Here is a 72,089-nt window from a genome sequence, read left to right as displayed (position 1 = left end):
ACCCCCCTTGGGCAAAAGGGAGGTGTTTGAGCTATTCAACACCCCTCTTCAGCAATGCTCAGATGTTGACAAACTCAACAAAAGCTGTCTTTACCGCTTCTATTTCCGTTTTGAATTCCGCCTTTCCTTTCTTTTGCGTTCATTTTCTCTCTCTCTCTCTTCCTTGTTTTAATGTTTGTGTGGATTATGATACATTATGGAGTTACATAATATCATACGCACTAAAGAACTCGTGTACAGTACGTGTTAATACTACGTTACTGCACCGCGCGCGAAGCTGACGCGCAAACAGTAGACATCCCGATCCCTGCTTTGCTTTCTGACCGAATCGCGAAGATTGCGCATAATAATCACTGTTTACCGGTATTATACCGTACGCGGTACCGTAAATTGTGTATGATGCGTAATATTATGTGTGTACAATGCATGCTGCGCTGCAGCCTATTAGATGCACATTGCATGCTAAGTCAGTAGTATCAACTACCAACAGTGGCGTATCGGGGGGGGGGGGGCAAGGGGGCACGTGCAAAAAAAAAAAAAAAAAAAACGAGAAAAAAAAAAGAAGAAGAAAATAAAAAATCTCGCCCTGACGGGGGGAAGGAGAATGGGGGGGGGGGGGGGGCAGAAAACCAAATCAAACAAGATAAAAACAAAACATGAATTCCATGAATTCCATGTTTTGTAACGCTGAAATGTAAAAATAATCGGCTCGCTCGCTGCGCCCGCTCGCCAAAATTTATCCAAAAAAAAAACCAAAACAAAACAAGACAAGAAGAACAAAACGTAATGATGACGTGGAAATATAAAAATTTCGGCTCACTCACTCGTAGTAATTCAGAATATTTTTTAAAGTCCTTAGTTTGTTGGCATAAATGGTTATCTATGAAGCCGTCACTACATCTTGATTAGAATATTGTAAGATTTAATAACCAAAAAATGACAAGAATTCCATGTTTTGTGAGGTGAAATACAAAAATTGTCTGCTCGCTCGCTGCGCTCGCTCGCCAAAATTTATCAAAATTTATCAGATTTTATATCACCCTCAAAAAAAAACACCCTTTTAGTGCTCGAAAAAGCATATCAAGTGGACTTTTTTTAAGTCCCTACCGGGATGGGATTGGGGAACACTGTTGGTATAAATCGTTATCTATAAGACCGTCACTATATCTTGATTAGAATTGTCATTCGAAGATTTAATAACCAAAAATGACAAGAATTCCATGTTTTGTAAGCTGAAATACAAACATTTTCGGCTCGCTCGCTGCACTCGCTCGCCAAAATTCTTCAATAACATTTAAAACACCCTCAAAAGACCCCTTCTACAATAAGTGCTTGAAAAAGCACATCATGTGGACTTTTTTTAAGTCCCTACCGGGATGGGATTGGACACTGTTGGTACAAATCGTTATCTATAAGGCCGTCGCTATGATTAGTGTAATTCGAAGATTTAATAACCAAAAATGACAAGAATTCCATGTTATGTATAAAGCTTAAATATAAAAAAATTCGGCTCGCTTGCTGCGCTCGCTCGCCAAAATATATCAAAATTTAGGGTAGCCTATACATTTAAATCACCCTAAAAAGACCCCTCTTAAGTGCTTCAAAAAGCATTTATCATGAGGACTTTTTTAAAGTCCCTACCGGGATGGGGTTGGGGTTGAATACTTTTTCAGAAATTAGGGGCGCAATTTTCGCGCTTGCCACGGGCGCTGTTTTCCCTAGAAACGCCACTGACTACCAAGTACAGTCAGTATAGTAGCCTACTGGAAGCAGCAAGCTCTGGAAGCTCTGGGAGTAGCAAGTTACTTGCTACTCAATGTAGTAATAGCACATGGACTTGGTTAACCTTTAGTAATAGTAGATATGAATCTTTTCAATGACTGAAAGTTAAAACTGAAAGATAACTGAGTGTGAGTCTACAAATTGTGGTTGGATGACTTTATTGCGCCTAAAATTCATTAGATATCTAGGTCTCGGAACAGTGGCGTAACTACGGGGGCATGGAGGGGGGGGGGGGCACGTGCCCCCCCCCCCCCCCCCATACGCTGATTAAGAAAAAAAGAAAAAAAAAGAAAAAAAAACCTACGAAAATGGTAATTCAAGGGTTAGTAAACTGCTTTTGAAATCGATATGAAAGGATGATCAAGAAAAAAAAGATATTTTTCTAAGATTTCTTTTAACCATATAATTAAAGAGGTATAACATTGTTCATAAAGCCCGGAAACGACAAAAGATTGTGATTCAGCGTGATTCCTGGTTGGCATTTTGAATACAAGCAGGATGTGCGCAGTGTACTCAGAATATCGGAATGGCAAAAAGAGTCGCTGCAATGTTGCGCAATGTTTGATAGGTTGTACACATATGTATATGCTATCAAAGCTTGATCATTGATTTTGCAGTGTTGCTTTACATACTAGTCTATGCCTTGCATTGCCAATAATAAGACTTGACCTTGGCTATTTCCTAACTTTTCCATCTATATGAAACACACACACTCACAAACACAAACAAATTAGGGGATGCTCTATATAAAGTGCAGATTTTGGACATCCTTCTCCCGCTTGGTCACTTCGACGCCCCCTCGCTGGTCATACCTTCCCCAATCATGAACATAACCGACACCCTTGACTACCAGTGGCGGATCCAGGGGGCGCACCGGGCGTCCCCTCCCTCCAATGCGAAAAAACAAAATATACATGTAGCTACAAACGACAGTTTTTGGACGGTAAAATGTAAAAATTTTCAAGCTCGCTCGCTTCGCTCGCTCGCATTTTAACCGTTATGCCATTCTCCTGATGTTACTGCCAGTAATTGCCAGCAGTTGCGCCCGGTGCGCCCCCCCCCCCGAATTTCCAAAGCGAAAAAATATAGCTACAAACGGCAGTTTGGGGACTGTAAAATGTCAAAATTTTCAAGCTCGCTTGCTTCGCTCGCTCGCATTTAATCGTTATGCAATTCTCCTGATGTTGCTGTCAGTAATTGCCAGCAGTTGCGCCCGGTGCGCCCCCTCCCCTTTCTAAAGCGAAAAAATATAGCTACAAACGGCAGTTTGGGGTAATGTCAAAATTTTCAAGCTCGCTCGCTTCGCTCGCTCGCATTTTATCGTTATGCAATAAATTCTCCTGATGTTGCTGTCAGTAATTGCCAGCAGTTGCGCCCGGTGCGCCCCCTCCCCTTAATTTCTGAGGCGAAAAAATATAGCTACAAACGGCAGTTTTGGGACTGTAAAATGTCAAAATTTTCAAGCTCGCTCGCTTCGCTCGCTCGCATTTAACGTTATGCAATACTATTGTCTCCTGATGTTGCTGTAAGTAATTGCCAGCAGTTGCGCCCGGTGCACCCCCTCCCCTTAATTTCTAAAGCTAAAAAATATAGCTGCAAACGGCAGTTTGGGGACTTAAAATGTCAAAATTTTCAAGCTCGCTCGCTTCGCTCGCTCGCATTTAATCGTTATGCCATTCTCCTGATGTTACTGCCAGCAGTTGCACCCGGTGCAACCCCCTTAATTTCCAAAGCAAATACATACATATATACATATATTATTATATATAGCTACAAACGGCAGTTTTTGGACTGTAAAATGTCAAAATTTCAAGCTCGCTCGCTTCGCTCGCTCGCATTTAACGTTATGCAATTATCCTGATGTTGCTGTCAGTAATTGCCAGCAGTTGCGCCCGGTGCACCCCCTCCCCTTAATTTCTAAAGCTAAAAAATATAGCTACGAACGGCAGTTTTGGGACTGTAAAATGTCAAAATTTTCAAGCTCGCTCGCTTCGCTCGCTCGCATTTAACGTTATGCAATTATCCTGATGTTGCTGTCAGTAATTGCCAGCAGTTGCGCCCGGTGCACCCCCTCCCCTTAATTTCTAAAGCTAAAAAAAATAGCTTCCAACGGCAGTTTGGGGACTTCAAATGTCAAAATTTTCAAGCTCGCTCGCATTTAATCGTTATGCCATTCTCCTGATGTTACTGCCAGCAGTTGCCAGCAGTTGCGCCCGGTGCGCCCCCCCCCCCCCCCGAATTTCCAAAGCGAAAAAATATAGCTGCAAACGGCAGTTTGGGGACTGTAAAATGTCAAAATTTTCAAGCTCGCTCGCTTCGCTCGCTCGCATTTAATCGTTATGCCATTCTCCTGATGTTACTGCCAGCAGTTGCACCCGGTGCAACCCCCTTAATTTCCAAAGCAAATACATATATATATATAATATACATATAAAAACGGCAGTTTGGGGACTGTAAAATGTCCATGAGGTGCGCCCCCCCCCCCATGTCTTGACCCACGGTACGCCACTGAACACCCCCCTCTAAAAAATCCTGGGTGCGCCTATGTATACTGTAATCTATTAATCATCAGATCAGATCAGACTAGTGAGTGCAGACCACATTATAGATAGGGTGGCCATCATGGACGATGACACATCGTCATGGGTAGCGGATATTACCGCCGAGTTGTCGATTGTATCATGTACTTGCCCTGGCGTGTGTAAATTCAGGACGGGGAAGCGACTGTGCCCGTGCAGGGCCAACGGCCACAGTTGCACTGCACAGTGTACCTGTGGCCATGGTAGAAGGGGGCCGTGCACCAACCGATATACCGTTTCATCATCTTCAGTAAAATATGTCTAAAAATCTATATCTAATCAACTCGCACACATTGAGCGTGAGACTCACGCTCACTCAAGCAATTCAACCAGTTTTGACTGTCTTACTCTGATTAACAAAATCTCATGCTAAACCCCCCAAATGGAATGTACAATTGTACCTACATGAATACAAAAATAAATATAAGCCTACACATGTATCTCTAAATTCTCTGATATTCCGAATATCGATAGGCCCAAGCCCAAAAATTCGAGATTTTCCCGTGTGGGTGTAAACTTTATAATCATTTTTGGTTCACGCACAAAGACGAGCTATTGTGTTACGATTGGTTTCTACCTATGCCACGTGAGCGTAGCTTGTACTTTTGGCAAATTACTACAATGTAGTACAGTACATGTATGGCTATGACGTGTGCTTTACATTGCTTTACGTACACTGACAGTGTACGTTCGACTTGCATACATATTGTACGTACGTACACAGTGTGTACGGCCGCACAGCAGGCCGCCAGGCACCAGCCAACTTAACTTCAAGTCAAAGTAGGGCCTAAACTAGAATCTATTGTTAGATCTATCATCTAACCTAAGTTCCCCTGTTTAACGTTAGAGCTCTACCAGATCTATTGGGTTAGACTACATGTATGATGGAGCTTGCGATAGATCTATTCAATTATTTAAAATTTATTTGCAAATCCTAAATCACATTCTTGGGGAATTTGCATATAAATATGATTGATATGAAACACTTCTCATTTAATGGGACTAATGACATTTGCTACCTACTGCTGGGTCAGTTTTTAAGAAGCGATAAACTGACCCAGCAAATGTCATTTCGATTACGGCGTTATCATAATTTGACTTAAATGAGAACTTAGAGAAGTTTTTCGCGGAATTATACATAGAAAAATAGGCCTACTTGTCGATCAAACGCAAAGCCAAAGGCCCTAAAGTTACTGATAGATTAGAAAAAGTCATTCCACTTCAATCATTGATTCATGTAGGTCTAATAGACTGCTAACGTTACTTACACATCATCTGGATCTGGATTCCTTGAAGTTGTTGACTTGGCCAGCTGGGGTTGCTTGATTGGCGTAAGCCGTGGCATTACACTTCCACCGTGCATGCATAACACGAATTTGCACATTCTAAATTCCTGCAAAACTGTTCCTGCAACTCCAGCAAGTGAAAAGCAAATTTTTCATCGGCACGCTGACGCTGAAGCTTCCCCCTCTGCCACTGGTCTCTTTGTACTTGTCCTAAGCATGCTAAGAACACGTCTCTCTGAGTTCTCCACTCGTCGATAGCGTCAAACAAGTAGATACGTTTCCTCGAGTTGGACGGCTGTTTGATCTTCATTGTGAGGTTTCATTATTAAACCAAAGCCAAGGTTAAGCCGAAACAGTACAGCACTTTTTATTGTAAACAGTACACGCATACCACACACATTATTGATATTGACATACCGGTACCGACGACTTTATATCAACTTTGTTATGTTACGATTCGGCCCAACGTACTGTACGTCTAACACAGCTCATGCAGCAGACTATATTGCACGATGAGATCAAAACAACCTGCCATATGGCCATATGCATTGCAACTTCATCAAAGCATATTCATAAATACCAAATATATATATGAATAATTTAAAATATTGTTATATAATATTTTCAGACATTTTAAAATACTATTGCTTAGATTGCTGAAATTGGCACCATAGTGCCAAATAAACAGAGACTGGAGCCAGATACGTAAGTACGTACACCACACAGCTCTACTGTTGTGTCGCCGCGACCGGTAGGAGATATTTTCATATGCGCATGGCTGGTTGTGCGGTTTTGTGCGTGCACCCATTCGGCCCCATTCGGTAGGTATTCGGGCGTCCATGTTGAAATTACAGTGGACGGCTCGCACGGCTCTCGTGCCCCACTGGTTTTTCGCTGGTGCGCTGCGTAGCGTCGTGTTCGGCATTCGGTACATACGGGGGTACTATAACGGGGGGAGCAGCTTGTCGTGCTTTTCTACTGAGCTGGGAATTGCCTGCGACGACTGTATGCCTTTAAGATCGAATCACCATAAACATACTATCTGCCAAGTTTGGTGAAAATCCGCCATAGATTTTACAAGACTATGCAGAAAATGTGGAAAATCTCCCTCTTCCCCTCACACCCCTTATTAAGGCACTCCTGGACCCATCATAATCAAACCTGAAATTTTAGTAACTATGTAGTATCTTCATGCAACGTAGTTCTATATTCTTCGGTTCTACAGAAGAAGATTACAAATTCCAGAGTTTAGGGACCTGAAGCTTCAACTCATCTTCCCCGCCCCCACCCCTTGGCGGTGGGAGGGGGGGGGGGCGTAAAGATGGTATCTGCCAAGTTTGGTGAAAATCCTTCTTGATTTTTATCAAGAAGATGCATCAAATGTGGACAATCCCCCTCCTCTCCATCACTTCCCTTCCTCCCCCCCCCCCCCAAAGAAAAAAAAAAATCAGGACACCACTGGATACACAAAATCAAACATAAAATTTCAGTCATTATGTCTTCAAGGCAATAACTTAGCTCTACATTTTTTTTTTTGTTCGACAGAAGAAGATTAAAAAATCCAGAGTTTAGGGACTCTGAAGCTTCAACCCCCCCCCCCCTTTTTTTTTTTTCTGCCGGGGGAGGGGGGGGGGTTAGGGGCTAATTTCAATTTATAAAGATCATATCACCGTAATGAGGCTATCTGACAAGTTTACTGAAAATCTGTCGGAGACTTTTCAAGAAGATACTGAAAATGTAGAAAATCGCCCTCCTCCCCATCCCCCCCCCCCCCCGCGATCCGGGCATCCCTGAATCAGTCATAATCAAACATGCAATTTTAGTCATTAATGTCTTCATAGCACTAGTTTAGGGACTCTGAGGCTTCAATTTGAAGACTCCTCCCCACTTATGGCCCCGTGCCTTGCATCCCTGGATCTGCCATTAAACTTGAACTATACTATACTGTCATCAATGTCTTTAAAGAAATAACCTAGCTCATTCTTATTTGGTTATAGAATACAAGAAGAATTTCGATAATACCGTAGTTCTGGGACTTTGAGGCCCCCTCCCCTTATTTCGGAGTGGGGGTGGCTATAAACAAATTGAGATCTCATTGCCATAATCGTGCTACCTGCCAATTTTGTTGAAAATCTGTCAAGGATTTCATTAAGAAAATCTAAATAGTGGAAGTTCATGGGCAGTTTTGATATGGAGTTTATCTACTATTTTTTATACACAATATCGCTAAGGTAAATGATTTGCGCATTTCCTGGCGACGTTTGCACATTTTCCGGCAAAATTGAACTTTTGCACATTTCCCGGCGTCATGTTTGCACATTTCCCGTTGATGAAATTAGCACATTTCCCGGCGAGACGTTTGAAAATTTCCCAGCGTTTGCACATTTCCTGGCAAGACGTTTGCACATTTTCCGGCGTTTGCACATTTCCCGGCGAGACGTTTGAATAATTCCCGACGTTTGCACATTTCCCGGCTCCACACACCTTCATATACATGTGGATTGAGTGGATGCAACAATATTAGTAGAACACATCAGTGAAAATTTGGGGGAAAATCGGACAATCCGTTCAAAAGTTATGAATTTTTAAAGTATCTGCGCTGTCAATGCTGGATGAGAAGACTACTACAGAGTATGATGTTACATGCGTAAAACGATATAAGGAAAATAAAAAGAGAATTTCACAAAACTTCACTTTTTAATAAAGAGCAAATTTCTTAAACTTGTTTCTGACGTATGTTAAGGGTTATATTGTTTCCCCTGCCTTCTGAAAGAGAGCAGTCGAGTATTCTTTTGTTATGCGAGAAAAGTGAGAATATGTTAATTTTTCTTTATTCTGTCTTTACAGCGTTGTACACATGTGACATCACAAGCTGTAGTAGTCTTCTCATCCAGCCGTGACTATAAAGCTGAAACTTCAAGAATTAATAAATTTTGAATGGATTGTCCGATTTTCCTCAAACTCTCAATGATGTGTTCCACTCATATTGCTGAATTCACTTAACACACATGTCTATAAAGGTGAACTTGTCCTGCAAGGATGGATGGTAAATCTTGCAACATCCTAAATATCTTACCTCTGTAAACGGAAACAGAATGTAAGCCACCGCAATAACTGGTTAGGTCTCCTGAACACGTCATACTGCAAAACTGGGCAGCTTCTCTCTCCGAATCCTCGCAAAGCAGAATTCCACAGCTGCACCGGTAACCGTGTGTAAGTGCAGCATACTGGAATCCGCCATTTTTACACTCCCAGACACATAATGCGATGGTCATGCTCCCTTCAACGACTATGAAATCGTCCCTGTGGCAGGCGACGTCGAAGCAACCAACACAGCTGGAACCTGTACACTCACACAAACGCACACACAGTGCACAAAGGAGAAACATGTTATCCAGAAGAGGAATGAACTCGTCTTTCTATACAATGCTGAAGGAAACAAATCAACGCAGCGAATGAAATGATAGCGTGATAATTTGATATAATACTTGTGCTATTTCCACTCCTATTAAACTACTTCGTGTTCTCAATTGGTATGTTTTCTAACGCTTCTTTGATTTTTTTCTTTGTATTTGCATCCACCAAAAAAAGAGGTCCCACTAACAACTGAAATTGTTGTCTTCGGGTCGCAAATATAACTCCTGAATTCTGCAGGGTAAAGGTACTATACCGGCCACAAAATTAATCATAATCAAAAATAAACCTAAGTCAGTGTCTGTTGTCAGAGATGACAGCTATCATTTGAGTAAAACAGAGTTTGAATAATATTTTGTACAAGTTATTTAATCCTTTTAATACAACACAATACCATACATTCTAAGGAATCAACTCTTCACGCAATCCTTGAAGGTGCAAAAACATATATATATATATATATATATATATACATATTTTTATACATAGATATATATATTTTTTTTTTTTTGGGGGGGGGGACTGGACATGTTGGAAGTCTTGGATTGGTTTATTTATTTATTCATAAAATTAAGCTACTTGCTCGCAGCCTACGTCTGTTTTTCAGCAGACCCGTCAACAAATTGAAGTATATTGCAGTTACGAATGAATGATACATACACGACGTTATACAAAGCACATACACGTTAACTTCAGAAATATCTATTTGCAAATGGTAAACAAAATATAAGCTTAAATCAATATCACAGAAAAAACAAAGAAAAAAATAAATATGAAGTACTGATAACACATCAAAATTCTTAACAGTCAAGATATCATGAAGAAACTAGAAAATCACTCTGAGAGCGCAGACCTACACCAAGTATGCAGCTCATTTCCACCACTGATCTTGTTCATCCATAGAGATATCAGTGATTTACACCCATACGTACTTAAGGACGTTCCTCAGTTAAAGTGAAATCCATGTCATTTTCTTGAAACTTTCCATACCGTAACTTTGACCCATCCGAAGCCCAAATATGTAAATAAAACCGTAGGTTCATGTGCTTGTTTTTCTTCTACGAGACTTTGAAGAATATGACTTATCTGCCGTCCTGTACCAAAATGATAGCGTTACAGGATCAAGACCACGATTGGCGACAAAATCTGCAATGACAAACTTAAATCCCCATAATTCTTTTAAAATCCACGTTATTTTCTCCAAATTTGCAAGAATTGCAGGAAAGGGTACCCAAAACGAGGAAAAGGTTTTAAAGTTAGGGTTTACACTCTCATTCTTGAGCAAGCAGCGCCCTCACGCGGCAGAAAACACCGAAATCTCTCAAATCCTTCTCATCGACGTTTTCTGTTAGGGGTGAGCAAAAGGCCAAGGATCATAAATCTTATGCTGTACATTCAAAACCCATGTCATTATCACAAAACTTTACCAAATTGTAGACAGAGGCTTACTTATTCCAGAAAAACAATCAAAAGTTGGGGTTCATGTGCTCGTTTTTGTGCTAGCAGCGCCCCTATGCGACATATATCATCGTAAGTCCCCAAAATCTGGTCAGGAACCTATGCAGGGATGCCCTGACAGGGTGGGTTCATAAAACTTATGCTGTACATTCAAAACCCATGTCAAATTCATGAAAATTGACCAAATTGTAGAAAAAGGCTTACTAATACCAGAAAAATAATCAAAAGTGGGGGTTCATGTGCTCGTTTTTGTGCTAGCAGCGCCCCCACGCGACATAAGACCCCAAAATCTGGTTAGGAACCTATCCAGAGTAGCCCTAACAGGGTGGGTTCATAAATCTCATGCTGTACATTCAAAACCCATGTCATTTTCACGAAACTTAGCCAAATTATAGAAAAAGGCTTACTAATTCCAGAAAAACAATAAAAGGTGGGAGTTCATGTCCTAATTTTTGTGCTGGCAGCATCTCCAGATGATAGAAATCACCTCACCGGACCCCAAAATCTGGTTAAAAACCTCTCGTGGGTGTTCTGATTATAGGTGGGGTTCGTGAATGTCATGCTGTACATTCAAAACCCATGTCATTTTTACGAAACTTTATCAAGAAGGGTTACTTAATGCAGAACAATTGTAAAAAATGGGGGGTTCATGTGCTTGTTTCAGTGCTAGCAGAGTCTCCTTGCGACAGAAATCATCGTATTTACCCCCAAATCTGGTCAGGAACCAATGCAGGGTTATACCCTGCTAAGTTGCATGAATCTCATGCGGTTCACTCGAAACCCCATTTTCTTAAAAAAACAACAACAACAAAACAACAACAACAAACAAACAAACACACAAACAAACAAAAAACGTGTCACAATTGCAGTGATATGGTGAAAAATATTCAGAAAAAAAGGTCCATGTGCGTTTTTGTCATATTTCCCTTACACAGCCATTATCATGTGGATGCAAGCGTGGAAAACTCCATATTATTGACATGCACGCTTGTTTGCTTTACCCACTTGCTGTAACCATGTACAGAAAGTGATAATGGAGGAAGAAGAATAAATATAAGGAAATGGGAGTTTTTGCATTAGTCTGACGGTCCTCCAAAGGAAAACCAATCTTAATACAATGACGCTGATTGTAGATTGTATATGTGTTGGTTGTTGCAGTGGTTTGTAAAGTGCGTGTTGTAAGCTATAAATATGTACCTTGCCCCCCCCCCCCCCCCAAAAAAAAAAAAAAAAAAAATCTTTGATTCTCCTTTTGTTACACCAGATTTGGTAATAAAAAATAATAATATATGAATGGTGAAAGTGATGAATAGTCTTGTTTGATAACACTTTCGTGACCTTGTATTTTGTAACCAAGAATAAAAAAAAAACAATATTTGGTATTACTAGTAATGACAGGTTAAGATCTAATTTAGACTGATTTTTAACAGAGATACTCAGATTGTTTTAGCTGCTAGACCTAAAGATGAAATGTGTGTCATATGCTTGTTTTGTTGTTGTTGTTGTTGTTGTTTTAAACACCTAGTCAAATAGAGTAGTGAGCTTTAGACCCCGACTAGGGCCTATAGGCCCTTGGTACCTAGCACTCGACTTTACCATGTTGATGACCGCATAATGAACTTCATGTCATAAAACAGATCTATGGATTGAAAATGGAAACAGCTCTGTTCCACTTCCAAGCTTCGCGATTCCGTCAATCAGTGTTGTGCTACAATGACCATGTATATGCGGCTCGGACCGCTGAACTTTGCGTAGTATGTCCAGATTATAACGCGTACAGTCGGCACGCGAGCCGAGCGAGGCCGCCCAGCGCGGCTGCCCGGCGCGGCCGCGGTGGGGAGCTGTCGGGTATCCGTACGTGCACGTGCCACACTCTAGCTCCATCTACTAGCAGCTGCTCGGCTCAGCTAGCTCAGCTCATCACTCGTGCGTGCGCTTCTACGCTCTTTGTTACGTCACTGACACCTGCGCAGCTAGGATGCGCACAAACTCAACTGAGGCACGTCCTTAAGCATTGTGTGCTGCAAGTCGCCCAATTTCCCCATGTAGAAGCCTTTGTTACGTCATAAACCCTCAGCTGCACGGCGCGCCTTGCCCTAGCAGAAACTAGAGCACGCACTTTAGTGTGCGCATGCAAACCTCAAATACGCGCAGCCTGAACTCCCAAGTTCATTGAAATTATTTTAATTGAATTTTAATTGAATTATTAATAATTATAATAATAATAATTTTAATTGAATTATTAATAATTATTTATGATTATTAATAATTATTATTTAATTATTTTAATTGAATTATTTTAACTGAGTAATTTTAATTATTTTAATTATTGAAATTATTTTATTGAAATTGCTTTTATCTGCGTTATTGTTGCCCTGCTTTTTTTTTAACTGTTTTGTTTGTCTTCCTTCTCTCTTTCCTTCTCTCTCTCACTCTCTTTCTCTCTTCTGGGTCCTGCACCATTCTGTATATTTTGTATATTTTGTAAATATGCAATTTTCTGTATATATATGTAATTTACAATGTATTGATGTATTAATTAAGTGATTTTATCTGTTACGGTGTTTATTTTTAATTTTCTTCAATACCCTGACGTTGGGTGACATAAGAAAATTAAAAAAAAAATCATTGTCAAATCATTGTCATTGTCATTGACCCAACCTGCCAAAATATCAAAAATCCTTCATAAATTCCCCCCAAAATTTCGGATCACTACCAAAAGTTAACCGTTTCTTACTTGTGTCATTCTCAAACTTTCCTGCAAGTTTCATCACAATCCGTTAAAGGTGCATGGTCCCGGTGTTTTAGTCAAATGCGTACGCGGGCGCACGGCGCAAGTTTCCTATAGAGACCTACGCTATTGATTCCTTTTTAGCGCTTACGCTTTGGCCCACTTTCCCGAGTCCGAAGAAGTCCGATTCACTGTAGTCAGTGGTCGGATCACAGTTCGGCTCATCATTCGGCTGAGGGGGATGACAGCTTTAGCAAACTTCTTTTGTGATGTCATAATAACAAGCACATATGCACGCACCCTGGCATCTGCTTACTACAGACTGCCCTTTTGTACCTAGTGTGCCTTGCGGTATCTGTGATTTCAAAACATCTACGTTATTCCGTAAACAGCAACTACCTTCTCTTATATTAACTACATAGCAAAATAATAGACCCAGATGCAATATGATGTATACAATTTAAAACACAATGTCAATATAGTCTTTTTCACCTTAGCAATTAAGCATTCACAGTTAAATCTGGTATAGTCCAGGCTAGAAGGCACCTAACCTTGTTTTTTGATATATACAATGTTTTTTGATGGGTTCTTGTCAATTCGAGGGTGCTGATTCCAAATCCGATTGATGCCACTCGCGTAACCTTGAGCATTTTCGGCAAAATGCAAAAATTCAAAATGGCCGCCAAATATATGCTTATTTGGCCGTGATAATCAGAATAAGGCGCATTCTATTACCAATTATTCCGCCAAACTTTGTACATTTCCTTTCCTAGAGTTACTCCAACTATATTTACAAGAGAATTTTCGTTTCATATAGATTTATTTGGTATTTAAAGCTCATTTTCAATTCAAAATGGCCGCCATTCCTATGCTCATGTACAATATGAATGGTAAAAAAATGCATAGAAATATAGAACAAATTTACTGTATTTCCTGTCCCGTATCTAAGCTGTTATGAAGTGTTGCGTGTGCAACGCAAATATATTGGGTGCCACTTACAAATAAATAGGCCCTACATGTATTTTTATTCTTCAAAATGGTCGTCAATTACTCTTATTCTGTACAATATGAATGACAAAAATATATGTGGAAATAGAAAGCCAATTTGCTGGGTGTTTTTTTTTTTCTGACATCTAGCTACATCGTTTATTAAGATCTAGTGCTGATCATATATCTGAAGCATGTTCTTAACAAAAACTTATTCTTTGGTGATGAAAAGTCCTTATTTACCACATAAATTTGGATTATTACTTGAATTATGAATGGTAACCCTTAGCTACGATGTTTAACACAATTTCTTATCTTTTATTCTGTTTCATCAAAGAATATAAGTGCACTACACATCACGCAAAAAATCAATATACATTCCTGTTCTGCATGCAGGTTGCATATAAAAATGCAGTACTCACACAATGTTCAGAACCTAGATACATGGTATTAATTAAATAATGTTGAAAATGGAGGGGAAGCTAGAAAGCAAGGCTTCTAACATGTATTTCACTGAAACCATTATTAATAGGGACAGAAATGGTGCAAGGAATTGGGGGGGGGGGGGAGTCCTGTGGTGAGTTTGAAATGGATCATAACTTCCATCACTTTATATGATATGATTTAAAAGTACCGCTTTGATGTTATCGAATCTTGAATTAAAACAACAACAAACAGTGATGAAGGTATAAACAAAACTGTCCAAACGCAATACCTTTCAAACTATTCAAAACCAAGGACCAATGTGAAGTACCTCTTTCAGTTCTGTCACACTTCCCATGTGTTAATTACATATACTTTGACATCATGAGGTCATTCATTCTCGTCTTAAAACCAAAACTATTCTTTTTTATTGTCTTCAAAGATCTCTTTAATTTGATGTTTGGCAGCAGGCGACATCAGCCCCAAATTTGCAGGATTATAGGACTAAAGATGCATATCAGTCCGACCCGCAATTGCCTTTATTGCAACCACATCTGATGATGTTCAGCACTTCCATGACTTCCTCAAGGGTCAGAGGGTGATTATTTGCCATAGGACCAGGATGAAAGTGGCCGTCTGGCTTTGTTGCCAGGCCAGAGACAGTATTGTAGGTAACTTGGATGGTCCATGGCCTCAGACCAGCTTCTGCACCATCCGGTTTTGGGGTCAAAGCTTTTAGTGATGGGGAGAGGAGGGGGGGGGGGATCTAGATTGGCTTGAGGGATTTCAGACACATTGATGACAGGTTCGGGGGGGGCATTTCATGAAGCGTTTTGTCAGATATATATATATATATATATATATATATATACATTTTTGGAAAAACTGTTATAAGCCTAAAAACCATTGCATCTGATTGTCTGAGAACAAATTTGTCAGACAAAACGCTTCATGAAATGCGCCCAGGTCAGGTTATCAGGTTATCATGACTGGAAGCCAAGATCAGGGTATGCGTAGACGGCACTGCATGGGGACACTTGCCATCCTTTCCTTCCAGCGTAAGGAGGGAGAGTGATTGAGCACCAGTGAAGGAGGGTAGACTTCCTTAGCCTATGCCTGCCACAGAAGGCTACCTTGAACATAATAGCGTTGACAAGATGGTTGCTAAGATGAAAGGCATGGGCCTAATGGTAATCATGTAAAGGTTGAGGCGAAGTCTCCAGAAGGAGAATTACTCCTCTATGTCTTGAGATGGGTTAGTACTCAGCTAATGTCATCCAAGGACATTCTATGAGACTTAAGGGTAAGGTCATCTGCACAAGCAAACTTCCTTCACGAAGTGATTATCAAGTCACCATGTTAAAAGGAGTGGAGTTAGTTTATAGCCACCCTGGAGGAGGCCATCATTCAGAGTATTAAGTCAGTTGGTCTGCGAAATCCTGAAGCTGCAAGTGCTTAAAATTAAAGACAAGCAGTGTGAAGTTGTTATAGCAGTGCTTTCAGAATGAGGCAGCACTTAAGAAATCTTAGAGTCTCCCTGGACATCATACGCAAAGACATTCACTCCAAGAAAACTGGTGGTAAAATCCATCTATCGCGAGAACAGTGAAGCCTTTCACCTATCATGGCTACATTTTAGGCAACAATGTCAGCATGTCTATCGTCAGATAGCTCTGTGGATGGTTGCTGGTAAGGTTGGGCTTTGGATCTTCTGTAAAGGAGTGCTCAAGCAAGTCCCCACGTCTTTACCTTCTTTCTATGGCAAGATCACCCAGTGACCCCTAAGTACCTTGTAAGGCAATTGCAGGATTGCAGGGGTCGCGGTCGGGCAGGGCTGGGCAGCAGCAGAGGTGGGGGCAAACAGGTGTAAAACAAGCCCCTTGACTAAAATGGACTCATCCCATTATATTTGTCATGAATCACCTGCATTGTACTAACATTGGTAAATATTGGTAAAATCCATCTATCGCGAGAACAGTGAAGCCTTTCACCTATCATGGCTACATTTTAGGCAACAATGTCAGCATGTCTATCGTCAGATAGCTCTGTGGATGGTTGCTGGTAAGGTTGGGCTTTGGATCTTCTGTAAAGGAGTGCTCAAGCAAGTCCCCACGTCTTTACCTTCTTTCTATGGCAAGATCACCCAGTGACCCCTAAGTACCTTGTAAGGCAATTGCAGGATTGCAGGGGTCGCGGTCGGGCAGGGCTGGGCAGCAGCAGAGGTGGGGGCAAACAGGTGTAAAACAAGCCCCTTGACTAAAATGGACTCATCCCATTATATTTGTCATGAATCACCTGCATTGTACTAACATTGGTAAATATTTCATAATTCCACAATTCATCACTGAAGGAAAGGTAAGAGCAGTGTACTCATCTCCAGACACAAAAATGTGTCAATTTTACGGGTGTTGTTCGTTATTCCGAAGGTTCGCTATTTCGAGGGTACGTTATTCCGAAGGGTCGTCAATCCGAAACAGACGAATTCCCTATACCTAGAGCTTCGTTAATCCGAAAATGAAAAAGGGTTCGTTAATCCGAAGGGTCGTCAATCGGAAGCACACAAATTCCCTATACCTAGAGATTCGTTAATTCGAAAATGAAAAAGGGTTCGTTAATTCGAATATTTGTGGCGTTATTCCGAAGGTTCGTCATTCCGAAGATTCATTAATCCGAAAATGAAATTCGGAAAAATGAACCTTCGGACTAACGAATCTTCGGATTAAAGAGCCTTCGGAATAACGAACCTTCGGAATAACGAACCTTCGGAATAACGAGCTGTAACCAATTTTACAGTGGCAAGTACACAAGTTCATGCTGTTACAATTTAACCAACCTTGAGCAAATAGGTGAAAAATCACGCCATCACAGAACCAGTGGTAAATCTGATCTACTTTATACAGATCAGACAGAAGGTCATTTGTCATTTGTATTTTCAAGCATATCATACTCTGGGTGAACATGAAAAACTTTTTTTTTTTAAATATCAGAGATTTTTTTTAAGGGAAGGAAGTGGGGTGGTCCCTTTTTTCAACTTTCCCCTGCCTCATGTTCCTTCTCGGAACTGTATAATATCGCTTTTAGATTAGAGTTATTTTAGGTAGTTCGATATTTTAGATAGTTATTTGGAAATTTCATTTGTGTTATCATCTGAGATTTAGCTTCAGTAAATCAGAGTAAATTTTATGAAGTTGAACATCTCAAGTCAAGTAGGTATCAAATGTTCATGTCTAATAATTCCTGATAAACGATCGTGATGATCAATTCAAGTTTTGTTGGGCTTTTGCCCAAATTCCTTGTGAAAAATCCAGATTGAGGAAGCAAATTTGGATGATTGCATCACAAATAAAACAGCCTTAAACAACCTTCTGATTTCTTCTGATTTCTAATAGCACTCGAATTGATAAACAGTGTTGCTGCATGACAGAAAAAAAGAGAAAATTCGTTTATTTCCATGCACATTTTATCGTTCATATTGTACAGGGGTATATGAGTGGCATTCATTTTGAATTTTTGTATTAAGAAGAACGTATAAGATTACAAAGAATATATTTTCTGTTTGTTTGTTTGTTTGTTTGTTTGCTTGTGTTGCAAGTGGTACTCATCAAATTTGCATTTCACATGCAAAACTTGATAACAGCGTAGGTATGTGACTGGAAAAACAGCAAATTCGTCTTCTATTTCTATGCATATTTTTTTTGCCATTCATAAAGTACATGAGTATAGGAATGGCGGCCATTTTGAATTGAAAATAAGCTTAAAATACTAAATGTACCTACATTACATGAAAATTTTCTAGCATGTGCAAATAGAATTACTCAAGGAACAAAAATTTTAAAAAGTTTGATGTAATAATCGGTCATAAAATTGACATGAATGGGATTATCATGGTCAAATTAGCATATCTGGCGGCCATTTTGGATTTTTGCATTTTGCCGAAAATGCTCAAGGTTACGCGAGTGGCATCAATCGGATTTGGAATCAGCACCCTCGAATTGACAAGAAACCATCAAAAAACATTGTATATATCGAAAAACAAGGTTAGGTGCACTTTCTATGGAGCCTAGCCTGGACTAGTATCTTCAAATAACTTTCTTCTACTGTGTCTCCTATAACATTTAAACATTCACAGTTACTGGTATCTTCAACTATCTCTCTTCTACTGTATCTACTATCAAGAAAAACAATTTAACGTCATGTTTTGACTAGCTTGTAATTCTCGTTAATGTATGAAACATGGGTGCATCTACAATACACCCCACTAATCAACATTTGTGATTGGATCAATGTGTTATACATAGTATAGGTTTCCCCATCCATTTTCGCACTTTTGTCATACAATTTCAAAGATGCATTATTCAATTTCCTCCCAAGAAGCACGTGGAACGCAAATCCTAACTTTAGTTTCGTCAATTTTCATTGTCTATTTCGTTTTTCGTCAAAAATTTTCAAAGACATAGCATTCAGAATCGTCAATTGTCATTCAAATTTATCCCTCCCGCTGACGGGTCGCAGAATGTGAAGATCAAATTTGTTTTTGTTCACACAATTTCATTAATTTTTCATTCAAATTAGTCAGATGTTGTCGATTCTTTGTTTTGATGGTGAACCAACTTTAAGCCGACATATTTTCACTTTCTCTAGTAAATTGTATCGTTACACATCATTCCCTAACCATTTGCTTTAATAGACAATATACACGAAAAACATGACTGCCAACCAAAACTGATTGAAGGATAAATGACAGTCAAAAGTCATAACCCAGGACAGTATGTCAGTGTCACCTTTTGAACTTTAACTCGTGATGTTCAGGTTTTCGCATCATAATGCATGAAGCAAACTTTAAATTTTGTACCTTGGAAAGCAGCAAACATAATTATGTTAATCATTCTTTGACATTAAACAGGCTACAATTCTACACTTAAATTTTGTCTTTAATCATGTTTGCCTAGAAATCGTTTGTCAGTTTTTTCTTTTGCGAGACGGTACGTCTGTTTGTATCAGTGTGTACTCGGATTGGTTGTGTGTGTGTCTGTATCTGTGGTTCTGTGTGTGTGTGTGTGTGTATGCGGGGGGGGGGGGGACACTTGTGTGTATGTTAACTCCTGAATGTAAAATGTGAACGGTTACAGAAAAAAAAATACATGAATGACTGGAAACTCGCACCAGATAGAGATATGAGACGAATATGAATGAAAATTTAACGAAAATGATTGACAAAAGACGAAATCAATCCTGCTGTTTTGAGTGCTGCCGCGAGTGAGACTGACAAATTTGAACTGTAAATAACGAAAATGTATGCCATATGACTAAACTGAATGGACTTTATTTGAAAATGTACGACGAAAGACGAGCTTGAAAGTAAGATTGGCCTATTCCCGACATCCTGCGACGAAATTGAAGTAAAAATTTGTGAAATTGAATGAAAAAAGTTTGAAAATGAATGGGAAAACCTATAGTACTGTCGTCTTTCTATCAAGGCATAGCTTCCTTAGAAGGGGTAGCAGATACTGAGCCTACCATAACTCTACTGGTAATGACAATTTACCAGTTCCTTATTGGTAGTCAAGCCTGCATGGTCTTCCTAAAGAGTGCTTTAATGATAATGAAAGAAGTATCCACTGAAATATGCCTGTGATATGCACGTACGTCGCCAGTTTTGATGGTCTCTGCGTACATGATAACAACGCTTATTTACATTGCTACGCAATCATTCTATACCATATACAAGTTTAACAGCAAGTTACAGAGGAAAGTATCTATACTGTTGTATTTATTGTTCATCTTTCCCACCTTGTAACATAGGCCTATACACTGCACACAAATGCCAGGGCATTTTCAAACGCTAACATAATATGACAACAAAAAGTAAAAGGTGGCAACAGCTTCAACTTACCATTTGGAAGATTGATGCCTTCATGTTGGTAAAGACATGATTTTGCGGGGTATTGAGCAGTTACGCTGTAATTCATACATTGAGTGAGCAGAAGAAGTAAACCTGTTGCCAAGCCTATTTCCATCAGCATCTTGCTTGCTGTGAATTCCAAGATCAGCCTGGACTGTGAGCAACAACGTCGGTAGGTATCCATTCTCTCATGCCATGTTTCCAAATGTTCACAGGAAATTGTATTGTGTTGCTGTCTCTCTTACTTTCAGAATAGTATAACACGGAAATGCTTCCTACAGGCTAACCATCTCAACTATGATTGGCCTTCCTATATAAACAAAAACTTTAGTTCTGCAATTTTGCCACATCTGAGTTTTCAATAAACAGACATTCATCCTTTTCTCTCGTTTTCCATCAACAGATATGTGTTATTGAAAAATAAAATTTGGTTTGAATAAGATAGAATAAAATTGAATTGAATTGAATTGAATTGAATTGAATTGAATCGAATTATTTAACACTATTTCAAGTTTACAGTTAACAAGGAAAGTAAGGATACATGGCCATGTATAAAGTGTTTCCTCTGATGTAAAGTAGACATAGACTTGTCGGAAGAACAAAAAATAATCCGGATGTTCATCTACCTGTATTCATAATTAATATATTCAAATGTATATTTGTATAAAGTATATACATTTTGTAGAAAGATCAGAAGATAATGTTGAAAATATCATATAAGTAATGAGTTAAGATACATTCATTTCATCTTCTCTTTTTCATTTCTAATAGACTGGAAAAAAAATCGCGTCCCTTGTAGCTGCGGACAACATTTCAGAGTGAACTTTGTTTGCTTTTTGGTTTGTTTGTTTTGTTTTTTTTTTTTGCTTGTTGCTGTGTTTGTGTTGTTTTTGTTATCCATTTCACCTCAGTGAATAAGGTGACATAAATAGGTTCGTCCTGGAGTACTGTTTTGGCTATCTGGTGGTTGTTTCCTATTCCTAGCATAAAATTAATTTCTTTTCTTTTCTTTTTCTTTTTTGGTTTCAGTAACGTGGGTGGACATCATCGATACTGTTTCAACCGCAGTCAATAAACAGAGAGTCGGAGTGACATACAATCCATTGTTTTCCCTCATAGAACAAAATAACACTTTATTATTGCATCAAGGAGGGAGTTTCATAGTCTATTCAATGTGATGATTTATTACTTTCAGATAGTCTTTGATATATGCGTTTTTACCTTTTCGTATGAAAGTTATTCAAAGTAGGACTGGAAAATGCCCACAATATTCTGCTTCAATATGTCAAATGCTATCGAAGATTTCTTTTTTTTTTAATGTAAACCCTTGTGGGCCATAAAGGGGATATAAATTCCCAGTTTCTTTCTTTTCTTTATTGTACTCTCTGTATTTGAGAGCCTATACTAAAAGTATGGCTTCGGGAATTGTCTTTTTTTTTTCATCTGTGATTCGTCGGCCTCTTGATCCTTTTATTTAATCAGTCTCCAGTTTTCCAATAAGACATTAACTTCGCTCAATTCCTTCTTACCAAAATATATCAACAATCGAGTTCTTTATATCTTCCTGAAGCCAGGAGCAAAGCCAAGGCAGAGAACATGTTCAACAACAAATGAAGAGTTTGTTCGCAAAAACCGATAAGTCCATATTTGCTAAATGGAGATATTTGCGATTAAAGGTCAAGAAAAATAAAGAGAATAATAAGAAAATGTTTGTTTCTTTTGACCATAACTTCAAAAATGTACCTTTATATATAGCGACCAATATATCATTTAAAAGGTATTATTATGTACTTTATGACAGAGACCGTACTTCAAAATCTTCAAAAATGGACTTATCGGTTTTTGCAAACAAACTCTTCAAATATATGTGGCCCTGCACTACAAAACAAACAAAAAGTCGCCAGACATGGATTTCTAGTTTAGAGCAGATTCTAAAAGAGCAGACTCTAAGCTTTAAAATGATGTATAACTCGATTCAAATGGACTCTCCTAACCTATATTAATGTTGGAAAGAAAGCACACACTCTGGAAAAGTGTGAACTGAGAAAAGAGGCTCTGAAGTAAACAGTCCATTGAAGCGCTTAATCTTTTCAAAGCCACGCTAGCTGTGCCATGAACGAGACAAAAAAAAAAACATGGTGTTAACCATTGGAGCAATGATAATTAAGGGATTATCAGATCAAGGTGAAATTAGGCATGCTTTATCAACACATTTTGTTCATGATTAATTACAACTTCCAAAGCAGTAGCATTATCCTTTCAAAAGTTATTAGAGTTGAAAGTGAAGAGTGTGTACAGGGTTTTTTTAGAAATGAAAGGGGGACTCATATAAGAAACATCTAATCACACTTTTCAACAATAAAGTGTTTGGGAAAAACTGCGAAAAACAGAGCTTCCTGGTTGTTTTATGACCCCAAACTTTAAAGGTAGGGGATACCTTTTACAGAACTCCCAAAATGCAGCAAAACATAAAAATATGAACCTCATGGGACTTGTTTAGGCCACTGCTTAGAAATTTGGAAGTCAACGGTTATCTACAATTTGAATAATGCACAAAACTCAACTACTCAGTAGTTCTGTGTGTCAGCTACACTTAAGCCTTTTTGTTGCAGTCTTCTGTATTTTTTTTTTATCTATAAACACAAATCTAAAAGTATAAGAGCTGATGTAATAACATATAGAGTTTGTGGCAAGAATTTATATAGAAATGTTTGTAAGTTTTGATGAACTTTATTCACAAAATAAACATGATGGACACACATGCAGTGCATGGGTCTGCAAAGGTAGCCTAGTAATGTACTGGAATTTACGGTGAGCCCCGAAAAGAATTCAATTCAAAATCTAACGGTCAATAAAAATGTACTAAATGTTACCTTCCACTTTCAATACTTATGGGAGTTTCTAAAATGATACTCTCTTCAACATACCACTGTGTTTATACAACTCTTCATTTAAGGCATGCAAATGGGATTCCCTACCTTTAACATAATGTAGAAGAAGACCTCCTCTTTTGGAAAATATGAAAACCTCAAGATTTGAGTTGACCCATTTCACCTATTTTCAGTCCTCACACAAAATCACTGCGTGCGACTTTTTGTTCGTTTTGTGATGCACGGTCACATATTGGCAAGATCGTGATACAGTAGACATTCAGTTATCCCATGTCCTCCAATTAGGATGTGTATTAGAACGTTTTGAAGGCAAACATATACAGCATTTTTTCTTGTATAAGTTCCACTCAATGTATGCCATAGGTATGGCGTAGATATCAACTATCACGAGTTATATTATATATATTATATATATATATATATATATATATATATATATATATATATATATATATATATAATATATATATATATATATATATATATATATATATATATATATATGTGTGTGTGTGTGTGTGTATGTATGTATATACATGATCTTTTAATATTGTTCGAGGAACATTATGTCGTAGACAATTTATCAGAAGTGCAAAATTCACATGTAATCTTCTCGAGTTAGAATTTTATATGCAAATAGAATAAGTGTCAAAGGAACAAATATCGGAATTATCGGTTAAAGAATGACATAGAACAAAGTCATTGGTGTTAAAGTGTGAAAAATAGTCATCACTTATAACAGGGAAGGGCCAAGGGGAGGAATTTCATAGGTAAAAATGCCATTGAAAGAAAAATTCCAGTCCCAAGAATCAAGGTAAACGCTTCTTGTGTAGGTGTTCAACAAAATGCACAATGGTTGGCAACGATGGTAGATACTCTGGTGGTGAACAGTTTCAGATATACTCCATTTCAATGAGCTTCGCTCATTGTTTTGTATAATGTACAGTTCTCCTTCTACCCTTGCAATCTTGGTATTATATATAGAGTGAACTTGGTCCAACACTCATGCCAATATGATAACCTGGAAATGTTTCGAAGAGATGTCTAAGTTTGACTCGTTTCGCCATGAATATGTTGACTTTTCTGGGCCCCGTTTTATCAAGATAAAGTTAGCGTCGATTGTGAAATCAACTATAACTTTTATCAACTTAAAGTCGGCTATAACTTTCAATCAACTCTAAGTTTCTGTTTTACGAAGAGACTTAATTGTCGGTTATAGTTATAGCTGATCACCATGACTTAAGTATTGATTTAGTCAAAACAAAAAACACGGGACGAGGCTTGTTTCCGGTACTGTCTGCTTAAAAACAAAACAATACAAAAAGCAAAAAAACAAAAAAAACAAATAAAAAAAAATAGGAATGTACATGATCGTTTGCCACGGCCACGGAAGCGTAGTCTGCTAGTGCGCCGCAGGAGCGCTATCAACAGCCGCTGAATAAAAAGTATGTTTGCAACAGAACCGCAAAACACGCTGTTTTGCGTTATATTGACGAAAGTAGACCTGTCGATAGATAATAGGCCCTACATCTCGAGTACAACGAAAATCTGCGTATGCGCGTACCGAGAAGATCCTGCACTACGTAGGATCTTAGATCTAACGTTAGCATTCATCGACATAGATAATCTGACACAGAGGATTTCTGCAGTGGGACTGTCGAAGGTGAAGGTCGTGTATGCATTGCTTTTAAAGTCTTGTGTGTTACGTATAGGATGGGCTTTGTGAAGAATAGATCGCAAGTCTACACAGTCATGTCGAAATTCTAGACCTAGGCGCTCTAGTCTACAGTGTTACAGTAAGTACAAACGATCCGGTGTAACGTTACTTAGGCCTATATTATAACTGGTTAGATAGATCTTACTGTCGTAGTCGGTGCTATAGAATTTAAATCTTTACTTTCTGCATAGGCCTACTAAACTGTTAATTAGTATCTATTGACGAACTAGCTCTATACGTTGGCCTACACACGTCAGAAATCACTGGTTTCCTCGCATATTCTTTGGCAAGATATGCATTGCACACAGACGCTAGTTCCAGCGCTTGCTTACTTGCCCTTGCTTGCGACGTGGCTTGATGGGCGGGCGGGCCGAGGCGCCGGGCGCGCAGGGTGGGATTGAGACTGAGCCTGTCTAGGTGTTTGCGTGCAGCAGTCGCGTAAGCAATGCATGCCGATCGTGAATTTCATGCAAGGAAAAGATCATAACTAGATGAAAGATTAAGAATCATAACTAAAATGTTAGAGAAAGTGAGCAGTTAATAGACAAACATTTGTGTCAAGACGCCAGCTAGACTAGGAAAATGTGAAAGTCATCTTTCTTCTGTAAATTGCCTTACAATTGAGGCTACCTAGACTGTCTCTACTTAAAGTTGATTTTTTATCAACTATAAAGTTATTGGATTGGAAGAGGTTCATCGTGGTGAAGAATGAATGAAGAAAGTAATCAGTTGTCTTACGATGTGCAAACGTTGAGAGGTTGCGACGTTTCGACTGCTAACTGCTAGTCTTCGTCAGGCAATGAACATAGACTTCGCTGCGTGCGGTTTATATAGCCGTGAAGGGGGCCCGGCCCCGGGGGTGACCGGGCGCGCACTATTGTCCGGCTCTACCGAGGCGTGAGCTGGACTGCCATTGGCCGGTGCCGCTGGCCTGCTATTGGTCGAGGTGCTCCTGGCGCGGGAGCTGTGTTGTGGTTGGCCGCTGTCAATGGCCAATCACCGGACGCGGTGCTGCTATTGTTCCCTGCCGTGGCGGGGGGCGTGCTGTCCCGAACCGGTTCAAACCGGTTGGCCGAGTGGCGTCGAATGGCCGATAACCATTCGTCAGGGATGTCAATACCGCTATCCCTGTTGATGTCGTTCGGGTACAAGATTCCGTGCTCAACCTGCGACAAGGTCTACATTGGCGAGACTGGTAGACCTGTAGGCGAGCGCATACATGAACATCGCCGAGATGTTCGACTTGGACGCACGGAGAGTTCCGCTGTCGCCGAACATGCATGGTCATCCGAGCACCATCCCAACTGGGAAAAGGTTAGCTGCATTGCGCAGGACAAGCACTGGTACACACGCCGTGTCAAGGAAGCTATCTACATCCATCTACACCCGAACAACATCAACAGGGATAGCGGTATTGACATCCCTGACGAATGGTTATCGGCCATTCGATGCCACTCGGCCAACCGGTTTGAACCGGTTCGGGACAGCACGCCCCCCGCCACGGCAGGGAACAATAGCAGCACCGCGTCCGGTGATTGGCCATTGACAACGGCCAACCACAACACAGCTCCCACGCCAGGAGCACCTCGACCAATAGCAGGCCAGCGGCACCGGCCAATGGCAGTCCAGCTCACGCCTCGGTAGACAGTCAGTCCGCAGCACCCGATAATTCGCTCGTATTTATTCAATTCGTATGCAAGCCCGCTCTAGGCTTGCATACGTAATGAGCTGCGTAAGGGGATTTTGTCCTTGGGCTTTCGACAACAAAAATACACCTTATGTTCACAAATTTGGTATCAAATTCAAGGAAAATATGTAAACTATCGTCACCTGTGACTCAAATTATTGTAAATGAAAAATATCATAGCGTAATTTGAGCTTGAAAACTGATGAAAAAAGTATTTCGTGCAGTACACGTTCAAAACGTCAAAAAAATACCAAATTCACCTTGCGTCTCAATGAAAATGCTTTATTTGGTAGTCCATCTCTTATTCTTTTTATCCATGTAAAAATCTTGACAATTTGTTGCTTAATCCGGTCAGGAACCAGTAAAATATACATCGATGTCAATGCCGATCAGCTTGAAACCGTGCAATCTCAAGAGTAAGCTCTCTCATTGGACAGCGCTTGCATTCAGCGCTTGCATTACGTCATTACGCTGCTACATAACGGTTTCATGCCACTTGCGGTTTCTTGGCACGCGTGTAGTTCAAGCGCTGAATGCAAGCACTGTCCAATGAGAGAGCTCTTTCGCGCCACTTTACACTTTGTGTGGAGCATACTTCCGGCTTAGGAGTGAATTTTACAGACATTTCAAAACGGAAAAAATAGTATAAATCATGCTTGCGTCTCCTTGACTCCAATATATGATAAACATCTAAGTTTCCTCTCTACGAAAAAGCCAAAATCAGAAACAACAGTTTCTTAATCCGGTCAGGAACCAAAAAAAGAACTTTAGACGACAAAATCTTCCGTGAAAAGCAGGTAAAATTTACGTAAAAGTCTATGTTCATTGCCTGACGAAGACTAGCAGTTAGCAGTCGAAACGTCGCGACCTCTCAACGTTTGCACATCGTGAGACAACTGATTACTTTCTTCATTTATAAAGTTATTGTGGATTTGGAGCGGTTGTGAAAATTTAAAGTTGATTTGGGAGGAAGTTTGGTTTTAACTTTGGGTCTCTTGATAAAACGGACTTGAAGTAGGTTTGGAAATTAATCATTGAGTAATGGACTTAGAGTTGATTTGAGAGGTTAGTCGTAGATTATTTTGACTTGAAATCAATTTCATTTTTTGATAAAACGGGGCCTGGAGCCTTATTGTACAGTTTAGGCTACTTGTACACATATCATTACTGAAGCGTAAGCTGTAATCAGCGTAAGGCAGGTGTGAATGTCTGCATGACATGCATGGGATGTTTCTCTTTAAATAATTTTGAACGGTCATATTAGCTTAACATTACCTGGATATGACCTTACTGGCATCAGTAACCTCCAATTACGGTAGCCAAAGCTACATTCATAAGATAATGTGCCCTCAAGTTATTTACAAATGAAGTGTTAGATCGCAAAATGTGTTTAACTCCATTCTTGTTAACTTATGATTAAAGCCGCTGAAGTAAAGAAAATATGAAGAAAATATGGGATATTCTGATTCATAACTTCAATGATAATTCTTTGTTATGACCTCAGGGCCGGCGCAGCGTTTTCAAAAGTGTGGGGGCCCACTTTCGCGCTTCATGAGCTAACAAGCAAAAAAAAAAAAAAAAAAAGTCCTCAGCTCATCTCTCCCTTTCCACTTCCGGGTTTTTTCAGCTGACAACAAGCCAAAAAAACAAAAAAACAAAACAACAACAACAACAACAAAAAGGTCCTCAGCTCATCCCTACCCGTCCACTTCCGGGTTTCTTCAGCTGACAAGCAAAAAAAAAGTCCTCACCTCATTCTCTCCCCTCCCATTTCCGGGTGTTTTCTGTACGTCATTATAACAATTGATACGGTCGTTACTTATCTTTCATTTCCTTTCTTTATTGTCCTTGTTTTCATTAGCACAAAACATAATGTGACTTATGGGGAAAGTAGATCTGCAACAAGCAATCAAGTAGGCCTAATATTGTTGCCAGCGACCCTTGGCCATTATTAAGATGAAACTGAAACATACCTCTGCACTATTGTTATTGGGCTTGATATCAAAGCCGTGGTCATACATAGTCACATGCTTGCCAACAGGAACGTCTGACAAAATGCAGAGAAAAGTCGATGAAGTGGGCAATGCTGTCGATACTGTAAAGAATTTCCCCCTTTTCCTTTGGGTCTAGGGATGGAGAGCATTGCCCGGTCTTTGAACAGAAAGAAACACGCTATTCTCTTCAAACGTCTTAAAGCTGGAAGATTAGGTGTCATTTGTCTGACTTCTGCAAACTGAGAATTTTCACCTTCTTACTCCCTGAAATTCATACAGACATGTATGAATAGATTGAAATTCTCATATATAGGATGGTATGTCAATGGTATCTATACATTAATTCCAAACACAGAAATAAAATCTTTAATCAAACATCAGCAACACCCTTATTTTATTGCTATTGAAGGATTATGCCAAAGATCAACTTATTATACAAAGAGGGCTTAGAAATCTAATACATTGTTGCAAACAACTAGTGAGTCTTTCCAATGACTTTATATCAAAATGTAATTAACAGAAGTTTTCTATCCATTCATGTCATAATGACATACAGTGTATTGATAACAACCAATCACACTTTCTGTTCTAATATGCAGACATCAGTTACTTTATTAATAGTTAATTTATTTAGAGTGTGATCTATGCACAGAAACTTGATCATTGTGTACAATGTTGACAGAGCAAATGACATAAAATAAAACACACATTGAGGAAAGATACACTTGAAATTAACGTAATAAAAGAAAAATAAGTTCCACATCATACATGTATAATTTCCGGTCCCTATAAAGCTTAGTCTTTATTATCTAGAAAATAATAACGAACACTATAATATACTTGTCCTTATTGATGCTCATATTTCCCGTTGAATGTAAATCAGTGCTACTTTTTATTATTCAAAGTCAATCATTGTCAATGCTGTAGATTTAGGTAATTCCAAAATCTATAGGTCAAATTGAAATAAATACGATAATAATGATGATAATGTCTACATATAATTCTCAAGGGCATTAGGTTGCCACTAAACCAATAGTGTTGGAGACAACTTAGCGCCCTTCTCATTCTCAGCTGACGAAGCACAATACGTTAATGATCGTAATAACGTTGTCCACTACTGTACTTCTTACGGTGATTAGCGACTAGCATTAATTGTGCTCCACTTTCAGTGGTTTCTGCGTATAGAACACGAGGAGTGCTCTGATGTTCAGACAGACTGTTCTCTTGCACCTGAATTGTGTGTGCACGTGACAAAATGAAGAAGAATCTTATTATTAGTCTTAGGTAAGCTTAGCCCTGTAACATGCACTCTACACAAAGAGTAGTATAGATAGCATCTGTCAATACGTTTGCAAAACGCACTACCACACATACATACACAAAACGAAACCACGTAATGGATTAATACAGACGTAATCAATTGTTTTATACATACATTTTATGACCAGTTTTCTGTCAGCTTGGTCGACATAAGGTAGGATGGGTCGTTATGGTGAATAGATGCTTTCAGGATCCAGTACGGACGGTTACACATCTTATTGTGGGATCCGGCTGATAAGAGGTTAATGTAATTATGTTCAGGCCCTGTAATATAGGTTTACCCGGACGATTGCATAAAGTTATCATCCATGTTCGTTGTATGCGCTTCAAGTTTGATCGTTACAATCGGTTGAGTGGCCTCGGTCAAACAATATCATGTTTACTACTTTCGATTTTCTTTTTCAGGCACTTAAATAAAATGACTGACAAGTTCACAATGAAATGTGAGCACTCAAGTGAATGTGACTGGGGGTTGATCAGCACTTCAAAGCACTTCCAATTTTATTTTTGAGCTATCGATTTTCACAAAATCAAAAATGAGCCTTCAATTCACTACTTCTAAATTTAAGCAAGATTTCATATAATCACTGAAAGTAAAACTATGACTGTCATAATTTATTTATATGATACAAAAAGTTAATTACATCTGTTTGTTTAATCTCAACATCTTTCCTATGCTCATAATCTTATATATGTCACTTTCAATGTCGCTTATGTTTATGTTTATGTATATGTCACTTTCTTCATTTAGATTGTCCATATTTTCGTTATGATTTTTTAATGATTCTATTACATTATGTGATCTTTCTGTTACACTCTTGTCTTTAATATGATCATCATTATAGTCGTGGCCGGTTAAAAATCAATGAATATTACGCAGAAACACTTACCTCATAAACAGATACGAGAAGTCGTATGCATGTGACAACGGGATTACATGAGTATGGTATACCTTCTAATCCAGTGCAGGCTAGAGTGTAATTTCAATTGTTACTGATGGCTTGCTGATCTAACTACGTATCCACATTGATCACTTTAGTAACAAGGGTAGCTACCTTCAGTATTAAGCATTGAGAGTGTGATCTTCTAGAATATTTCAAAATATTATGCGTGGTATAAGTTCAAGACGCCTACAACACTATGTCACGACGGCAGTTCTGATAGGTGATTTCATTGCGTTCCAGTTGAGGCCAGGTGGTGGAATAAGTGTGGCCAACATCGGGTAAGCAGGTGCCGTAGGCTTTGGACTCCGACTCCGGGCACCCCGGGTCAACCGCAGACACAAATTGCATTTCTTCGTATTCTTGCTCGGCGTTCTGGAAGAATGAAGCGGGATCGACGATTGCCGCAGGTTGCCGGTAGGGCGTAGATACCTTCGCGGATGGCACTGAACTCTCCGGGCTCTCGTTTGTTTCCGTTTTCGCGGACAGTTTGGGCGCTGTGTGGAGGGCCTGATATGTATCATGGGTAGCCATATGGACATCAACGCTCTCCGCACCCACTGCCTTGCCTCTACTGACTGAGTTACTCAAACTTCCCCTGCCCCTTAGCCACTCATATCTCGTCACGAACAGCAGAAGCAGGACGAACAGCACTACCACAGCAACGGTAAGTGCGATCACAGATGGCTTGTCAATGTTCTTGTTGACACTACTGATGGGCTTTTCTGATTCATGAAGATATGTTGTCAGCTCTAAGCTTGCTGAAGAAGTTGAAGTTAGGGTCAGGTCAATTGGTGATTCGATTTCTGTCGTCAGATCTTTTACAAGAAAATCAAACGTTTTGATGTGAATATACAAAAACTACAATTCTATACAGATTGCCATAATGCAGTTCTCATACTATTTCAACCCTGCAGACAGACTGAATGCTATTCTGGTCCTGAATTTCCTATATTTCCTGTTTTGAGTTAATTCATATCATAAATCTATATTGCTTAAGCGTAATAAAGAATCTGACAATGAACTTGGAACTCTCGCGTCGTATATGTGTGTGGGTAACTGAATGTATGTACGAGTGTGTTGTCCTTCTCATACTTTCCCGGTACACCAGTTCAATGAACACCGTCTGGGCGTTAGCATTGATACTCTATTCTTATTTCTTATTATTGTCAAAGCCAGCGTATCTCAAAATAGCTATATTTTTACAAACGACTTAAGTAATCTACATTCAATTATCTAGAGATCCACGTCCTACAAGCTTAGCTTTTTAGTGGATCGCTATTTTCCAACAAAAAAAAAAAAAATGAAGTTATTTTCTGAAAGCTCGCGAAGTATACATGTATACGCATCGTTCCTTCTGATTATTGTACATATGTTGATGTATGTAATTTATTTCGTATATTACATGAACCTTTTGTAAAAGTTTAGACAATATCATTTCATGATATGTATACTTTGTATTACGTTTTGATTTTCGTTGATTGGAAATAAACTATGATTGAACTATGATTGAACTTGAATATGTATTATTTCCTTAGAGTGGAAATCAATCTACAGTGTCGTGGTTAGGGACAAATCCAAAATGAAACTGTGAAAGCAGATTGACTTCTAAAATCCATGAGATTGAGATTTTCAATCTAATTTTGGATATGTCCATCAGCTCAATCTAACGAATTTAGGAGAGCTAGCCAGTCTGGCGTTAATATGAGGTCAGAGTGCATCATGCATGCACACGGGTTTCTCATTGGATCCAGCTTGATAAGAACTTTTTGGAACAAAACTAATGTTTCGTTGCCTGGTTTGTCCGTTTTTTCTCACAAGAATATCAACACTTTGAAGACTTAACTGTGTAGCGCTTGTTCTAAAAACGAAATGTACTTTTCTTTTAAGAAAAAGAAATCATTTTGATGAAAAATGGATTTAGCACCTTCTGTACGGAAGAATATATAGACATAGATATGATGGGATTTATTTTATTTTGTTTTTATTTGTTTTGTTTCTGTGTTTTGCTGGAGGGGGAGTTTTGGGCTTACCTCGCGAATTATTCCAAGAGATTTCCGTTGTTGATATACCATCTTGAGCTTAGAGTAAACACAGGACAAAGAAAGACATGAACTGACTTTTAGACTGGGTATCATAATCCAAATATAACATTTAAAAAGGCACAATGCACAAGAATCAAATCAATCGAAAGTGCTCTAAACTAACCAAAAACCCCTGTCTTTGAGCCCGGTCGAGAAAAAGTGATTCACTTCCTCACAAATTACATGAGCTATACACAGAAATAGCATATTCATTTCTCTCTCTCTCTCTCTCTATATATATATATATATATTATATATATATATATATATATATATATATATATTATTTATATACATATATATATATATATATATATATTTAGCATAGAATCTAGTTAAAGCATAATAGAAATCTCTGTTGAAAAATAAAGAATATTTGAACTCACAAGATTCTTGGACTTTGAAAGAAAAATGGCAGAAGATAATTCATATCGTTGTTGGGTCGACAAAACCTTGTAATTTAAAAATGTCAAATGTTCAGTTATAGGCGAATGGAACATAGCAGCCAATGCACTATTTCTCTCAATTGCAATCTTGTAATTAGATCAACATAATGAACTGAGATAGAGGCTCTTCTGTGTTACCCCACCGACATGGCATTATGATAATTGAAAAAAAAAAATCATTCTTCAACCAAATGAATTCCTCAACATTTTTCCGCTTCTTCGACTCTATGAACGTAATGTTTCGACTATACATGGTTATAATGAATTAATGTGTATCTTCTTCTGTCGTATGATGCAATACAATGGGGTGGGTGAGGGGTTGTAGACTAATAAGTTGATATTTAAGCTGCGCATCCAGTCCAGGGCAGCATCACTTGCTTAAACAAGTTCTTCAAGCCCGCCTGGGAACTATCTTTCACAGGTAATTAATGTGTAATAATATCGTTCTTGGGAAGTAAAATAATAAAAAGGAGAAAATAATGGCAAATTCATTGTTTGCCCATATCACTAGACCTTATGTTTTAAATGGTAAATACTGGATAGCAGCATTTAGTACCATAATACAGTGATGTTACATCATTGCGTCCATACTAACCTGATGGGTTTTCCTCTGATGTCAACGCTGCTGTGCCATTATCAGTGACTGCAGATTGAACATAGAAGGAAAGGAAGTTTAAAATAATTCCTGTCAAGGTGAATATTTTCGCATAGCATTCATTTGGATCTCTCGAAGAAAAAAAAAATATATATACGTTTATGTACATACATGTTACGTTCATGCGAAACACACGAAACGGTTGCACGTATTTGAAACAATATTATGCTCTTAAAATGTTAACTTAAATCAGTTTGATATTTTATTGTTTTCCTAGTTGTTACGAAGTATTTTTCGAATAGTTAAATGGATATAGTCATTAAGAGTTGAGTTTACAGCCTTTTTTTTTTTCTTTGTACGTGTGAGGGTGTTTATGCGTGCATGTAAGGGTTTGTTTGCAAAAACCGATAAGTCCATTTTTGAAGATTTTGAAGTACGATTTCTGTCACAATGTACAAAATAATACCTTTTAAATGATACATTGGTCACTACATATAAAGGTATATTTTTGAAGTTATGGTCAAAAGAAGCAGAAATTTTCTTATTATTCGCTTTATTTTTCTTTACCTTTAATCGCAAATATCTCCATTTGGCATATATGGACTTGTCGGTTTTGCAAACAAACTCTAATATATATTGTATATATATATATATATATATATATATACATACAAAGACAAAAAACTCAAATATATATATACATATCGTCGCTTGCCCGGAAGAAGGGAACGAGCGCGCGAATACGCGTAAAAATAGATTTCGAGAAAATCGCAATTTAAAGTTTCAATTGACTATATCTTTGATATTTCAATATCAATACTGCTGAAAATTCACAAGTGAACAGATAATATTCCAATTTGGTACTAGCTAAAGTGGCTACAATGAATAATCTACAAATTGTATGATATTGCTTATGATCTTACCTCATGCAGGTCTTTTCTCGAAATCTATTTTTACGCGTATTCGCGCGCTCGTTCCCTTCTTCCGGGCAAGCGACGATATATATATATATATATGTTGTATATTATGTATACATACCATATATTGTATATAAGCTCGGTACTAACCTGATTGGTATTCTTCAGAGGTCTCGTCTGTCGTGCTATTGTCATTAACTGAAGAATGAATTAACATATGACAAATTTCTAAGAGACAGTCGTAGTGGTGGTGTAACTAGAAAATTCAAATGAGATTTGCAGCATATAGCAATAAAAGCAGAAGATAACAACTTGAAGACAGCGATCCATATAATATAATGCTTTAGTGGATCACTCGTTTCCATTGATTTATTTCTTAATTTAATTATCTTAATGTCATTTCTTCAAAGTATGCATGTTTGTTTTACATTATAATTATACATTCATTCGCATATTGTAACGAAATTCGGTAGAACCGATTCGGTTTTACGAGATCGATTATGATTTGGTATAATCGATTATGCATACATGCATGTTCTAATTGTCTATGAGGTTTTATTGTGATGGGCGATTTTTAAGGGGGGAGGATGGGATAGGGTAGTAAGGGGAGAATGGATGTTGGTAAGGGTGGTCTGGGTGGATTTTATTTGTTTGTTCTTTGGGGTTTTTTGTTTTTGTTTTTTTTTTTAGAATAAACTTCAAATCAATGGATATTGATATTTGAAGTTGGTTAGAATGAATGTTGAAACGAAAGTTTTTCGGAGTTTGTCATTTAGATAATAAAATGTGTAATGTAATGAAGGAATGAAATTAAAAAGAGAATGTGGGGTTAGTAGTGAAAAAAATTAGTAAAAACAGAGGTATGTATGTGGATTGTGAAAAAAATGTATCAGCGTGTATCAAAATGTATCAAATTGATGATAAGATTTGGCATAAATTTTGTTTCCGTTGATGAAAATGATTATGAAATTGATGTAAAGACATTTGTATAAAATTGTTTGTACATTGTATTTCGCATTGATGAAGAGTAGAATATTCTTTAAAACAAAAAAAAAAACAGAAAGAGCGCACTATCGGAACGTTGGATAATCGTTTTAATGTGGTAATGCATTATTACGAGTTTAAACATTTGATTTTAATATGTGGTTACTTGTTTATCGTGTAAAGTTTGGAACACTTTAACACCAACACCGATTTAGACCGAGAATACATGCCAATTTTTAGTAACCATGTACAAGTGATACTCCTAAAATGCCAAACGTTGCACAAATTTAATGCCCACGCCAACATTGTAAATAAATTGATTGACTTCTGGGGAAATTCTCCGCATTGATCCGGGCCGTGCAGGATTGCTTCCTCTGTCCGTGTTAGGAGAGGAAGCATCTGGCCAAAGTCTCCAATAAGCAGCCTGTGTATGACAAACTTTTATGTGTTTTACATGTCCACTTCTACTTATGTACTGTAGGCCCACATGTTTTCCTGAACTGATGACTCCACTGTGTCTTCTTGTGTGCTACTGTAATCAACGGTCAGAAGAGTGTTGGCATATGAAGACCTAAATATAAGAACGACCCATGGGAAATTGTAGCTTATGCATGAATTCATCTTGTGTATAAATGATAAATAGTAATTATCCCCGGAAGTGCCTGAAATGAATGAGTGAAATCTTATATGAATGTAAGAATGACCCAAGTCCAGGACTTGGGTCTTTTTTACATTCATATTATAGCGCCCACTCTCATCGCTTCTCTCATCTCATATAGCAGCCTATCCTGTATATGATTCAAAAAACCACCCAAGTCCATCACACTAAATGGCCTCTCCTCAACTAATGTAAATATTAATTGTCACAATATGTTATAATCATTTCATACAATGCTGTCTTTCCATCACATTTAAATAGACTATTATAGGACAAATAAAAAAGATATGAAGTTTTGTTTTTTTTTAAGTTTACTTGAAATGGCCTTCCATGGACTTGGGTCGTTCTTATATTCAGATACTCATATGTACCAGTGGTCTGTTCCTGAGGAGACAACAAGGTGTTGGATTCGGGAGTAGTTGGTAATGTGACTTGTCACATACCTATGCCTCGTGACCAATCCAAATTCCAGAGTCGTTGCTTGAGGAAGTGGGAGAAGTTGGTAACGGTGCGATCTAACGCTTTACCCCGACCTGTGCCCACTAACGATGCTTGTGCCACCACATGGTTGTGAAAGGTGTACCATTTGATTTTGATTTGATTTGATTTTATTGTTCCACATCTCAAAACACAAATAACATGATACAATCGATTTAACATAAGACTGGACATAGCGTCGTAATTACAAAGAATACAAGAAGAATACAAGAAGAAGGACAATAAACTTACCTGGGAATTGCATATTGATTATGTATGTCTTGTTATTTCAAGGAATATAGGTATTATAAACAAAGTTAAATTTTATCTTCCCCAAAATGTACATTTTATGTTATATTCTACTTTGATACTTCCTTAAACTATGGGATACTCGCATGGGGAAACACTTTTTCTACTTACACAGAAAGAATATTATTACAGAAAAAAGCTCTTCGTATCATTTGTCACGAATCGTGGAGAAGTCATACTAATAATTTATTTCACGAAAATAATATTTTGAAAATTTATGACCTTTATCGTTTGCAATTAGGACAATTCATGTATAAACTCACCAACCATTCTCTCCCCCTAGTGTTTGATTCTATGTTTTTAAAGAATGAAACAGTTCATGCATATCCAACCAGTCAATCCCATGAATATCATTTGCCTTTGACTAGGACGGTTTTTGCAAAATCTTTATTCTCCTTTTCTGGACCAAAATTCTGGAATTCTCTTGATATTAATATAAAAGAAGCTTTACGTTTTAATACATTTTCTTTAAAGTTAAAGAATTATTCAAAAACTTCGTATGCAGCATAATGATTCATTTTTTTTTTTTACTTTTGATTTTCAAAACTGTTGTTGCTCGGTAATCTCACTATTCTTTGTTTATCAGTGAGCCCGAGCTTCTGTGCCTCCAGTGCCCTGGTTATGACCCATCGTTTCCCTCTTCTCTCCCCCTCCCCCCCCCCCTTGTCCACCTCGGATTTACTACCTTCCTCACTATCTTTCTATCCTCTCATCAATCTTTCCTTACAAGAGAGCCGCCTTGTGTTTGTTAATGTGCGTTGGTATGTGTGCATGTATGTGTGTATTACTCTGTCTTTTTTTTTTTTTTTTTTTTTACTACCGCTTAGGGAAATTGTTGTTGTTTTTTCTACTATATTTTTTTTTTCTGTATGAGGGGACTGCATTCTACAAGCTCTGGTTTTTAGCAGTCCCCTCCATTTCCAGCAATATTGTTTATGCATTTACCACAGTGACATAACAGTTATTTTTTGTATCTCTGTTGATAATTTACCTGTATCTTTTTTACAATGTTAATTCTGTTCATCGCATTGTGGTACTGATTTTCTGACATCTGTGTATATGAAGGTTTCATTGTACTTCCAATTATTTTGTTGTTGGAAATGAAATAAATCGAAATCGAAATCGAAAAAAGAAGACAATTTTACAAACATGAAATGTGGGGAACCTACTAAAAAGCAAAGCTTGTAATGTATAGGTCCCTATATAGATGAAAATGTTTGTCTTCTTAAACAACCTAGTAACAAAAACTATGAAAGGAAGGAAAGGGACGTAAAAGAAAAGAGAGCAAAAAGAGCAAGAGAAAGAAATACAATACACGAGAGCATAGCGAAATACTGTATTGCGCTTACAAGATTCCTTGTCACCCAAGCAACATAGTAACTGTAACTGTAAGAATGCGCAAAAATGCACATGATACATAATGATTCATTAATTCAGGAATAGCCTTGACAGAAATGACTCAGTAAAAAGAACGAAAAGCAAACCTGGAATACCTAATAAACGACGAATCTGATAAAGAAGAGGGAGTTCGAATAAAATTGCATGTTGTATGAATAGACATAAGCCTGCACGAGGGATTTTTTTTTTTTTTAGTATGCGGTTAAAACAATTCAGTGACAACGATTCAGTGATGTTAGAGTCAAGGTTATTCCAGAATGTTGGACCTGTATGTACTATTGTTTTAAGAGCATATGCAGTTTTTACGGGAGAAAAGTGAAATGAATTTTCCTCTCTTGTAGGGTAGGAATGTATTACTTTATTTTTTACAAACATGGGAGTAAAAGCATAAGGTAATTCGTCTTTAGTTAACTGGTACATGAATATCCCAAGGGAGTAAGAATATATCTAAAAAAATCTTTAGGAGGTTGTTACTTTTGAAAAGTGGGCTTATCGGTGCTAAATAATTTGTACAATTGGTAATCCTTATAGCTCGCTTTTGTATTCTAAAGATAGACTCCAGGCGTATTTTGGAACAAATCCCCCAGGCCAGTAGGCCTATGCTATAATGGAGATACGGAAGTAACAAAGTCGAATATAAAGTACGTAATACATATACATATATATATATATATATATATATATACATATACATATAGATATGTATATACATAATAATATGGGGAAAACATGTTTAAGCTTCTGTAAAACACCCAAATTTCTTGATAGTAAAGCACATAAATGATGTGTTTGTTCCTGCCAAGATAATTTAAAATCAATTAAAAGGCCAAGAAATTTAACTGAATTTGTCTGTTGTAAGTTTACCCCTTTGATTGAAATTGAGCCAGGTAAACGAGTAATTGTATTACTAAACATCATAAACTTAGTTTTGTTAAGATTTAGGGATAATTTGTTACCAATCATTAACGTGATTCAACTCGGAGTTATTAAAGCATATCAAGTAACTCAGTAGGATTTTGGTGCGTCAAAAAAAGACTTGAATCGTCAGACGACCTGGGCAAATCATTTATGTACACAACAAAAAGAAGTGGTCCCAAAAGGGAGTCTTGTGGAACACCACATGTTATATTTGCTGTGCTTGAATGAGAATCATTAATGTGTACAAATTGTAATCGATTTCTGAGGTAATCTCTGAACCACTCCAAGGCGCTGCCACGAATCCCGTAATAAGACAGTTTATGCAGTAATATATCACGATCAACTTATTGTGTCAAACGCCTTGGAGTGGTCCAGAAAAACTCCAACAGTGTGAGATTTAGCTTCGATAGCTTGAACAGCTTTATCTATTAGCAACAAAACGGCGTGAGTATTCGAATGTTAGCGTGGCTGAGTTGGTAACAAAAGTTGGTAGCAAAAGTTGGTAGCGCAAGATGGTAACAAAAGTTGGTAGCAAAAGTTGGTAGCACAAGATGGTAACAAAAGTTGGTAACAAAATTTCGTAACTAAATGCTGTGTAAAATGTGTTGATTTGAGCTGTATAACAATATCTGTATTAATAAGTATAAATGGCCGGCATACACAATTAACATAAACCCAATTCATTTTTGAATAATTATTGAGAATAGTGATATAAGAAATTGTAGTTGTAATATTTGTTTTTTGTTTTGTATCATAGGTTAATCTCATTGTGCAATGGTTAGGATGAATAAGATTGATTTTTTTGGTGCTATATGCATTTTTTTTTTTTTTTTGGCTACGCTGTATCTTGTGTGTATCTTTAATGTATTCATGGTCCTTTGTTAACAGTGTCTGTAATTTAACCTCCGGGCTGCGATGGATATTGATGAATAAAACACCTTTTCAATTCAATTCAATTCAATTCAATTCAATTCAATTCAATTCGATTCAATTCAATTCAATAACCAAAGTTGGTGTCGTGACGCTTTGGAGTGACACATTCTAAATGTTGACGCTGCTGAAGGTGAACTTGGTATATGTGCCCCTTGTGTTGGCGAGCTGTTTCTGATACAACATATTACATAGTAGTGCACAGACATGTACTAGGTGTTTCAAAAAAACATTTCCCACTTTTGATCATTTATAGTTCAGAAACTATTCATCCGATAAAACTGTCTTTGATATGAGTAATGAATAGCTGAATAGTGTACAGTTTTGTTGGAGGTGATTTGAATGTGAAAGCATAAATAAGTTTCATTAACTCTAAGATTGATTTTGAAGTAAGGTTTCAGATTTTGGTCAAATTTTAACCCTCTGTACAAACATTTAACTTTGCACAGGAACCAATGATGTGTATGTGAGTGTGTGCTGACAATGGCCCTGAACAATGGACATGCCTGAACCACCTGTTGACTAGGCGTCAGTCTCGCGCTCCCAGGCACATGAATGCTTAATCAATGATTCATGTGGATTACCCTGGGCACTGCTAGTCTGAATTCATTCACGGTAAAGGGTAAAATGCATGCACATGGAAAAAGTAAGCACATGTTTCCATGTGCTTGTAATTACCACATTTCATTGCAGCTGGCCATCATTTTCAAATTTTGCTTCACATATCACTAAATTTGGGATATAAATAAGCATAAATGATATAAAGTTCTTCATTTTATTACAACTGTCTACTAATAGTCTGACAAATTTGTCGCTTTTTCGATAAAAAGAGATCATTTTTCGTAAAGAGTTCAGCAGCATATTTCATTGGGGCGATTTGTTTCACAGTAGATTTATTTAAGGCTACATAAATTATACACAAGCGTATACTCTAATTGCTTTTCTTTGCTTCCTGTCACCATATTTACGACAGAACAGAAGGTATTCATTGTAATTTCGTTTTTTAGAAGTAGGGAGAGCACTGTCGCGACTCAACGACAGTATCGGCAGGCGTTTGACTTTACACAGATACTGCCAGAGGCTGAATAAAGACTAGTTGTGATAGTGGAATTTCTCATGAATAAGTAATGAAGCATTCAAACCTCGGCCATTGTTCAGGACTATTGTCAGGGTGTTAACCACACACTCCCATACACACCCATTGACCCCTGTGCAAAGTGAAAGTTTTGCACAGAGGGTTGAAAATAGAGCAAAATCTGGAACCTAACTGTGAAATCAATCATGGATTTTATGAAAGTCATTTATGCTTTCATATTTAAACCACCTTCAACAAAATTGTACACTATTCAGCTATCACTCATATCAATGACAGTGTTATCTGATGTATAGTTTTTGAATTATTAAGAATCAAAAGTGGAAAAAGTTTTTTTTTTTGAAACAACTAATACAAGTAGTTTAATAAAAAGGATTGTTGTAAATTGCAACTAAACGAACCCCGCTACTCGTCCATCCTGACACGGCTCGCGGAGGCATTTGTACAGACAGTCAAATACTCTCACAATCACGACACGGCGAGTTCGTCACAATATCATATTCTTTATAGTGTGTAAACTTGTGTACTTTGTGCATGCATACATTTTATATGTATTGCCTTATGTTTGATAATGGAAAGAAATAGATTGACTTTGAAAAATCCAAAATAATAATTTTTCTGGAGATTTGTTGTTTATCTTTTCTCTCTCTATGTGTGTATTATGAAGAGTTTGTTTGCAAAAACCGATAAGTCCGTATTTGCCAAATGGAGATATTTGCGATCAAAGGTCAAGTAAAATAAAGAGAATAATAAGAAAATTTTGGCTTCTTTTGACCATAACTTCAAAAATATACCTCTGTATGTAGTGACCAATATATCAATTAAAAGGTATTATTTTGTACTTTATGACAGAGATCGTACTTCAAAATCTTCAAAAATGGACTTATCGGTTTTTGCAAACAAACCCTTCATATATATATATATATATATATATATACATATACACTTACTCCAAAATGTCAGACCTTAATTGGAATGTATCCATCACGAAAACAAAATTCATATTTTCATTTCATGAATTAAAAATAGGAAGATTGAAAGAACTAAAGATGAAATAGAATAATGAATACTACTACTTCCGTTTTCTGTGTCCATCCACTTTATACAAGGAATTTGTCGACGAGGTGATGCCACGGCTATTGTCTATTGTGCCATTCAAAATACTTTCGAAATTGACAGTGCATGCCTCAAGTGTGAAGTACATCGTACAATGGCCGTGAAAATGATCACTTGAAAGTATTTTCCCAGGGACCAAGACTTCGTCCATTTTATCTATTCCACTTGGGTAGACAGTTTCCATTACCCTTCAAATACAGCCTCATTGTTTTGCATGTTAAGCATATCAGGTGCAATATGTACCTTATACCTGCCAAATTGGAAAGTTAACGAGGGCTACAGACATGACAGATCTCTATTCATTGCATATTTGGAAGCACAACTACTGAAAAAAAAAAGTAGATGAGCAACACTATCAATAAAAAACGAGTTTGCATCAATACATAGAGGTAAAAATGCGCGTTATCTTTACACTATAAAGTGTTGTTGTGCAGCTGACAGCTGACAGGGTGCATCTTTGCAGTACAGATCACAAAACAGTGAGGTTTATATGAGTTCACACAAACAAAGAACTTTGTGACAATAATTATTGTTGTAAATCATTTCGTATGTCGCGTGTCGTGTATAAAAAGAGTTGGCACATTGATTGGTGGTTAGAAGTGTCATCCAGCTTTTATTATATTAAACAGTCATAGATAAAACAATGGTTTCAGGGGAAAAGTTGATTCAAAACGTGAAATATGTATGTATTCGGGACAAAGAGGAGGAAACCCCAAGACTATTAAAAGAATAATTTACCATTTGCAAAAACCCAGTATTAGTGCTTCAAAATAGTTCTAAAATGTGAGTTTGGGATCGAAACAACCAATGTACAAATTTGAATTAATGCTAAGTATTGTTAAATATACAAAATGTGAACAATAGTTATAATAAAAATGTTTGTAGACTAAACCATCTACAGTTATGGTTTATTGAGAACAGTAGTGACATCTCCATATATTTTAGGCTTTATTTCGAAATTCTTATATGGTAGGATGTTTTGTGATACAACTGACCTTCACATATGCAGCAAATGTGATTTCTCGAACTTTTCTAAAGATCCCTGCTCCCAATGGTAAACAGGACCTTTAAGATAACTTACCGCTATAAACGGAGAAGTAATAGAAACCACCACAAAACATGGCGAGATTTCCTCGGCATGGCATGCCACAAGATTGGACTGGTACTCTCCCTGTTTCGTTGCATTTCAATACGCCGCAGCTACACATATGACCATAAGCTAGCCCAGCGTACAGGAATCCTCTTTTCTCACATTCGTTGACACAGGTTACAATCGTCATGTTCTCATCCTCGAAGATAAAATCGTCCCGATAGCAACTTACGCTGAAGCAGCCAAGACAAGTTGAAGCTGTACGCAAAAACAAAAGCACGCATGCAAAATATATCGTGAATAGTAATGTTGATACTATGTTCAATACACATACAGAGTATGTGTAATTGAATGCATGACTGTATTCTTCAAGGTCCTATTTTGTTTAACGTGGATGAAACCAACAGTTCTTCGCTTTATGCGATCTATCTATAGATAATTTACCCATCTGTTAACCCGCAAGATGTCCAGCATATTGGGTACTATTCAAATGATAAGACGATGAAGAAAAACCTTCAACTGGGTACAGAAATATGCTGCAAGATATTTTTTAATGCAAATGTACAGCTTATATTAAGTAGGTCATGCATTTAATCCCTTGCTTTCTTTCTGAGGAAAAAAATCACAATCAGAATGATTACGAATACAATGCACCTCTTCCTCAAATTCTGCCTTACAAACCTATTGTTTTTTATGAATATATAAAGTCTTCTATGATATTCATATGATTTATGTAGTTCTAATGAATATATTTCATACAAACTTCATAAGATTTTATTTCAAATTGAAACTTTAAGTTTACCTTTACCTTGAACTATACTTACATTAGATTTGCCTACCCATAAGACCATGTACAAATATTTGAAACAATTCTCCTTCCCGAAACGATAAAAAGATTTTTCTTAAAAAGTCACCTTACCTTTTGACAGATAGATGTCTTCATGATCATTGAGGCACGAAAGTGAAGGCTTCTCTGCTGTTACGATGCATAACATGATGCCTTGAACAAGCAGAAGTAGCCAAATTGCCAACACACTTTTTGACTTCCACGCCATTCCATTGAATTTGTTAGGGTTTTTCTTGCTCTTATTTTTTTTTTCTTCTTACAGAAGCACTGTTAAAAATAATTTTGGTAGGTACTGCACTCAATGCGTATCGCATGTCTTCTCTCGAAGTGCTTGCAGTCATTGAGTGTGAAGTCAACTCCGTGCTTCTATATAGGCACATTATTATAATCACCGGGAAATGCTTATGACGGTTTACAATAATAGGACACGTGACCTACATACACATGACATCTGATTGATGTCAGACATATCACACTTTGATGGCTACATAGTAGCTTTAAGTATATGAATAATAACTTCAGATTTATTTAATGAGCTTACTTTCACTAGGTTATTGAATTATTACTTTCAAAAACGAAAATGTGCCCTATATATTTCTCACGCGATTGCAGATAGCAGACAGAGGTGGTTTTTGTTTATTTGTTTATCTATATACATGTTTCTCTGTTTTCTTAGTTATTTACATATTATTGGTTTATTGTACACTACCGGTTGCCATCTAAGATATTGGGCATGAAAAAGTGCCCACTCTATCATACATAAATATTTGAATAATTTGAATTACCATATTTACACGATTTTGTCATTTTCTTTTTTTTTTTCCTTCTCTTTTAAGGCTGTCGTATCTTCAAGCTACAGTGGACATGCTTATTTGACAATTCTTCTGGATTCACACTCTCAATACATGCGCCATAATTCACCCAGATCATCTGATTCACCATATCCCGACTGGTTCCCAGTTGGCTTGTCTCTTTTTTTTTTCCGCAATCTGTACACGTGCATCTCAGTTTTGTTCGGATGCACACACTGTACATGCTGTATGTCTTATTATCTTGGAAGTAAAAAGAAATGACTCTATTTCATTGGTAATATATATTGAATGCAGAAAACTCCAAATAAAATCATTTGAATTGAAAATTTGAATTTTGATTAATATTGAACGATCTTGCATTCAAAGGTGGACTTGCTTCACCCATTCTTTTGAAACCCTGTCCTGGTTTGTGGGCTGATGGGGACAGTCGACAGATGATCATTTGTTTAGCTATAGTAGTTGTTTCATTTTTGTCGGCGGTTTCTTGCAGGAATTCATTGAATTCATTCTTGTATCCATTTAACATGTTTACAAAAAATAAAATAAAACCAAAACAAAACAACACAACACAACACAAAACGCAGCATCGGGGACCTCTGGTTGACCAGTTCAAATGCCGAATACCACTTTTAACCGACTTTAGAAACGCCGTTCTAACAGCGCTGGAGCAAAAGTGTTGCTTGAACTTTTACTTTAAAGTATGCATTATTGTACCTACGAAAGCTATTGTCACTTTTGAAACATTTTATCGTCATTTTTTGTTAGTGTTTCCTGTCAAGCCTTGTCAACATTACATGCAAGGAAATCATACTATATGTATCTGGATGTACAATGTCTACAACTTTTCAGAATAAAAAAAGGGACTGAATGAAGCAAAATGTGATTTCACAGGTAAAAATGAATAATATCCAGTCCTTTCAGATTTCATTTTTATTTCAACGTGTAAAATATTTATAGGGTAATCAGAGTTGTGGCCCTAAACTGGGACAAAAAAAAAACAGACGATGATAATCATAAAAATAACAACATATCATACGTACATTACCTTATTCATTCTTAAATATAGCTACAGCTAAAACAAACTGTTCATTTTGGGTCAGTTCTGCTATCTTCTTAGCGAAATCGACTTTTAATTCATGTAATTGCCTTTTCAGTGTAATTTATCATATAGGCCAATTTAGTACACAACTATACATTTCAATCCGATACGCCTGAAGAAGTTTTGTTCTATCAAAAGTTCATTATTTGAACGTTGATAGTTAATGATGATACGCAAAATCTTTGCGATACGAAGTATTGACGAACACATCCTATCCATAAGATTAAAAAGAACAAGCCTATAACCCAGTAACTTTCGAGTTGTACACATCAAAACAATACTAATATTGTTTGAGTGCTCATAATACTTCCTTCCAGTACGCTTTTATACAGATACTAGCAGACACAGAAATATGAGCAACATCAAACAAAATCAACGAAAATAGGAGGCTGTTCGTTCATCTGTTTATTACAAGGTAATGATCAGTAGAACGCACGATTTATTAGCTTGTGTGTTCAAATTCAATATATTATAGTAACAATCTATCTAATCATTTCAGTTTAAAAGAATATTCAAACAAAGATATTCAATCAACATGTCAATAGAAAGCGAACAATGTGAAAAAGATGCAATTAAGACATATCAATGTATAAACATAGCTCTGCGTCCTTGGTGCCTGGTCCTAGCTTCATTTAATTTCTTTTCCCCCATTGATTTCGAAAGGGTAGACATGTTTATTACAGGTACAAATACGGCAATAATAGTACATTCTATGAAACGTTCAATTTCATTCAATTCAAATTTATTTCCGGGTGGTTGTTTTTTTTTTTTTGACACTAACATAATACTTTTCACTTTCTTTAGTGTGATGTACGTGAAAACCAAAAATAGGGGGAAAATTATCACTGTCATGAATGGTAGTCGGCAATGTTATAATATGTGTGGCGCTCCGTCGGAATGAGTCAAAAGTCGCAAAAAATGAAATCGTAGTTATGCCTATAAGTGAATTCTACAGACTCTAAGCTTTACACTGATATGTAATACAACTCATTTCGACATCCCTATAGATCATAAAAACGAATATTAACCACGTTTGTTATGTCAGTTGATTTTCTAAATAACGGAGAAAATCGCTCTCAAAGTTCAGGCTATGTTCATGTTCACAACCTGTTTCTTTCACGGGACGAAACAATAAACTGTCCTGCTTAGCGACGGCGTTTACGCTCCATCGCACGCACTACCGTATAAGGCGATAGCTTGGGTATGTAAGATAATCAACCAATCGCAGGACAGGTCTATCATTACCGATTCTGACCAATACGGCAGCCCGAATGTAAACTTCGGCGCGTTTGTGTCCGTGCCGCTGCTGCCGCATGAATGAGTCGGTACGCGTTGTGTGTCGGCTGCGTTGTGGTTTGCCGCAATTTTTAACTCACAAACAATAGGAAACAGTAGAAAGAAAAGAAGGCACGCAATGCGTCTTACGAGAAGCGTCTTTTAGCGAGGGCGTTGATCGCTTCCATTCTCCTCCCATACATGTTGTTGTCAATGGAAACTAAAGAGGATGCGTTTAGCAAGTACCAATACCTAAATAGAACCTGAGAACCTATTGTAGGCGGGCACGCAATGCGTCTTACGAGAAGCGTCTTTTAGCGAGGGCGTTCATCGCTTCCATTCTCCTCCCATGTTGTTGTCAATGGAAACTAAAGAGGATGCGTTTAGCAAGTACCAATACCTATTAAATAGAACCTGAGAACCTATTCTAAGCGGGGGTTCAAAAGACAGCATCGGTAGAAAAAGTCAATGAAGTTGATTAACGATAGTCGTCTTTTGAGATCGTGTTCTTTGCGTGTACTTAAAACCCTCAAATTACGCACATGGTCGTAATGTTGCAGAGCATCAAAAACTGCTTTCGCGTCTTTTCTGCTGCAGCTGTATACAGCCGTAACATTATGAATTCCCGCCATATTAAAGGCACATTTCCTTTATAGGCGTTGCGTTCACAGTAATTATCGCTTATCAGAAGTATCAGAAGTATCAGAAGCAAAGGTTGATGTAGGCTTGACAGCTTCACGTTGGGTTTACAATGATTCTCAGTCACTTTTCTAATAGCATAGCATATAAAAAACAATTAACTTTTAGCTTAAGCGGATTTTTTTTTTTTTTTTTACATCACATGTGCAGTTACAATCTTTCTGCGTTTGAGAAGTGGATCATAAATAACAATACTGAAAAATATTCGGAATTGATACTTAGGCCTTCTTCACTTCGTTTTGTATTCACAAACCTTATCAGAAAAAAAAAATGATTGCTTGATTACTTTCGGGTAAAGGAACTACCGAAAAGGAACCGCATTTAATTTTCTTGTTAACGAACCTAAGCTAATAGCAAACCATATTTCATTGTGTGATTAACGAACCTTCAGAATAATCAATTGTATTACCCCCCTCCCCCAAGGAAAAAAAAAGCATTTCAATGTCATGCGTTGTCAATAGCGATAAAAGGCCCGTTTTTATTTCGTAGTGTGTCTCAGTACTCCTGTGCTTATTTCTAAGGATGTGCCTCTCTTAATGATTGCGATTGATGTTCAACTATTTCTTTCACGGGAGCTTGAACAGGAAGAAGCTAAAATTCAGGCAAGGAGACGAGTTTTCTTCCATGAGATGCAATCATTAAGACACATCTATTCACGAAAGTTGTGTGATTGCTTATGTGCTAAAGAATTGTGTCCATTACATGAATCAGGCACTATACAAAACGGTTGAAATCTACTGAAAGTCGAACTTCGTTTTGTTTTTTGTTTTTTGTTCAATTTCATTTCAATTTTAAGCGGGGATAGACTAGAAATTAGTTTGTCTATACTGGCAGGAGACATTACAGTTTTCCAGTACATGCTCCGCATTTAAACAGTCGCCATATTTTCGTGGTCAGAATCAGATAATGGACACGTGATATATTATAAAAATGAAAATAGAAAACAACGAACACGCCATATGTACAAACATTATGAACTTCAATGAATTAAACTTACCTGTGATATTCTGCATAAAAACGATCACGCCGATTAAATGATTTAATATAATTAATAGAGCACACAGCGATATCATGCATGGCAGATCAAATCAAGTTCAATTGGTGAGAAAGCTAAATGAAGTTAAAAAGTTGACTTCTTTTCGTTTCTCTTTCAATTCATGAAAACAGAATTACATTGTATATCTATTGAAGAGGATTGTCTCTGTTGCGAACGATCGCCATATATAGCACTGTTAGTCTCCTGCGCAAATCCGAATCCCTAAATACTTTAATTTTTGCTCGATAATGTAATAACCCTGCTCATAATTTCATAAAGGACTCGCAAATTCAAAGTTTCAAACCGTATACTAAAACATTATATTGTATATGGTGTATTTCAAAAAACATTTTGAATGCGTTGCGTGTTAGCATGTAAATAGCACCAATCTGCCTTTTATTTTCCGTATACGTAAAGCGCACAGAAACGTAACCAAATGTTACAAAATACAGTGAAATGCATTGTACGGCGTGGAACTATCATTAGAAGTATATCCCATTCCTTTTTACTTTTATTTGCTTGAACCAAACCATGTGTCATTTTCGTAGCGACATCAATAGGAATTAGAATGTATGAAGATAATCGTTACTCATTTTTTTTTTTTGCGCTACTGTTATAGCATTTACATTTTCCAACTTTTATTGACATGCAGTACTATGTTACTGTATTGTTACGATTACGAATGTTGGTTATGAATTCAAAAGACTGGTTTATTAATCTAACTACAAAGGTAATAGCTGTTTTGAAAGTAGTTCGATACAAGTTCAAAACGCGATCGAAATTTAAGTTCCCTTCCCTCCTTGATAAAAGTTTTGTTGGGTTTTCGCTATAGGCATTTATTAGGAAACGCTGTAAAAACGACAACAAATGCCTACTATACATCAAGAGATGACCTATACATACATGAAACACAAAAAAATCTCTACGTTCTGATATAAATCAACTGCTTCTTTGTTTGTTTGTTTGTTTGTTTGTTTGTTTATTTGTTTGTTTGTTTTGAATTACCATGGTCTTTGTCGGGGGAAAGATGAAGAAAAGTAGTAGAGTGTATCACTCTCAAATCCGGATGATTGCGATAAGTGTGTATCCCCGCCCTTTCTATACAGGTAAACGATTTAAGCTTGGTATGCTATTATAAAAGCCTGCATGTGTCACGCGGAAGAACTGATTCCGTGATCACTTTTAGCCTTTCATAAAATTCACGTTTTAAGATGGTTACGATAGCTTGTAGGAGATAGAGTAAGTTAGCGTCACTGACTGTGGTTCTGAACACAAAAGGAGACTGAAAAATTCCTTTACAAATTAGCAGACATAATGCCGATCCTCCAACACTGTTGCTCCATTCCGTCATTGATTCTGCTATCAATGGCGAAGAAAGAATACTGGTTGCGTGATTATCCAACCCTTGATAGCAGGAAGTTTACCTTTCATTGTTTAAGGCTTCGTTGATGCGGGGTTTACTCGGATACAAGGCGTGAACATTGCCGTGCGAGTTCTTTCATTCGAAATTCCTCAGAATACGCAATTCAATGGGCAATTAGCGCTGCTACTTGGCAAAGCTGTTAGCCAACCCAATTGTCCCAATTCTTTGCAGACTTGACCTCTCACATGTCAGCTACACGCAATACACGGCAAACAACTTTCATTACAAACATTCTGATTAAAAAACAAAACAAAATGAAGAAGCACACTTTTGAGTAGCGACACAGCTTTCTGTCCCTTTCTCAAATAGGTCCTACTTCTAAAAAAATACACAGATGACTAGAGTCAGAATATCCTCCAAAGGGAACACGAGCTATCTGGGCATTAATAATGTTTGTCTTCCTATTTCTCTCCATGCCGTCACGGCCCAAACCATCATAAGTAATAAGGCAATAAGTTTCATTAACCAGGGAAATAATAGTACGCATTACATACATTTGGCGAATTATCACACAAATTGTCGACTTTATAAAAACGAGAATAATTGACAACTTAGGCCCTACTATATCTCCAGAGATGAACTTTAAACAGCAAGTCACATACCAGGGAACGAAAGTTATGATTATTTGAATAAATTCATTAATGAGGCCAATTAATAACCGTTGTAAAAGTACACACACGCATAAAAAAGGTTTCGAGTTCGATATGTGATCATTGTATTAGCTCATAGATAAAGTATCATAAATTTTGCGTGATCGTTCGTTGGAATTATTTTTTTCAGTGCGATTTGTGCGTCATGTCAATCACCACTCATTGAAATGGAGTGCATGTATCAAACGAAACTCGCTGGTCATGCAATCAATAGCCTTGGTCAGCTCACTATTATTGCGTAATTCTATAGCCCTCGCCGCTTGGCCGCCGACGCCGCCGCGCGCACCATGCTTTGTTTTTGTCTTCAAAGGGGTCAAGAGCAATGCCTCATTAGCATACACCCTAGCAACGGAGGCGGAGTCTCGATCTGGCAAGAACAATAGGTGCGAAACGCAACGCAAAGGCGAGCGTTCGAAAAAAATGTAACCGAAAAAAATTGTCTCAGAAAAACGGTGATTTGGGACACTTGTACTCATTTTCACACGCTGAAATTTTCTGTACAAACAGATAAAACATAAAGGAATCAAAATCCGTCATAAAAAAATTTCGACCCGAGTAGTGCTTCCCCTTCATTTTCGGCTCATTACGGGAAAACTCCCCGTGCGACTTATGACTCATTTTGTCGGAGCGCCACACATATAACATTGCCGACTACCATTCATACCTTGTTGCCGAAAACATACACACACACACACACACACACACACACACACACACACACACACAATAGGACCAGAATGAATAACTATTTTGCAATGAATTTGGGGTGTTAGTTTTCATGGTTCCCTTCATAGCTAGATACACACAAGAGTCCCTAATCGTCTCGATCGGACCAGTGATATGAAGGAAAAGAGGAAAATATTAATTTGGACTCGGTTGCCACCCATACTAGGTCATAATGGGAGTAACGCCTTTGCCATCACTGTAGGGATCTGTGCTCATCTACTCCGCAATGGTATCAGCAGGGGCAGATCTAGCTCTTTGCTAATATGATTGGAGAAATGGCAGGGGTGGTTTCAAACCCAATGAATCGTATAAAAAACAAACAAACAAATAAACAAAAAAGACAATGAAATAAACACATAAAGAAACAGACATAAAAGTTTTCACATTACTTCTTCTATTCTCCCCCTTGTCTCCTCAAATTGGGCTGACGAGCAAAAAAAAGACATGAAAAAAAAAAGCGGGGGAGGGAGGGTTTACACCTCAAAGAAGAAAACAAAAGAAAACGAAGGTTTTTACTTTTTCCCAGGCTCAGATACCTCTATTCCCACCTAGCCAATGAAGTCTATGAATGAAGTAAAAGGAATATGAGTTACGGACAAGAAAGGGCGCTCATGCCTCACTCTAAAACAACTTCAGCTCACCGCCAACGATGAATTGATGATAACAATGTTTTGCACACCAAAATGTGAAGAACTATCTCTAGTTGATAGCTCGAATATGCTGTTCATTCTTCGTGCGTATCTGGATTTGATGAGCCAGTCTAAAGTTATATTCCGCGCGTGGCTAGATAAACGTCAAATTAAAAACAAACAAACAAACAAACAAAGAACATAAAGAGACACAGAGTTGTGATGAGCAAAATCATGTACAGCGCCCAAGCAGTTTCCTTTTTTGCTGAGGTGAAAGAACATTCTGAACATTCGGAGGAACTTGATTGGGAATAGATCCTAATCAAATGATTGGCTGAGAGCAATCACGTGGACAGACTACTTAGTATTATTTTGCCTTGCATGCGCAGCGGGCAAAAGTTTTTACTACTGAACGTGTACAAATGACAGGTAGGCTACAAACTAACGACCGTCCAGACACCATAATCACGCTTAATGACGTCACAATTTCATATTGCAACAATGCGCACTCAATCAGTTACAGACGCGCACTTTCAGTGCCCTATTCACCGGAAACAAGATCGTGTTCAGTAGATAAAAGTGTGTTTGGAACGTTTCTTTGGACATTTTGGCTGTTTTTCTAAAGCATGTTCTACGGCGTAGCTGACTTGTATCTACCCAAAAAGGTAAATTAAAACAGTCCATAGAACTATTTCGTAAAGTAAATAATGCACAATATGTTCGGGGCATTAGTGGAGATGGAGCTCACTGTTGGGTATTCAAATTGTGCTAAATGCACTCGGTTCTGCTTTGTGAATGTTACACCTATACCCATCATGATCCTCTCTCAAGTAAACGCCCGCTTTCCTGTATGTTCTGTGCTTTATTTGTATACAAGCATGCTGAAGAGTCTTCAAACCCTACAGCGCCTTTGTTTCGATGGCTTAAAATTCGTGGTCAACTGAACCATTATTACCTTGAACCATCGCTGCTGGGAACTGGCCTATTCAAATTTTCATTTGTTTATTTTACAATATTATGGCCTTCCAGTGACTTAACTCGACATCGGGCATTTGTTCTTCTTGCATTTTGCCTCTTCTACTTTTATTTGACAGTAATACTATAATATTACCTGTAACATTTTTACTTCTTATATCTTACATGACATACACTCACTTGACATTGGCCAACCCTCCCTTCCCCGAAAAAAAAAAACACCAAACAAACAAAGGCTCAGATACAAAATATTAACAGAAATCTTTGTTCTGGATAAGATCCAGAATGGAATGGAAACATATAGTTGTATACGTGCATGGAGTGTGCTTCTATTGTTAATAGTCCAAATATTATGATTATTATATCATATGGATTTACATATGGATTTAATGTACCTCATACATTAAATCCATGTAATGTGCGCACACATGCATAAACACATTTTTACAAGACACAATGAGTATACCGCATGAAATTTGAGTCGATAAAGAGTCGGTCCAAAAATGTTTGTCCCCAATTAACAAAGTGCGAGTGATTGAGAACAATTCTTCATCTCATGGAGAACCGGTATAAGTCAAACCTGGAAGTGGGGCAACATTTCTTCTCTAAAAGTGTTATAATCATCATTTAGGGTGTGTTACGGCACATTTTGGTAAATGGGCACATTTTGGTAAATTACCAAAATGTGCAAGTTACCAAATGTGCCGTCACTATGTCACGGCACATTTTGGTAATTTACCAAAATGTGCCGATAGTGCACCTATACCTGACGGGATCAATTGTTACCAAAATGTGCAGTTAAAAGTGGATTTGCCTGCACCTTTTGGACAATCTGCACATTTTGGTAACCGAACTAAAAACCCGCGGATGGCCTTGAGATTTATAACACGGTCAAGGAGTTAAGGTGATATGGTCCTGCAGTAAAGACAGGCAAGACACTTATTTAGCTCACCAGAGCTGAAGGCTCGAGTATTACAGCTATAAATTGCGATTGCTTTTCGTGCGGGTATGCTGTGTGACCTGCGTGCCAGGTGCGTGGGGCTGACGACTTAGTGAAGGAATTGAGTATATGAATATAAGAACGACCCAAGTCCATGAAAGACCATTTCGAGTAAACTAAAAAAAACACTCTATATCTTTTTTATTTGTCCAATGATATTCTATATAACTGTGATGGGAAGGCAACATTGTATATACAAATTAAAACATATATTATTATGACAATTAACATTTACATTAATTGTGGAGAGGCCATTTTGTGTGGTGGACTTGGGTCGTTCTTTGACTCATAATTATGGACTTGGGTCGTTCTTTGATTCATATACATGATATTCTGCTATAGAGATGAGAGAAGGATGAGAGAGGGCGCTATTATATGAATGTAAGAATGACCCAAATCCTTCATTCTTACATTCATTTAAGATTTAACTCATTCATTTCAGGTACTTCCGGGGGTAATTAGGATTTATCATTTATACACAAGATGAGCCCATGCATAAGCTACACCCATGTCAAACTGAATTTGGCCAAAAATTGGACTTGGGTCGCTTTTGTATTCAGGTCTTCAATTCCTCTGAATGAATGGCAGAAGTACCACAGAATGTCATTAATTTGGCCGCATACGGGAACTGCGAAATACATGCGTGGGAGTTGCCTGCGAGGTGCTGCCGCGGGCTAAGGGCCTCCTCCTGCGTGTACCTCTGCGGGCAATTCCCACGGCTCACCCGGAAAAAAGTTTTGGTCATGCTGTAAACTTAGCTACGGGTAAATTGGACTTGCGTGCGCACCTCCGGGCAAATACAGGCAAGATACGCGCTAGGTACTGTCAGGTGCGGACCAACTGCGGAGAGCTCCGGGTAGCAAATTTGCTTCCCCACAAGTCAAACTTCCCCACATATGGTATGACAAGGCCTTGAGCATGTTCAAAATTGTTCCGAGTAAGTTGCAGGGGTACACGCAGAACACCATTAGGAGACCCTTACCGGCAGCACCTTGCAGACAACTCCAACGCAGGTACTTCCCAATACCTGTAAGTCACTCGTAACAGAAAACGGATCGGTTTCAAAGTTCTCACGCAGGTCAAACGGAATACACGCAAGTAGAAGGTAAGTAGCACGCGTCTAGCAAATAAGACACAAGTGCGACACTCGTAAACATTCTTGTCCGCCCGCAGAAAATTTTCCTGCGAGCTGAAAAATCCCTACCCGGAAAGGTGTGACGCGGCCTTACAGGCCGTGTCACATCTTTCCGGGCAAGCCTTTCGTGCGACTTGCGAAGAACAATTTTTACTACCCGGAGGTCCCCGCAGATGACCTTCACGTAACAGTACCTAGCACGTATCTCGCCCTTAGTCGCCCGGAGGTAACACCGAACAATTTCTGAGGGCGGACAAGGATTTGGGCCAGTTGTGCATGTGTCTTACTTGCTGGATGCGTGCTACTTATGTTCTTCTTGCGGGTATTCTGTGTGACCTGCGTGCCAGGCGCGTTGGGGCTGACAACTCAGAAATTCATCTGAAAGAACGGCAAAAGTCCAACAGAAATGACAAAATGTCATCAATGCACCTTCGAGGTGCTGCTCAAAACTTGGCTGCGGGTAAATCGGACTTGCGTGCGCAGCTCCGGGCAACTACGGGCGAGATAATTTTCCTGCGTGCTGGAAAAACTTTACTCGCAACAAGCCCGCGTAGCTTGCCCGGAAAGGTGTTTACAAGGCCTTTAGGCTGCCGAACTCATTCGGTGGGGAAAAAACCAACTGCACTTACAATTTGTTTTTGTGATGATTGTGGAGGAGCAGAAAGTTACCAAAATGTGCCGTCAGTGTCCTGCACATTTTGGTAAATTTACCAAAATGTGCCGTAACACACCTTCTATACAAATACCGGGGACATTGCACTTAGCATTGTAAAAAAGTAATGATTTTTTTTTGTTTGTTTATTCACTATTACAAATGAGCTATTTCCAAACTAATTCATCCTACAAAATTGTAATGTTATGTGATAATCAGAGACTAATCTTTGCAGGTTATTCAAAACTAAAACTATCCAGGCCATCCTTGATCAGTTACTTTTCAGTGATCCTTATTGCTTTTGTACTTCATGACTCGGTCAACAGTTTTGTTGTTCCTTTTTATGTATACATGTATGCTAAAGAGAAAATATTTTTCCCATTTTTGGTCTTATATTGACTTTTTTTTAACCTGAATTTGTAATTTGATCAGTTATCTACATAGACGAGATGAAAAGAAATTATATCATGTAAACCTATTTCTATTTCGTTTCGATGTTTACCTTTACTTTCAACAAGGTCCCGCAAACATCGCACCCCCACTAATAACTTGTCGCCTATTAAACAACCACTCACAGTTTTGTTTTCTTTTTTTCTTCTAAATTTGTAATTTGATCAATTATTCCCATAGACGAGATGAGAACAATTGATAGTATGTAAACACATTTCTATTTCGTTTCGATGTTTACCTTTAATATCAACAAGGTCTCACAAATACCACACCTGCTGGTCGCCTATTAAACAACTATTCAATCATGTCCTCATCTGTACATCCGGAAGTGGTTTAATTTGAATTAAACTTAAAAAAATAATGTGCATAATGATGACCTATTCATGGTCTCTATAACATTGTTCTGATTAATTTCTTGTGTAATTCTCATTGATGCTAGCTGATAATTGGTTAGATATTCAATTGCATTTGGGTTACTGACGGTGCTGCTGCACTAATAGATTTAAAAAAAAAGAAATAATACAGAAAAAGAATTCATGATCTAAGTAGATGAGAGGTGAAAAACGTCTTCAGAAGGACAATTCTCATAGGCGTTTTCTAGATGTGACAGGGTGATGGAAGAAGTGTCTTCAACATCGGGTAAACTCCAGCATGAGGTGCCATTGGTATCGAACTCTTTTTCTGTGCACTCCGGGTCAACTACAACAATGGATTTCATTTCTTCGTATTCATGATCGTCGTCCTGGCACGATGAAGCGGAATAATTCACAATGTCCGCTGGTTGTCTGCAGGGCGTGGTGACGATCATGGAAGGCGCCAAATGCTCTTGGCTCGTTAAGGTGCTCAATTTCTCGGCCGGTTTGGGCTCTGCATGGAGGGCCTGATATATGTGGCTAGTCAGTTGGACGTTATCGCTCTCAGCACCCACTGCCTCGCCTCTACTAACCGGGTTACCTAAGCTGCCCCTGCTCCTCAAAGATTCATATCTCATTACAATCAGCAGAAGCAGGACAACTAAAAATAACACAGCAACGGTGAGTGCAATGACAGATGATTTGTAAGACGTCTGGTTGACAATTTTACTGCCGGGGTTTTCTGATCTCAGTACAGATGTTGCCAGGTCTAAGTTTGCTGACGTATTTGAAGTTGTGTTCCACTCTCTAAAAAACTCAATTTCTGTTGTTGGATCTGTTACAGGAGTAGTAAACCCTTTGGAAAAAAAAAAGAACAAGCAAAAGACCAAGGAGGACATCAGCATTGATTATACATTCACCCAAGAAAATGTCGTAATACCATATTTTTCAAAAGGATACGAAGTAAGATTTTTCTGTTCTCATGTGACTTGTCTGTTTTCTTGAATAAAGACAAAAAAGAAAGAAAAAGAAAGAAAGGAAATGTGTAAAAAGTCAGAATTATGAATAGATAAATAAAAAATAAATAAGTGGATAACTGAAAAACATACGCTTTGATCAAACATATTTTTTTATTTGTCTTGCGTTTTGTAATTACACTTACAGATTTTCCAGTGTGAAAGACCTATGTTATTATCGTCAAAGTGTTATTCCCCCCATCCACCCCCCCCCCCCCCCACACACACACACATGCCCTGTCTCTGACCATGGTGCTACTGTAGCTCCATGCTCTGACACGAGACGCAGTGTATGAAGACACACTCGCGGGACAAGAGACAACAGATATTACGATTTTCGTGTTCATATCCTTCTTAAATAATTATTTTGCTTCCAAAATTTGATTAAAAATATTTTTCAAATATTCCATTAAAACTGTAGGGTTCTTCACCACACGGTTTACAGATAGTGCCTTGACAAAAAATGGCCGCAGCTCAGGCGTGAACAGGAGCCACGCGTGTGTATAAAACAGGCTATGCTCTCTGGCAGGAGACAGCGTATATCAGGTCAATTACCCCCGAGGGGAATACACCCCTCCCCGGCTAAATACTGGTTAGTGATAAAGTTGAGTAAGGATTAGGGTTAGGGTTAGGTTCACGGCTAGAGTTTGGGTTGGGGTTAGAATTAGTTTCATGATTTGGATTAGGGGTATAGGGTCAGGAGAGGGGTCTGAGGTAATTGCCCATGGGTTAATTGCCCTAGACCCAGAAGGAAAACATAATTATATCGATCTAGGCTGCATGATTGTATCAACCAATGTATCGTTACAATGTGTCAATCCGGCAAAAGGCTACAGAAATATGTTCTTTTTCGGTCAGTAGGGGATGAACAGAAAAAGAAAACGCGAAAAAGAAATTATAACTAGTGTATGTTCCCGAATGCATAAACAAAATCTTCTTCTGGCAGTACTCTGTTGCAACAATTTTGTGGATATCATTTTCATTGGTCAACTTTAATAATAATGATACTAATAATGACAATAATAATGATAATCATCATCATTATCAGAATGGTAATAGTAATAGTAAGGTCTTCTTTATCCAGGGTAGCCTCTTAAGTGTAAACATTGCCACTGCTCTACCAGAGGGCCCTGCCATCATCAGCCTAGAGTTGCCAGGTACCCAATCATACACCTGGGTCAAGAGGGACATGGTAGGTAAAACATCTTGTCCAAGGACATAAGCACTGGGCGGGAATCAAACTCGGGTCCTCCGAATGGGAGTCGGGAGGCTCACCCATCATACCACGGCGCAATACTTGGTATCGAGATTGACAGCCAAGAAAAGAATTTTGGTTGAGTTCCTGTCTCTTTTATTTTGACGGGAATAACATACAAAAACACAAACCTGTGTGTGTTGTAGGACCTGCAATACATCAGCTTTTCACTCACCTGATGGGTATTCCCGAGACGTTTCGAGGGCCTCCGTCGTGCTATAGGTATTTACTGCAGATTGAGCAAAGAAAAGATATTCAGTGATTGAATAAAATTTGAAATACATGTTGACTCATTGAAAGCAACAACATTATTTCAACACATCAGTAAAATTTTGGGGAAAACTTGCCAATCGATTCGAAAGTTATCAATTCTTAGTTTTGGTGCTGGAAAAATAAGACGGTACACGACACCATCAGGAACAACAAAGAAAATATTTGGAAGATTCAACATATTTTCACTTTCCTTGCATATATATTTGACTTACTTTCTTCAGAAAGTTGAAGGGTAACATAACACCTGACAGGGTGAATACTATAATATGTCGATATCAGTATTCTGGTCGATGGAATGTGTGCTTTTCATGGAAAATTATTATTTTTAATTCTCATTCTTGTGAAAGTGCATCACATGCGCTGAGAGCATAGACATTTTTTTTTGAAAAAAAAAATGGGTGATCATATCTCAGTATTGAATTGATCCCCTTCCCCATCCCACCTCAAAGTGCAAGAGTCCGAATAGTTCGGCAGTTCGGACGCAATTGCTCCGAAATGAACTATCTACATGTTTAGACTGTTGTAGCAAAACCAACGTTGGAACCAACTTTAGTAAATAGTTAGTCCTTAAAACCTGATTATATGCACTGTTTATATGGACTTGAATGAAATTACGTAAACATCTTTTCACAGAACGAATTCCGCAAATCATTTTTATTTAGATAAGGGGTTTAATCATGACGAATGATTCTACCATAAATTCAAACTTATTAAGCATGTGCATGACGTTCTAAAACATTTAATAACTAGAAATAATAGTCTTTATATGGAGCATATGCATATTACATATTATGACGTGTAATCTTGGATAACGTCACATAATGAGGTAATCTGTTTCAGGAAACTAAGGAGGTATAGCGGGGGAGAAGAGAGGTTTTGTTTGTTTGTTTGTTTGTTTTTTGTTTGTTTTTTATGTGAATAGGAATGAACAAAGATAAACATTGAAAAGGAGGAGTCATGTCAAAACACGACAAATTATACGTGAATAGTATTAACATGTCTGTCGCTGCGCATTTTCAATCCAGGTTCTGTTCAAATCAATTGAGAGCAGTGACCGTGTGTATGTTATCCACAAAAATTGGTAACGAACACGCAATCTTCTTTATTCTCACAAGTCAAGAACATGGTACTACTACTTTCGAAACTGGATATTATATGTACCTTCAAGGACATGAATAATAGAACTGATAGTTTTATGGAAGCATACGGTCCTTTGACCTAAATTCTCATTGTATGACTGCTAAAGCATGTATAAAATCTACCAATTTAAGATCAAGTACCTCATCCTGTAGGAGAAACCATTGCAGCTAATAAATCATTCATTGAATGGAATTTTGAAACAACAACGAAAGCGGCAATGAAGCACAGACTGACTTAGAAGGGGACTTTCCCCATAGATACAAAAGAACACTCAGCAAGAAAAAAAGAAAGTAAGCACATTTTCCAGTGTTTTTTTTTTCATAGAAGATTTTGATGAAAAAAAAAAATTTCTTGTCATAAAGCATATTAAAGCTGTTCAATTGGTCATCGACCTAGTAAGTTAATACAGAGGTAAATTTTGCACATGAGTGACCACGTTCTTTTTTTCTCTTTCAAGGCACATGCATCGAGGGTGTCACATCCGATTCTGGTTGGTGAAACTTTTGTATCAACAAGCATTATTTCTTCATATCCAAGACGGTAGCCAAATGATTGAAATTCCAATTTGAATATTTCTTTTCAAAGGGGATAATTCAATCTGAAAATGATGGTGTTCTTCATTTCGAGGGTGCTGAATCCCTATCCGAATCTGGTTGATGCAACGCTTGAATCCTTGACGGTTTTGGAGTATTCAAAAATTCTTATGTCTGTTTTTTGCATGTGTTTATGTCAAAAATTTAAATGATGCAAGAGTTACATTAACAATATTCGGATTCAGCTCCCTCGAAATTTGGGCAAAACCATCAAAAATATTTGACAAGGGTCAGCATCAGTCTGGCTCCAAGACTAAACTTACAATTAAGACTGTTAACCCTTTTCTATTTAAAGTAAATGTCGTCATAGAGTCACTTTTTAAGGGTGCATTTTGATTGAGAGTTAATTAGATTAGAAGTGTAGTTAAGTTTTATTAATACGAATCCACCATTCATATGTGACCATGCACGACAAAACCGAGTCGCCAGATATGGATTTTTAGTTATGAGTACAGATTCTGAAGGAGCAAACTTTATACTTTAAAATGATGTATACCTCAATTCAAATGGACTTTCATAATCTATCTAAATATTGACAAGAATACACATACTGCTGAAAAGTTTGTACTGAGAAAAGAGGCTTTAAAGTATAGGGTGAATTCAAAAATTTAATCTTTACCAAGCCGTGCTAGCTGTGCAATGAGACAAAAAAAAAAACACGATGTGAAGCTTTGCAGCATAAACATTAAAAAGATTATGAAATTAAGATGAAATTGATCATGCTCTATTAACACATTCTGTCCATGACTAATAGGCCTACTTACTTTCAAAGTAGTAGCATTATCCTTTTCAAAAGGTATTAAAGTTGAAAGTGAAGAGCGTCAAGAGTTTCTAAGAAATGAAATGGGAACTCTTACACACACCTATTCACACTATTCTACATTTTACAAAAAAGTGTTTTAGAAAAACTGTTTGAAATACAATTTCCAATTCGTTGTAAAAAAAAAATCAATTTTCATGATCCCATTTCTACATTATAGATGAAGCTTTGCTCTTTCAGAAAATATTATGAAAATCTCAAGATTGACTACGTTGACCCATCTCACCTAGTTGGAGTCCTGACACAAAATCAGTGTGTGCTACTTTTTATTAATTTTGTAATGCACGGTCACGTGTAAATACGAATGCTTAAGCAAAAAGGATAATCACAACAAAGATATCATTGAGGGCGGGGGAGAGAAGAGGAAAATCTTACCATTGAAAACGGAGATGAAATGTACGCCACCGCACAAAAACCTCCGATTTCCTACGCAAGGTATTCCACAGAACCTGCCTGGTTGTCTGCTTGTCATGTTGCATTCCAATACGCCACAGCTGCACATGTTACCGTAAGACAGCCCAGAATATTGGAAACCTCTTTTTCCACATTCGTTGACACAGATTGCGATTGTCATGTTCTCGTCTTCGGAGATAAAATGGTCCCCGTAACAACTGATGTTGAAGCATCCAAGACAGGTGGTGGCTGTACCCACACACAAACAAAAACAAATGCGAGTGAGTGTTTTTCTTTAAGTTATTGGTGTGTAAATAAATGAGTGTACTTTTCAACAACAGCAATGCATGAAAGATAAAATCCCAAGCGCAATGATCTAGCGATTGACACTTTAAATATCTATACTGCAAAGAATTATTCCAATTTAGGGATGATAGTAATGACATCTAATTAGAATCAATTAATGTTTAATGAATCAATGGATGTTTTCCATTGCCAAAATAAATACTGGAATACTCAACAGACTATAAAATCTTTCTGATCCGAAGTGATACAACCTATGCGATTTGTTCTCTAACACTTTTTTTTTCCCGACAGGAGTCCTCACTAGGATTCACCCAAATTTGCTTTCTTCCTTCGTTTACCTATTTCGTGTTTCTTTGTAGGTTGTTGTTGTTGTTGTTGTTTTGTGTGTGTGTGTGTGTGTGTGTATCACTTCTGACACATCGTTCGGAATTCACATTTTTTGTCTCTCTCTCTCTCTCTCTCTCTCTCTCTCTTATGTCCATGATTTTCCAACCTTCCCTTTCTCCTCCCAACTCCCTTCCTCCTTTCTGGTTCTTCTTCTCTTCCCATCGGCTTCTTTACCTGATTTCCACCTTTTTGTTTCTTGTGGGGGCGCTGTGGCATGGTGGATAAGACTCCCAACTCCCGATCGGAGGACCCGAGTTCGAATCCCGCCCAGTGCTTAAAGGCCGGTCACACCGCCAGAACTTTGCTGGAGCGTTCCTGGAGCGGTCATCACCGCTCGTAACCGTTCACCACCGTTAAACAGAAGTTGGCCTCAGTTAAGGCAACGCCGTAAACGCTCGGCTACCGCTGATGGTCCCTCCTACCGCTCCGAAAGTTTTGAGCTGCACAAAATATTGCGAGCGGTGAGGAGCGGACACTTTTCCGCTCCGGCAAAGTTCACTACCGCTCCAACAACGCCCAGTCAACGTTTGGCACCGTTAGACGCAAGTTCGTGGACGCTTGGGTCCGCTAGGCCAACGCAGAAATCTTGAACGCTGGACCACCGCTGCTTCGCCAGCTTTGCCCGGGCGGTGATTAAACGTTGCACAAACTTTGGTGGAGCGGTTGTAAGCGTTTTACGAGCGGACACGGGATTGCTGGAACGGTGTCGGGCGTTGAAGCAGCGATCCATTGCGGTGATGAACTTTGGTTTAGCGTTGGTATGGAGGTGTCGGAGCGGGACCAGAATTTGGCTATAAATACGGGTGAAATGGGCCAGGAGCCCATTTGGAATCGAGCTGCCGTTGAGTGCAGACCTCATTTATATCGAATTTGCTCAAAGTTACAGTAAAACTGTACTACCATGGATGCTGAGAGACTTGCTATGATTGGTGCAGTAGTCCAGCAGCAGAATCTTCTTGGAGGCTGCTGCTTTTCCTTCTCCAGCCTTCCTATTCTTTTGTCCACGTGGCATGATGAACTTCAACTATCGACTTCTATCAAAAATCTATCAGAACTTCTATCAAAGCGATCCGTTCAGCTCCGTAGTCAAAAGCGGTAACCCAACTTTAAACCCCCGCCGAGCCAACGCCCGCATGCGCAAAACGCCGCTCTATCGCGTCACCGCTAAACCAACGCTCGCTACCGCTCGCTACCGTTAAACCAACGCTAAAGCAACGCCGGCTTCAGCTGTGCACCGCTAAGGCAACGCCCGTGTTTTCGATTTTTTTTTCCCCATTTTGTGCGCGGTGACGAGCGTTGTCGAAATTCGGCCCCGTCTCCCTACCGTTCAAGGAACGCTCCAACAAAGTTCGGGCGATGTGACCGGGCCTTTACGTCCTTGGACAAGATGTTTTTACCCACCATGTCCCTCTCGACCCAGATGTATAAATGGGCACCTGGCAGATCTGGGCCCCGTTTTATCAAAAGATAAATTTAACGTTAAGTCAAAATAATCTATGATTAACCTCTCAAATCAACTCTAAGTCCACTTAATCTATGATTAACTTCCAAATCCACTTGAAGTCCGTCTTATCAAGACACCCAGAGTTGACATCAACTCCAACTTCCTAAAAAATCAACACATAAGTTTTCTCAACCGCTCCAAATCTATGATTAACTTAACAGGTGATAAATATCAACTTTAAGTAGAAACAGTCTAGGTAGACTCAATTGTAAGGCAATTTACAGAAGAAAGATGACTGTCACACTTTCCTAGTCTAGCTGGGGTCTTGTCAAAAATATTTGTCTGTTAAATGCTAACCTTTCTCTAACATTTTGTTGCGTTTCTTTCATGTAATTATGGTCTTTTCCTTGCATGAAATTCACGATCGGCACGCATTGCTTACGCGACTGCTGCAGCAAACACCCTCGACAGCAGTCGCAATCCCAGCCTGCGCGCCCGGCGCCTCGGCACGCCGTCCGCCCGCCAATCAAGCTATCGCCAGCAAGCAAGTAACCGAGTACAGTACTGGAACTGGAACCGCGTCTGTGTGTAATACATATCTTGCCAAAGTAAAGAACCCATATGCGAGGAAACCAGTGATTTCTGACGTGCGTAGGCCTACGTAGAGCTAGTTCGGCAATAGATACTAATTAAGAGTTTAGTAGGCATATACAGAAAATAGAGTTTAATTCTATATAGCACCGAGTACGACAGTAACTTGAGATCCAGCTTAAAGGTCCAGTTTACCTTTGGGAGCAGTGATTTCAAAAATGTTCAAGATATCACATTTGATGCTTATGTGTAGGTCTGTTGTATCATAAAACATCCTACCATATGAAATATTTGCAATAAAACCTAGAATATAAGGAGATATCAGGGTTTTTCTCAGTAAACCGTAACTGTATACGGTTTAGTCTGGAAACATTTTTATTATAACTATTGTTCACATTTTGTGTATTTAACAACACTTAACATCGATTATACGGATTCAAATTTTGACAGTGGTTGTTTCTATCCCTAACTCACATTTTAGAACTATTTTAAAGCACTAATGCTTTCATCTGCAAATGGTAAATTATGCCTTTAACGTTAGGCCCAACTGGTTTTCGATAACGTTCAGCGAGTCGTTTGTACTTACCGTAACACGTAGTGGCGTACTGCTGATTAGAGCGTCTAAGTCATTCTAGAATTTCGACATGTTGATGATATAGACTTGCCATCTATTCTTTACAAAGCCGATCTGCGCCGTAGAGGTAAAAACAAGCTACTGTAATCACCACACTCTCACAAGTTTTCATAATCCTACACGTAAACACACAGGACTTCAGCCTATTGAATTAAGACTTGAAGTAATCCTACGTATGTGCGGAATCTTTACGGTACACGTGTACGCAGATTTTTGTTAAGCTCGGGATGTGCTAGATCTATCGACCTACTTTTTTCAATACAACGCAAAACGGCGTATTTTTCGGTTTTGTTGCAAACTTAATACTTCTAATTCAGCGGCTGTATAGCGCTAATAATACTGCGCCGCACTAGCAGACTACGAATCCGTGGCCATGGCAAACAATCATGTGTTGTTTGTTTTACTTAATGTATTGTTTTGTTTTTAAGCAGACAGTTCCGGAAACCAGCCTCGTCCCGTGTTTTTAGTTTTGACTAAATCAATAATTAAGTCATGGTGATGAGCTATAACTATAATCGACTATTAAGTCTCTTCGTAAAACGGAAACTTGCAGTTGATTTAAAGTTATAGCAGACTTGAAGTTGGATAAAGTTAGCGTTGATTTCACAATCAACGCTAACTTTATCTTGATAAAACAGGGCCCTAGGGTAATAATGGCAAGGCCCTCTGGTAGAGCAGTGGCAACACTGAAAAGGCTACCCTTTGTAAATAAGACATTATTATTATTATTAGCATTATTATTATCATTATTATCACTATTACTTTTTTACATCAGTTCTTTACCTGTTTCCTATTCCCATATTTCAATTAGTCTTACCTCAACTTCCAGATCACCACTGCCCTTCCACTGTCATTATTTGCCTTCCTTACACTCTCCCCATGTCGCTACCCTCCTCCACTCTCAACAATGTAGGTTCTTATTTTACCAACAAATAGTACTTTTAAGTTCTATTGTTTAGTGCATTAATTCTGTGCAGAATTTCGTATTGTGTAAGACAACGGTAGCGCGACTGAATTATTTTCATATCCATCTGAAATAAAAAGAAGATTACGGCATCAAAAATGTTATATCTTATTGCGTTGGTATCTTTACAACTATTCTTATTCCATCGCCAGCCATAATAAAACCTCTAACAAAAGACTGAAGAATTCATTTTTCATATAGTGGGAGATCAAAATCAATGCTTGTAATACTTCATAATTTAACTTGGCAAATGTTTTATGACACAACCGTCGAGTTAACCAGGGGTCATATAGAATAGGCGGTAACCACACGTTGCAAGAAAAGAGTGCGACACGACTAGAAAATTATCTTCGCAGTAGAAAGTTGTTCTTGTCAAAAGCCGCACAATGAATATCAATCTATCACTGAAATCAACACTAACGAACACCAAAACTAGACCTACATGTAACATGACAAGAAACAAAGTTAAAAGGAATTGTCTCACCGTTTGAAAGACTGATGTCTTCATGATGATGAAGGCATGATAGTGACGGCTCCTCTGCTTTTGCAACGCATAATATAACGCACGCTTGAGTAAAGAGAAGTAGATAAATCACCAGCAATCTTTGCTTCCTCGTCATTTTGCTTTGTTTCGCTCTTCTTTTTAAGAGACTGAGGTGTAAGAAAATTGTGGTAGGCCAGACCTCTGGAAAGCTTAATGCTTATCGTCTTTCGAAGTGTTGATATGCAGTCATTTCAATGTGCAGCCTGCTCTACGTTTATATGCGCATGTCACTATACCCCGGAAATGCGATGGTTGGCTCTAATATGGGACATGTGACTTTCATTAGTACGCATTACCTACACGGGCTCACGTATTTAGATGATCGATCACTTGAGACTTTCCAACTGAGTTTGATTTCACCTAGTGAAAGTGACGTATTACTTTACAAACGAAATTTTCCACCAACACTTCTCAGGAAAGTGTCATACATTGATTTCTTCAATCGATAACGTGTTTGGTAAATAATGTTCAGTGAGCTATAATTCTTCAAAAAGCAGTATGCATGTGTCGCCTAGCTTGACCTTTCGTGGAGATTTTGTCATCACTGTTTCGGGCTAGAAGAGTAGGAACTATTGCGCGTATTTAGCTTCGAGTGCACTTAATGTTTTATGTCGTACATTTATTGTACAGACACTAGCAGGCACAAGTACATAGAAATAAGACAGATTAAAGGCAAAGGAAAAGGACAGTTATTTATTCATGTGTTTCTTACAAAATAACAGTCGGTAGCTCGTGTGTTTTGATATTAGTATCAATCAACCCAATCTTTTATTTGGAAGAATATTCAGATAAAGGCACTTAATCAGCACGACCAGTATCGACGAAACAAAATATGGTGATTTCTCAAATTACAATTCATAGCAATATAGAAACACATCTCTCCAACCAGTATATCTTGCCTTTATCTTCAAATCATAATGTCGGGTTTAACAATCTGCAGTGTAATGAAAGTAACAGTTCCTAAATATCCTCGTAAAAGTCATTAGGCCTACTTGTAAACGTTCTTCAGAATTGCGTACTTCATAATTATAATGATGATAATAATAATAATAATAATAATAATAATAATGATAATAATAATATTAATGATGATATTGATAACGCTGCCTACTATTAATAACATCAAAAAGCTCTGAAGGAGAGACAAACTTGTCATTGCATTTGATTGGTAAACATGCAATACTGAAGAACATAATGGCAATAAAGATAATGTATACATGGTATAGCAGCAGCAGTCCGGACTCTGTAATTTACATGTTCATGTACAAATACACTTTGGTTTTTTTAACATTCATTCATTCATGCTTTATTATCATTTCCAAACAATATACATGGGTAACACAAACATCAAAGTGATGGTATATTCTTGAAACATAATAGTATCACATGATCAGTAGGAATACGTCTTGTTTCATAATCAAGAACTTGATGGAAATGAAAATTGAGGGGCTGCTAAAAAGCAAACTTGTTGTATAGTGCAGTCCCCTCACTTTAAAGGGACTGTACAGTACTGGTTGAGGTGGGGATTCATGTTTTGAACATTCCTAAGTCAGATAATGAAAAACCCCTTATGAAATATGAAAGAGCATATAATTTTAAGAAGGATTCAACGTTTATTTGATGAAAATTGGTTCTCAAATGGCTGAGATATCCAAAAAAGTGCTAATACTAAAAGGCGACATGCCACAACTTTATTAGGATCTCTTTGTTTCACCTTGTTTTTGGATATCTCAGCCATTTCAAAACCGATTTTCATCGAATAAACTTTTGATACCCCTTAGAACTGCATGCTCTTTGACATCTCGTAGAGTGGTTTCTGAATATCTCGCAAAACGTTGAAAGCTAAATCCTCACCTTAACCAGAACTGTACACACCCTTTAATACATACGCTTCATTAGTACAACACATTCATACAAAGCTTACAAATCTACAATACTTGTATCGAACAAATAATCAGTGCAAATATACACTTATCATTATATCGACGGTAACATGAGGCATACGCATGCACACATGCACACACACACAAAAGAAATGGTCATACTGCATGAAATGACAGGCGACAAATGTCCATCAAGCAAAGGTTATGCGAGTGCGAGTGAACATGTACTAGTAAAATCTCATAATATTAGGCTATATATTCATTAAGGGGTTATATTGTTTTTTGGCTAGAGAACAATATACATGATCAAATTAATCTGGATAAAGGGTCGTTACTTCTACAGAATGTAATAATCTCAATTGAAGACCTGAATATGAGAACGACCCAAGTCCAATTTTTGACCAAATTCAGTTTGACATGGGAAATTGTAGCTTATGCATTGACATGCATGATAAATCCTAATTACCCCCGGACGTGCCTGAAATGAATGATTTAAATCTTATATGAATGTAAGAATGAAGGACTTGGGTCATTCTTACATTCATATCATAGCGCCCTCTCTCATCCTTCTCTCATCTCTATAGCAGAATATCATGTATAATGATTCAAAGAATGACCCAAGTCCATATGATTCAAAGAACGACCCAAGTCCATCACACAAAATGGCCTCTCCACAATCAATGTAAATGTTAATTGTCATAATAATATATGTTCTAATTTGTATATACAGTGTTGCCTTCTCATCACAGTTAAATAGAATATTATTGGACAAATAAAAAAGACATGAAGTTTTTTTAAGTTTACTTGAAATGGTCTTCCATGGACTTGGGTCGTTCTTATATTCAGATACTCAATTATGAGTTCACCTTCACAAGAATACTAGGAAAATCTATACTAAACTGTGATTGCTAGTAACTCGATAATTATGTTATCACGATTCTTTTCATTTACGAGTTTAATTGAATGAAGTATTGTCAATCTAATTCATCGATTATCTTTTCAAAAAGTCCTTCCGGATTGGGGTGTGGGGGGGGGGGGGGGGCAAGCTTAGTTCCCTCGCACATTATCTCCTCCCCCGCCCCACCACGCCTTTCCTGATCGACACTCCCGTTTGTATATCTTGAAACATCTACAAAGTTATGTCAGCCGGAAAATTCTCATCCATGCTGTCATTGTTTTGCAGATGTGACACGGGGATAGAATACGTATCTGCAACATTTGTCGTATGCCGTAATATCCCGTATGCATTAAATGGTTATGATTTTATTGTTAATAACAGAGTGAACAGGACTGGTAGTGGGGTCGCGTTTTATTTATCTAAAAAATTTGAATTTAGTGTTTGTGATGAAGTGAATGTTATGAATGATATTTTAGAGTATCTATTCGTGGAAATTATTCCGCAAAGTGAAAATATTATAATTGGTATTGTTTATAGACCCCCAAGTTCAAGCTCTAAAGATTTTTTTGGATTGTATAACAAATTTATTAAAAAGCCCTTTTTTATTAATAAAAGTATTTTCATAATGGGTGATTTTAACATTGATTTGATTAAGAATGATGATAATACATCTCAAGAATTTCTTTAAATGTTTTTGTCAGCCTCTTTTTTGCTATTAATTTCGAAAGCAACTCGTGTTACACATCATTCCGCCACCCTCCTTGATAATACTTTTGCTAATTCTGTGCAGATTTTAAATTCTTATATAATTTTATCTGATATTACTGATCATTTTCCTATTATAGCATGTTTTGACCTGAAACACTGTGTTAATAAATTTTATTTTTCTTCATCCAGACGTAGAGCTACACCAGAAAATTTGGCTAGCCTTGGTGCTAGCTTAGATAGGGCTGATTGGTCTAGTGTTTACGATAATGATGATATAAATGTATTGTTTGAGAATTTTCCAGGGATAATTAATAGATATCTAGATGAATACATTCCCAGATTGAAAGAAAAG

At 37.9% G+C, this 72,089-nt stretch overlaps 1 protein-coding gene across 1 annotated transcript; it reads right to left on the bottom strand.

Annotated features, from left to right (window-relative positions):
* Positions 1–31,301: 31,301 nt before the first annotated feature.
* On the bottom strand, positions 31,302–45,182 carry LOC140234106 (uncharacterized). Its single transcript, XM_072314186.1, has 6 exons — positions 45,047–45,182; positions 44,119–44,385; positions 35,305–35,352; positions 34,238–34,285; positions 33,146–33,193; positions 31,302–31,930 (listed from the first exon to the last, which is right to left on the bottom strand). Exons 1-6 carry the CDS (start codon positions 45,180–45,182, stop codon positions 31,302–31,304), a joined length of 1,176 nt encoding a protein of 391 aa, XP_072170287.1.
* Between the last annotated feature and the right edge of the window lie 26,907 nt (positions 45,183–72,089).

This window comes from Diadema setosum, chromosome 10 (assembly GCF_964275005.1).
Source record: "Diadema setosum chromosome 10, eeDiaSeto1, whole genome shotgun sequence".
NCBI lineage: Eukaryota > Metazoa > Echinodermata > Echinoidea > Diadematoida > Diadematidae > Diadema > Diadema setosum.
The sequence above is the reverse complement of the archived record's forward strand: the minus strand, read 5'-3'. Positions and strand labels throughout refer to the sequence as shown.

What these genes read in the sequence shown, in the direction of transcription:
- LOC140234106 (XM_072314186.1), bottom strand. Translation starts at nt 45,182, where the DNA reads ATGGCGTGGAAGTCAAAAAGTGTGTTGGCAATTTGGCTACTTCTGCTT. An exon ending in CTCTGAAGAATACCAATCAG is followed by an intron (nt 34,286 to 35,304) that starts GTTAGTACCGAG and finishes TTCAATCTGCAG; the next exon opens with TCACTGATAATGGCACAGCA. An exon ending in CTCTTGGAATAATTCGCGAG is followed by an intron (nt 31,931 to 33,145) that starts GTAAGCCCAAAA and finishes TTCTTGTAAAAG; the next exon opens with ATCTGACGACAGAAATCGAA.